The sequence below is a fragment of the Zingiber officinale genome, chromosome 1B (assembly GCF_018446385.1).
Source record: "Zingiber officinale cultivar Zhangliang chromosome 1B, Zo_v1.1, whole genome shotgun sequence".
NCBI classification, from domain to species: Eukaryota; Viridiplantae; Streptophyta; class Magnoliopsida; order Zingiberales; family Zingiberaceae; genus Zingiber; species Zingiber officinale.
In genome coordinates, this window is record NC_055986.1 from 34,004,993 (window position 1) to 34,077,081 (window position 72,089).

Genomic DNA, 72,089 nt, shown 5'->3' on the forward strand with positions numbered 1-72,089 from the left:
ACGACCCCGCTCTACGGGTTTACTGGCAACGAAGTTCAGCCGGTCGGACAAATTCGGCTAGCTACCTCACTGGGAGAAGAGCCGCTCAGGAGGACCAGGACAATAAACTTCGTGGTGGTCGACTCTCCTTCGTCCTACAACGTCATTTTGGGACGACCGGCGCTTAGCGAATTCCGAGCAGTCGTCTCAACCTTCCACCAGAAAATGAAGTTCCCCATCGAAGACAAAGTGGGAGAAGTACGGGGGGATCAGTTAGCAGCTCGGCGATGCTATATCGAGATGGTCCGAGCAGAATACAACTCTGCTCGGAAGGCACCTCGAATCGAGGTAAATGTCATCACCGAGAAACCTCCTGCTTTAATTTATGATGAAAAGGAGGAGGTTCAGATCCATCCGACCCAATCGGAGGCCACGACTTTTATCGCCTCTGATATGGAGGAGGAGCAGAAGGAGGAACTGATCCAATGCCTCCAACTAAATCATGATGTCTTTGTCTGGTCGACACATGAGTTGCCCGGAATTTCGTCGAGCCTGGCGCAGCATGAATTGCATGTCCAACCGGACGCTCGGCCAGTGAAGCAGAGGAAAAGGGATTTCAGTGCCGAGTAGAATGCCATCATCCGGGGAAAGAGAGAAAACTGGAGGTCGGCCACATACGAGAAGTGCAGTTCCCGAGCTGGCTCGCTAACGTAGTATTAGTCTCAGCCGGGCCAAGTGGAAAGTCTGCATCGACTTTCGGGACTTAAACAAAGCATGCCCAAGGACTTCTATCCTTGCCGGATAGATCAGATGGTGGACTCTACGGTCGGCTGCGAATTAATTTGCATGCTTGACGCCTATCAAGGATATCATCAAGTGTCGCTCGCCAAGATCGTAACGGCCGAAGGCACATATTGCTATAATGTGATGCCGTTCGGATTGAAGAATGCCGGGGCCACCTATCAACGCTTGATGAACAAGGTGTTCAAGGAGCAGATCGGGCATAATCTGGAAGTCTATGTGGATGACATTCTTATCAAATCCGTCCGAGCGGCCGATCTTTTCCAGGATATGGAAGAAACCTTCCGAACGCTGCGCAAATATGGAGTCAAGCTAAATCCCCAGAAGTGCCTGTTCGGAGCAAAAGGAGGGCGTTTCTTGGGGTACATAGTGACCGAGCGGGGAATCGAAGCAAATCCCAGCAAGGTGAAAGCTCTGCAAGACATGCCGCCCCCAAGAAATACAAGAGAAGTGCAGAGGTTGACCGGTCGGATAACTGCTTTGTCCAGATTCATCTCCAAAACCGCCGACCGGAGCCTTCCATTCTTCAAGATCCTGCGCAAGGCTACTAAGTTCCAGTGGGATGAAGAATGTGACCGAGCGTTCGAAGAATTGAAGACATATCTTAATTCTCTGCCAGTGTTAGCCAAGCCGATCGGGGGTGAGTCACTTTATATTTATTTGTCATCGACTGAGCATGTTGTAGGCTCAGCACTTGTGAGGGCAAGTGGCGAAGAGCAGCCGGTGTATTTTCTAAGCCACATCTTAAAAGATGCTGAATCTCGTTACACCGGGCTCGAGAAGTTGGCCTTTGCTTTGGTTCTAGCCGCTCGGCGCCTTCGACCGTATTTCTTGGCTCACACCATCATTGTCCGGACGAACAGTCCACTCGGAAGAGTACTGTTGAATCCAGAAGCGTCCGGACGGCTCATCAAGTGGACGACAGAATTAAGTGAATTTGACATCCAATATCAGCCCCGCTCGGCGATCAAAGCCCAATCCTTGGCTGATTTTGTGACCGAAGTGCAAAGGCCAGAGCCGGAAGCTATGTGGAGAATATATGTGGATGGGTCCTCCACTCGGCTCGGAAGTGGGATTGGAATATTGCTGCTCTCACCTCAAGAAGAGAAGATGCACCTATCCGTCCGGCTGGATTACAAAGCTACCAACAACGAAGCAGAGTATGAGGCCCTCATAGCCGGATTGCAGGCAGCCCGGCATGTGGGTGCCGGTCGGGTGACTCTCTATTCGGATTCACAGTTGGTCGCTCAACAACTTTCTGGCACCTTTGAAATCAATAGTGTTCGGCTTAAACTCTACGTTGAGGCCTTTGAAAAACTCAAAGCTACTTTCCGAGCGGTTCTTATACAGAAGATCCCCCGAACGGAGAACCAGGCAGCAGACGAGTTAGCCAAACTCGCGAGTTCAATAACACTAGCTGCCATTCAGCAACCAATTGAAAAAGTACTGCTGGTGGCGCATGTCGATCGGATGTAAGGCCTCACGTTTCCAAGCGACTGGAGGACACCTATTATAGAATTTCTCCGTTCGGGTACCACACCCTCCAATGAATATGCAGCCCGGCTCCTCAGAAGAAGAGCCGGTCGGTTTACACTCATCGGAGATCAACTTTACAAGAAAGCTTTCTCGCGCCCGTTGCTGAAATGTGTAAGCTCGGAGGACTCAGCTTACATCCTCCAGGAAGTACATCAAGGATCATGCGGTGGTCATCCGGGCGGGCGCTCGTTGGCCAAGAAGATCCTCTTGGCCGGATACTTTTGGCCAATCTTACAAATAGATGCCGCTCAGACAGTATCTACCTGCCTTTCATGCCAGAAGTATCACAACTTCTCCCACCGACCGGCCGAAGAAATGAAGGCGTCAAGCGTTTCATGCCCGTTCGACCAATGGGGAATTAATTTTTTCGATCCATTTTCGATGGCGGCCGGGCCCACCCACTTGGAGAAATAGTCTACCGCCACTAGTAAGAATTTCCTCCCCATTGGTCGAACGGGCAACACATCATTTGTCGGTTCGGCATCCCTCGCCGACTAGTGTCCGACAACGGGCGGCAGTTCACAGGGAAGATGTTAGAGGATTGGTGCAAGAGCTATGGGATTGAGCAACACTTCACGTCCGTGGCTTATCCTCAGAGTAACGGTCAAGCCGAAGTGACCAATCGGGAAATCCTTCGCATTCTACGCACTCGGCTCGACCATCTCGGAGGAAGCTGGCCAGAAGAGGTACCGGGCGTCTTGTGGGCCATCCGAACGGCTCCAAAGGAAGGAACGGGCGTTACGCCTTTCCATTTGGTGTACGGCGGCGAGGCAGTCATTCCGGTAGAAGTCGGCGTTGAGTCCGTCCGGGTCCAATTGTATGATGAAGGCAACGCCGATCGGAGGAATGTGGAGCTGGATTTGATTGACAAGGAGTGGGCCAAGGCATCCGTTCGGCTGATGGCGTACCGTCAGCGGATGAAGCAAAACTACAACCGGCGTGTCATTCCCAGATCATTCCAGGCTGGCGATCTTGTCTGGAAGAAAGTCAAGCCGGTCGGCGACGTCGGCAAGCTTCATCGAGAAGCTCCGCTCGGGTGCGTATTATTTGGAGGATGAGGAAGGTCGGCAGCTAGATAGGCCGTGGAGCGCGAACCACCTCCAGCCTTACCGGGCAGGGTGAAAGGTGTGCCTATGTAAATCATCTTGTGTACTTTTTTCGACTGAATACTTGAAATGCAGAAACGAAAAATCAAAAGAACAAATAAGGCACCGCCAACAAAAGAACGAAGGCCCCGAGCCGCTCGGCCGGAGGTAAATGGGTCGAGCCAAGCGCTCGAAAATTGAAGGCCCCGTACCATTCGGACGGAGGTATATTATCCTAGCCAAAGTGCTCGACGAAGCAGACCCTGAGTCGTTCGGCCAGGAGTACGTTCTCCAAGCTAGGGAGCAAAAAGATGAAAACACATGGAGCATTCTCCGCTGAACGGCGTATGCATTTAGATTCGTAAGCAAATGACCAGTGCCGGTCGGATGGGCATAAAATTTGTTCGAGCACGGGATAAGCTATGAAGGCCAAGGTCGCTTGACCTGGTAAGGAGTTAGCCTTGAAGGTCGTCTAGCCCAGACGTTAAACCGTAGAGCCGCGCCGACCAGCTATAAACATCCGCGCCGTCGAGCTCCGACGTTAAAAATCGAGAGACGAGCCGGCGTCTATAAACGTCCGAGCGGAACGCCGACGAGCACCGTCGTTAAAGATCGAGAGCCGCGCCGATCGGCTATAAACATCCGCGCTGACGAGCACCGTCGTTAAAGATCGAGAGCCGCGCCGATCGGCTATAAACATCCGCGCCGTCGAGCTCCGACGTTAAAGATCGAGAGCCGCGCCGATCGGCTATAAACATCCGCGCCGTCGAACTCCAACGTTAAATATCGAGAGACGAGCCGGCGTCTATAAACCCTCCGAGCGGAGAGCCGTCTAGCCCAGACGTTAAACCATAGAGCCGCGCCGACCGGCTATAAATATCCGCGCCGTCGAGCTCCGACGTTAAAAATCAAGTCGGTCCGGCGACTATAAATACCCCGAGCGGACGAACGAATATCAGAGTAAGAAACCGCGGAAACTACAAATACTAAAACATTCAAGCCCGATTGGGGGTTGATCCTTCAATACTCGGCGTTTGTTGACTTCACGCAGGCAAGATACGTGCAGAGCGAGTAGGCCTCCCCGCTCGAACTTTATGCAATGGGCAAAGCCGATCGGACACGTGAGGGAGAACGCTTAAGAACATGACTGACTCTAAGCATCAACGTTAAGCAAACAGAAGAATACTATGGATAATGAGTAGGAAGACAAGCAAAGGGGTATCGTTTCATTAGAAGAAAAATTATGCCGAACGGCACGTACAAAAATTTTACATCCGCCGAGCGGATGAAATACAGAAAGTACTTGAAATAACCCGCATCACTCCGGATCCTCAAAATTAAAAAAGGCGTCCGGGATGTCGTCAATCATGGCCGCCAGTTCAGGAGGGGGAATGCTCAGGTCAGCAGGAAGGTGCCCCCCCTTCTTAAAGTACGCCGTGGTGACCCTGACCGCCTCGATGAAGGTTGAGGAGACGTTGCCACCGAATTTTTCGCCAAAGCGCTCCGAGCGGAGGTATTCCTGGCGCGCTACTGCTAGGCGATTCGGCTCTCCCTCCTTATATTTTTTGAGTGCCGCTCGGGAAGCAGTTAAGGTATCTTGGACAGCCTTCAAGTCCACCTCGGCCTTTGTGCATTCTGCCGAACGGTCCTCTCGCTCGGCGTTCAGCTGGGCCTCCAGATCCTTGGATCGCTGATCTAGCGCACGGACATCTACTTTCATCTTGTCCAAATCGGCTACCGCTCGCTTCTTCCGGGCAGTAGCGCGTTTGGCATCTGCTTGTAGTCAGGTCGGCAGCCTTCTTTGTTCGGCCTCAAGGCTTGTTTCTCTCGCTCACCGACGGACCCCCGACACTTGAAGTTTTTCCAGGAGCCCTCCACTCGGCTAGCCGATGGCTAGTGGCGATTTGCTCAGCCCAACGATAATGAAATCAGGAACCAAACAGTAGCATGGCACGTGAAGAAAGATGAATTTACCCGAGTGGCCTGCTGCATGTTGTTGTCGCCGAGTTGCTTGGGCGTCATGAGGGCCACTTGAATCTGCGCGTCCTCAAAAAGCTTGGCGAGCGGACCCGTCAAGGTTATTTCGTGAACGGGGCTCGATGGCCGATCGACGGACAGTAAATATTCCTCCGATGGGAATCGGAGGGTAGTCTTGATGGTTGGATGACCGGACGACGCTTCTTCAGTCGCGGCCGAGGACTCCCCTATAGTGGAAGTTTCGCCCAACCGACGTAAGCGGCGGCGAGTTCGGGGAGGAGAGCCGGAGGGCGTGCGAGCAGGCGAAGTTACGCCGATCGGCGCCTGTGGTTCCCCCTCTTGGGTCGGCGGAAGGCTGGAGTCTCTTCGACGTTTTCGCCGAACCTCCAATGGTGGATCCCCGACCCGGGGGACGCCCAGCTCGGCGGGGGCTGAGGAAACAGGATCCGCCTCAACCTCCGTTGAAGCGGATGGGGCAGCTTCTGTTTCCGGGGCGGACTGTGTCCCCCCCTCTCCTACATCCGCCGGGCGGCTAGGGATAAGACCCCGCTCGGCGAGTTCCTTCTTTGTGGCGGCCTCAATCTCCACGGCCTTCAACTTCAGATGATCAGTAGCCTTGGAGCGCCACATGACTTCAGCTGCAGTAAACGAAATTAAAATCAATTAGGCAAAAAAGACTAAGAGAGTAAAGAATCCTTACTCATGCGGAAGGGGAGATTTGCCCGAACGGGAGACAATCCGAAAATATACAACACCCCCTTGAGCAGCAACTGGTCGATCTTGTATCGCTGACCGGACAACCAGTTCGCCGCATGAAGATAGGCTGGATTGCTTCTGAACTTGCCGAGCTCCGGCTGGGTCGGCACAGCGGTCTGCCATTTGGTTCGGAATGCTGGCCGCTCGGGAAGTCGGATATAGAAGAAAAACTCCTTCCAGTGTTTGTTGGAGGTCGGCATATTATCAAAAAATTTAAAGCCTATTCTACTTTGGAAAATAAAAGTGCCCGGCTCGGATTGTTTGGGGTAGAAGAAGAAGTGGAATATTTTGGGGTCAAGAGGGATACTGTGCAGCTTGAAGAGGACGACCATCCCGCTCAGCAGCCTAAAGGAATTCGGCACAAGTTGGGCGAGCGGGATGCGAAAATAGTTACAAACCTCTAAAATAAAGGGATGGGTAGGAAATCTAAGGTCGCCCTGGAATTGGTCTAGAAAAAAACAAATGGTGCCGATCGGGGGGTCATGGGGCCGGTCAGTCGGGTCGGCTACAACTATTTCATAGTTATCGGGAATCCCATACGTCCGAACAAGGCGCCGAGCACCCTCCTCATCAAATCGACTCTCCATGGTCAGGTACCAAGGGTCATGAACACCAACAGCGGGTTCGGAGGAGCTTGCCATCTCGGAGAGGTGAAAGAATAGCAAGAAATCGAAGGAAGGGGAACGAAAGGGGCGAAATGAGCAGAGAAGACCTAGTAAGTGAAGGAAGAAGACTCACTGGGAAGGAAACGGGCGGAAAGAATTACCGATGAGATGATCGCCGCCTAAAAACAGACACTGGATCGCCGGAGACCGCAGCAACAGAACGAAACAGAAAGACAAAGCGCGAGCAAGTGGCCGGCCAAAAAAGGGGACGGAGGCTTTATACGGCCGAGGCCGGTCAGCCTCCGCCGTCCGATCTAGGTCACGAGAAACGAGGACGCCATCGTGCCGTCCATTTCAAACGGGGGCGTCCCATCATAAGTGACGCCGCCTCCACACAATGGTCGACACGTGGCACCCTGTCACCAAGCGCAATTAATGCGCCCATACCGCGCACGCTTCGCCTTAATGAAAAAGATTGCATGATTTCCGAGAAGATTTAGACAAGCAAACACCCATGTTGAGCGACAAGACAACCAAAACGAAGAGCCGAGCGGCCGAATTTGGCAGAAGGGCCGAACGGCCCCAGGGATATTATAAGCTACGGAAAGGCGGCGACCGCCCGCTCGGACACATATAGTCCAGTCAGTCAGCTTGAGGACCGATGAAGGGCTGACTAAGCGGTTAATGGCCGCGCCGAGCAGCTGAGTAAGTCCGAGCGGATCTAGAGACAACCCATCCAGGGGCTTGGGTTTCCGACGCCAAGGTAGGAGGATCGAAGGGCCGAGCGGGAGTCCGCTCGGCTGGGGCCAAAGGGCCGAGCGGGTTGTCCGTTTGGCCAAGATAAGGGCGAGGGTACAAAGGTGGCCGAGCGGCCTATGCTCTCGGCTCGGGATATGGGATATCAACAGAAGCATGCCTAATGATTAGGCCGTACACAAGATCGCACGATGGAGGATCTTGTCGTCACATCGTGGAAAGGTTGATACAGTAGCAGTATGACCTCATGGACGTCCTCCTGCCAGATCCATATCTGGGCATGGCCCTTCTGACAGACCCATGCCTGGGCATGGTCAAAGGCAGGTGGTTGCTTTGATTGGCGCGCCTAGGCTTCTTCGAGAGGCCTATATAAGGCCTCCATTTCTTCACCGGAGGTATGAAAAGTCTTCATCTTGAGGCCACCTTTTTGTTATTCCTCGCCTGACTTGAGCGTCGGAGGGCCGTCGCCGGGACACCCCTCCTGGCTCGGTTTTTGCTGCAGGTTCGCCGGAGCACTCGAGGATCCAGCAGGGAGCGCCGCGTGCCCAGTGTCCGTTGACTCCTGGTTCGGACAGGATCAGATAACAAGAGGTCTACTACAGGATACGTGTTCACTGTGGTAGGAGAATCTATTTGTTGAAAATCTATGATACAATCTATTATTGCATTGTCTACAATAGAGTCCGAGTACATGGCAGCAGTTAAAGCAGCGAAGGAAACTTTATGGCTTACAGGGTTGTCAGAGAACTGGGTGTTCAGCAAGGTGGAGTTAAATTGTTATGAGATAGTCAGAGTGCTATCTATTTGGAGAAGAATCAGGTTTATCATGCGAGAACTAAGCACATTGATGTGAAGTTTCACAAGATCATAGAGTTAATTGCTTCCGGAGAAATTCAACTTGAGAAGGTTCACACTGTAGACAATGTTGCAGACATGTTGACAAAGCAATGACCATAGATAAGTTCAAGCATTGATTGAACTTAATCTATATCTCTAAATGCTAGAGGAAGGAAGCCCAAACCCAGAGATCCGTATGGAGCTTTATTCAGATACTCGTATTCTTTGAAAGGGTGAATATTCGCCAAGGTAGAGATTGTTGATGGGTGACTCATATTTGGATGAGGTCAATGCGATGGATGTTATGGAAGAAAAACTTGTTAAGATTTTTCGTAATAAAATTCTGTTACGATTTTATATAACAGAATTATGTTACGGTTTTTCATAACAAAATTCTGTTGTAATTATTCAAAATGCTCCCGCTTTGATACTAATTATAGAATTGAAGAAAAGAGCTAGAAGGGTGGGGGTGAATAGTGCATATTTTTTTTTTTTCATATTTTCGAAGAAACTTGAAAGATAACATAGTAGAAAATAAAGTAAAGAGAACAACCACAAGGCTAACACCCTTCTTTTTACTTGGTTCATAGCCCAATGACCGCTAGTTCAAGGCCCACGATCGGTGATCACTTTCGTTGGGTAATTCACTAAAAGTAGGATGATTACCAAAGTATTTCAAATACAAATATTATCGACAACTTAAATGAGTAGCAACTTTGGTGTTGATTATCGAAGTAGTGTTTGGGTGTTGTAACAAAGGTTTTGGAGTAGCACATGAGTATGGAAGTGATAGGAAAAATGATGATTAAGGTGCTAATTAAACCCTCTTTTTATAGGCCTTTCTAGACGCCTGGATCCATTTTAGGTGCTTGGATCATGGCTGACGTTGTGTGACATTGGAGAAGCTCTATTTGTCTAGAGCATGTTGGCTTCCAGGCGCCTGGAATCTAACATGCTCTAGCCAATCAGAATCTGTCGCCTCATCCTACTGTTGAGCTAGGTTTATGACACCTAGATCCCTTCGAGGCGCTTTGATGCCTTCCAAGTGCCTAGATCAGCTGTTTCCAGAATTTAACTCTTGCATCCTAGAGTTAACACATAATAATAATAATAATAATAATAATAATAATAATAATAATAATAATAATGTGCAAAGTAGTCAGTTCAATTTGGACTTTCTAGTCTTGATTTTTAGTTTTCCAATGAAACCCTAGTTCAAATCGATGCCTACTATTCTCTCTCGGGGAATCCGTCCTCACCTATTCCTCTCTTGAGTGATTACTTGTTTGCCAAATATCTGGTCCTCTAGACCTATTTAGACTTTTGCTCAGCATCCCAGAGCTTCCACCTAGTGTCCTCGACCCCTAGTACTTTTGCCCAACATCCTCGATCTACCAAGTCTTCTGCCAATCCACTCAACCAGGACTTCCTTACCCGATCCACTCGACCAAGGCTTCTTTACTTAGCCTTAACCAGGATTTTCCTACACATTTAGTCAAGCTCATTAGATCATAATACACCATAATTTTGAACTCATTGCCAATATCAAAACTAGGTTTGATTATCTGGTACTTCCAACACCAACACTCCAAGCACCCAAGAACTGGCAGAAATAGGTCTTCTAGCACCAACACCCCAAACCTTTAGTTAGAACTTTTCAAGATAAGTATCCAGTCCTCTCTTGATTTACTTGACTTCTTTCTCACATATTGTCAAATATCAAAACTTAAGCTCTAGTCAATTCAAGCTTAGTCAAATTGGTCAACATTGACCTGAGGACAATTGCACTAACAATCTATCTAGCTTTAAGTCCGAGTTCACTATCTGTCCAGATCGTATCTTCTACAAAACCAGCCTCTATTAGTTAATTGACTCTGTCACGCCCCAGGTAGTCTCTGCCAGAAGAAATTTCGACAGCATCTCCCCTGTACGGGTGACAATCTGAAACTTTCTACAATGCCCTCAGGGTCACATATACATCGGTCAACACGGCCGGAACAATAACAATAAAAAATAAAAGTACAATAAGCAAACATCCACGCAGTTTAATAGTAACAACTAAACTAAAACAAATATAAGGAAATCATCATAAAAATCCTACTCAACTACACCCATAAAGCACAAATCCGATATCCTACTCAACTACACCCATAAAACACAAAATCGATATCCTACTCAACTACACCCATAAAACACAAAATTTCAGCATACATCCAAATGAAAACCCATCGACAAACAACAAAACGTATAAGATCCAAATGTCAAAAGCTACAAATCTGAAAACATAGTCTAACATAATAAGAAAACCGAAATGTGCGAACTCGTCGCGACGCGCAGTGATGGGTGACTAGCGACTGGAACCTCCTGAACAGCCTCAACCTGAAAATGGTAATAACGGGGTGTGAGTCCAACACTCAGTGGATACCTAGTTGACATGCATAGTAAATAATAACCAACAGTAATAAATATGCGTACAATCTCCTGGATATCATATAGAAAATGTAAAATTGTAAAACAAAGGAGTATCTGTACTAACCAGGACCTGAGTATAGTAATATCAAGGCCGTCAGACCCAGAGTATCGTAAATTCTGTATGCATGTCAAACATTGCATCCATCCAATATGCAACATATAAAGTGCAACAAACACAAGTAATAAATGCATATCCTGTATGCATGTCAAATAATGCATCCACTGAAAATGCAGCATATAAAGGGCAGCAACCACAAGCAATAAATGCATATGATGCCATAACATGTCCTGGTTACCCTTGACGCCAGTCAGCCATCTCACACACGATGGTGAGACCGAGTGGGTAGGACTGTGACAACCGTGCACTCTGTCGTCACTGCTCTTGATGAGTGACCGAGTGGACGGGATGCTGTTAGAGTATACCTATCCTCCTACCCCAAATCATAAGTGGGGGAGCGCAATGCTCTCATCTCCCTGAGCCAATCCAGAGGAGGGATCCCTGCCGGCTACCACGCTGCGTCACACTACCCATGAGCGGACCAACGGAGTCAAACAGAGCAACCTGCTGCACACACCCTGTCTGAATAAAAACCACTAATTCATGAGTGGTTGTGTGTGCAGACCCATGTAATTGGCGATGCGCTCAACAATAATGTAGCCGACTATCGCACAGCATGTAATCATGCGAGATGGTGCATGACACTAAGCATAGAAATATCCTGATCCTATCTACCTCCATACAAACATGTACCATATACGTGGATCAAATAATATGATCTAGGTACACAGGTCAGGTATGGTATATAACCAGTCCGGTATATCATATAGCATGACATATCACTACCTCCATAACATAAATAGTAAACAGGGCATGAACGCTAAACAAGTAACAAACAAATCATGCTCGTGAACAAATAGTGACATTTCGATGTAGATATAAATATAATTATTACTACTTGTTAAAATCTACTAAACATATCAACAAGACATATCAAAATAGATAGGTCAAGGTACCCGCCTCCAATGTAGATCGAGCTAATCAACCTCTATGTCGAAGTGCTTGTCTCGAATCTGAATCCTGTAATTGTTAGTTAGAGCCCTAGAGCCAATTATTTGATGATTGTTGTATGGACTCGTTGTATCATATTCTTAGGTATATAAAGACATTTGTTTATGGTTATTATACTTGCTTGTATTGGTGCCAAATAACTAAGTATAATAGCGTCCTTGAGTAGAAGGTTCTTATCTATATCAATCGATTGGTTGAATCGATAGTGAGATTGTAGGATCATAAAGAATTTAGATATCTCCACAATGACATGATATTGTCCACTTTGAGCCTAAGCCCTCATGGTTTTGCTCTTTGGTTCTCCCCAAAAGGCCTCATACCAATGGAGATATCTTTTCTCTTATAAACCCATGATCTTTCCCATGTGTTTCTAATATGGGACTATGTTTGCAACCTTGAAACCCCAACAATCCCCCCCTCAAACAAAGGACCATAGGCTTCCCACGTCCGATCCTTGACCTACCAGGTTTTCCTGCCCCTCGGTCCACCCGACCTACTAGGACTTCCTTGCCTAGTCGCAACTAAGACTTTCTGCCTGGTGTATGGTCCTCTTGATCCGAACATAGGATCCCCCACTTTCTTTGTTCGAGGTCAATATTGTACCCACATGGCTCAATCAGACCATAGCTCTTGTGCACAATCGGCGGTTAAACCTTCTTGCAGTCTGGGCTCTAATACCAATTGTAGGATCGTAAAGAATTTAGATATCTCTACAATGACATGATATTATCCACTTTGGGTCTAAGCCCTCATGGTTTTGCTCTTGGGCCCTCCCCAAAAGGCCTCATGCCAATGGAGATATCTTTTCTCTTATATACCCATGATCTTTCCCATGTGTTTTCAATATGGGACTATATTTGCAACCTTGCAACCCCAACAGAGATGATATAGGGAACACTACTCTTAATCATTCCTAGTCAAGTATTAACATTCAGGGACAATGTTAATGTGACGAGACTAGCATGTAGGTCAACTCGATGACTTGATCTCACAAGTCATGGATATGGAGATATCAAGTTGACACATGAGTATGCATTGGAGAATGTATACTGAATGACCCGCCATGAGAAAGTATCATGGATCATTATATGAGTGTCATATACTTTCTCATGTGGCTATTAGTATGACTATTAGTCCTTGGACCTGAAGTCACCATGGTTCCCTACATAAAGAGTTACATACTTTGGCTTCGTCAAACGTCACCCGTAACTGGGTGGACTATAAAGGAGATTACTGGGTATATAACAAATTATGCGGAGGGATGTGAGTGATGTAGATGGGATCTATCCCTCCTATATGACGGGAGTGACATCATTATTCTTGATAGAGTGAGACCACTAAGTGCATGACCATGCCCAAATGAGTCAATATAAGATGTTGAACTCATTTGATTGAGTGAGTCTACTTGGGATTCAAGATTTAGATTGATTAGAGGATGACATGGTCTATGCCTCATATTGATCAATCTAGATGTCAAGGATAGAAGGACACTTGCCATATATTGTGAAGGGTCACAACTAGTAGTCACAAGGTGATGTTGGATCTCAACATTCTTGTAACTTGGGTAGTAATGATGTGTTGCTAGATACCGCTCATTACTTATGCTTCTAAATGGGTTTAGGAGCATTGCCAACGTTACAAGAACCTATAGGGTCACACACAAAGGGCAATTAGATGGAGATTATGTTCATATGATGAACCAAGAGGATTAGGTTCATGTGATGAACCAAATTGGATTTAGAGTAATCCAAAGTAAACTAATTGAGTTGGACTCAATTTGGTTCATGTGTTAAATGAGTCTAATTTGGACTTAGACTCATTAAGCCAATTTAATTCAATGAATAGAGATTCATTAAATTAAAATTGAGTTGAACCAATGGTTAGATTTGATCAACCATGGGAGAGAAGTGGTCAAGTTTGACTTGACTTGAGAGGAAGATGAAAGGTCAAGTTTGACTTAACCATTGCCACCTCATTTGTGAGTTGGCATTAAGTGGACTAATGATGATGTGTCACACCATCAAGGCTAGCACATGTGTGTACCACCTCATGAGGGAGATCAAGAGTTGTGACTCTTGAAATCCCATGGAGGTTTATAAGCCTCAAAAAGGTGGCCGGCCACTTAATTCACAAGTGTGAGTTTCATTTGGTTTTGGTAACCTCCTTCTTCTTCCTCTCTACCTTTCTTCTCTCCCTCTCCTCCACCATTGTTGATCCTCTAAGGTTGCTAGCACATCTTTAGAGGTTCTCTCCATAGATTTATTCGTGTGGATACACAGAGGATTGTACACTTGACAACCTTGAGATCCAGTGAACCTTGGACGAGCGGGATTTGCGAAGGACATCACATCAAGGGTAAACTCTTTTTCTTTGTAGATCTAGGTTAGAGAAACTCGTACACGTAGAAAATTTTGTTTTATAACTTCGCACGGATCCGGTGGCATGGGATTCGGGGTTTCCGCAACGCAAAAAATAGTTTTTGCGGCCCGAAAAACCCAACAGTAATAAATCGTATGGTTTAGCTAAGTTTTATTATAAATAAAATAGTTAAACCAAAATCCTTATTCACCAGGAACCCTAATTATTCCAGATTTCCATTTTAGGTGTAAGTACAGCAAGGATAACTTCCTCCTCTAATCAAATCCAAATAGTTATTCCTTCTACATTGGCATACTACAGTTATCCAATAACCAATCCATCCCTAAATAATTAATCTACTACATATTGAATCAAACCAATCCAAACAAACTCACCTACTTCGATCGTACTAATGCTGACCCGCGATCGGAGAAGTTTGATGCTGTAAGTTTGGTGGTCGGAGTTGGATGACACTGCTGACCACCCAACGAATGCCTCAAATCAGATATCTAGCATGGATCCAATGCCCAATTAGTAATCAATACATCCTCAACCGTGCCGATCCGATGTCAAGCTAGACGCAGAGGAGAAATACACTAAAGGTAGAGGTCTAGGGCACCACAACATGCCCCTGTTCGTACCTATCGAATGTCGACTCTGTTAGAGTGTATACTAAAAGTCTAGCTTTTGTAAACATTTATTTTTGAAATAAAAGAGTCACATTGGTCAAATGTCTGTATTTTATTTGTTAAGTGTAGTTGTTCAATTAATTTATATTGTAAATAACATGGTGTATGGTGTCACTTACAAAAGATCATGTTATCAATTTTTTATAAATTATAAATAGTTGCTCACGACTAAGATGGAAAGGAACAAACCATTGGAACAGTCATAGTGTAATTAGGTATTAGTTTATCTTGACTAATAAATTACACTAGTACACTCTAAGTGTATTGAGTAGGATCATTTTAGGTAAGTTCTTTTTATACTGACTTAATAAAAGAACTAGACCTTAGTTATTATGGAAGTGTGCGTTCTTAATCCTAATATAATAACAAGCACATATATTTAGTATTTATTTCTTTAACTTATCAAAGGGTGAGATTTAGCTTGATAAATCAATAAACCCGATAAGTTGGGAAATGATATTACTTATAGTGTGTGTTGTTGATTATAGAAGGAAACTGTGTCCTAGTTATCTAGGTTGAGAATGTCCCTAAGAGGAGCTCATAAGGATTGTCATGTTAAACCCTACAGGTGGACTTAGTCTGACATGACAATGAGGTTGAGTGGTACTACTCTTGGACTTAGATATTAATTAAGTGAGTTGTCAGTAATTTACTTAATTAGTGGACATTCGTTAACTTAAACACAGGGAGACTAACACACTCATGATAAGAAGGAGCCCATAATGTAATTTAAGATTGGTACAGTAGTGCAATAATAACTCTCTAGTGGAATGAGTTATTATTGATGAACTTGAGTTGTGTGTTCGAGGCAAACACAGGATACTCAAGCTCATCGGAAGGCCAAAACCAATTTCTCCTCTAGGTCTCTGTCGTAGCCTCATTAAAGCCTCAAGTCCAACCAATGAAAGCTCATCTTGGTGTCCAAGAAGGGTCGACCCAAGGCTTGGTGACCAAGCCAAGGCCGACCATGAATTCCTTCAAGGTGGTCGGCCTTTGCTTTGTGCAAAGGGGTCGGTCACAATAACTCAAATATAAGGGGGTGTTTTGAATTTTTAAAATCTTCTCTTTGTAGAAAACTACAAGTTTTAAAAGAGAGTTTTAAAATATAAAATTTTCCTTATTTGAATTAGGCCACATGCTTTAAAAGAAAGTTTAAAAGTTTTAAAACTTTCCTTTTTAACCATCCTCATGGTTTTAGAAAAAAGGAAGAGAAGTTTTAAATTTTAAATCTTTTAATTTTGTAACCATGGTTTAAAAAGGAAATTTTAGTAGAGAAGTTTTAAATTTTAAAACTTGCTTTTAATTTTTAAAAACTTTCCTTTTTTAACATTCACAATAAGAAAGAGAGCTTGTAAATCTTATAAAATTTTATAAGAGGATTTCTTCTTATAAAATTTTATAAAAATTATTTTTCTCTCCTTGATGATGTGGCTGGCCACCCTTGCTTGGTGCCCAAGCAAGGGGTCGGCTAATCAAAGATTAAATCAATCATTGATTAAATCAAGAGGAAAGAAAAGGAAAAATAAAAGGGGAAAAGGAAAAATAAGAAGAAGATTTTAATTTTTGTAAAAAGTCCTTCCTTATTTGCCTTGGGCAAGTAATATAAAAGAAGGGGAGGGGAGACCTCATGAGATAACAATTCTTATTCTCTTGGTGGAGACTCTTCTTGTGGCCGACCCCTTTCCTCTTCTCTTTCCCCTTGCTGTCTTTTGTTCTTTGTGTTGGTGGTGGCCCAATATTGAAGAAGAAGAAGAAGAAGGCTTTGGGTGGTATTCATCTTGGAGGATCGTCGCTCATACGACGTCCAAGGCGAGGCGAGGAATATGACAGAAGATCTCAAGGTCATTAGCATACAAAGAGAAGGTATAGCTAATAATTTTCTTCCGCATCATGCTAGTTATTTTTCTTTGTATGAATTCCAAACACAAGAGGCATTAGATTCTAGTTTTTCGGATTTGTTTCGAAGTTGTGTTTTTTTTTGTTTTTCGAATTTGTGATTCGATTGTTCTTTTTTATTAAACCTAGAATTATATAAGGAAATTAAATATTAGCTTTCCATAAAAGGCTTTGTCTAGGAAGTGGTGGTTGCTCCCATATCCAAGAAGGCCTAGTGCCTCGTCATGTTTAACCTGGAAGCTAATTTTAGAAATTAATATTTAATTGAATTTATAACGTAGGTGGATTTGGATCAATAGTATTAAGTTCCGCTTGCGATCAAGTCTAAACCATTAAGAATAGATAAGTTAAATTTGGAATCAATAATGTTAAGTTCCGTTTGTGATTCCTTATTTAACTTCTAAAGAGCACAATAGGTTATTTAGGAAAGGTTCGATACTTGTACAAAATTTTTGTACAGTGAAACCGGTATGATCTTCCTAGGACTAACCAACAGACTCGAGTTGAATCGTCAGTAGTCGGCTGGAGGGCAGATCAGGCGGCAGATCGGCAGAGACTGGAGTCGGAAGCTAGGGCACCACAAGGAGGCGGTCGGCGTTGTTCCGTGCGGCGGTGGCGCACTGCAAAGGAAGAGGGCGACACCTAGGGCATCGGTTGTGGCCCTTCTTTCCGGCAATCGGGTGGTGGCTCGAGCTCTAGGGCTCCGTGTCGGCGCAAGGATGGTCGGGGCAGAGGCGAAGAGGAAGAGAATCGACACAAGGGAAAGGCTCGGCTCGAAGCTTTTGTACGCGTAGGGGAGGAGAGGAGGCGTCACAAGTGTTGGCGGAGTCGGCGCGTCGGTTGGGCGGCGTTGGCACCGTAGGGCACGGGTCGGGTGAGGAAACGGGCATGCGAGGGAAGGAGGCAGAGAAAGAAAGGAAATAAAAGAAAGAAAAAAAAAGAAAAGAAATAAAAAGAAAAATCAAATATTTCCTCGCTTAAATGGGATAGCCCAAACAGACTTTCCCAAGACCCAATTTTTATCCCCATAAACTCGTTCATACGGTCTCCGAAAAATTTCAGAAAAATTTCTAAAAATTTCGAAAAATTCTCTATGGTGATTCACCCATTTTCGGTATTTTACAAACTCCCCATTCAATCGACTGAACATCTAAAATTTTCATTTACTCCTCAATCTGATCAATTTCCATTTGCTCCTTGATCCGATCTTATCTGATCTTTGCTTACCATATGTGTTTGGTCTACCAAATTCCTATTTAGTCGACTGAACCATGTTATTTCTTTTGTTGCTTGATCCAATTTTATATGATTTTCGGTTGCCAAATAGGATCAATCGACTAATAATGTTATTGGTCGACACAATCAATATTTCTTTCTTTTGACTTGATTCGAAAATGATCTAATCTCATTATATGGGATTGGTCGACTAAACTACTTAGTTCATCAATCAAATCGTTTGATTATCTTGAACTTTGTTTTTTTACAAAACAGAGGTAGCATAGTAAAAGTAATACTAAAGGTCTTGCAAAATAATTTAAAAACAATGCATGAATAAGTTTGACAGTTAGGACTGTCTAATCTTAACTTAGAAACCTCTGTTAGTTTCTTTAGTCGAATCAATGCCTAAGATTGTCCTGAATGGGATGTGTCCTCACTATCTCTCGAAATAGAAGACCTCTCCAAGACTTCCCTTACTTACCTGCTAAATATTTGATTTGACTGACCTGTTTGGACTTATACTTTTGCTCAGTGTCTGATCAACCCACAAAAACTTTTCTTACTTGATGTTTGGTCTAGCTGATTTATCAAGTGCTTTACCAGATCAACTCATCTATTTCTACCTGGTGTCTTGTCCTTCTAATCTATTAAGACTCCTTGCCTAGTATCTGATCATCCTAACCCACTAGGTTTTTCCAATACCTAATGTCTGGTCTTCCTAAGCAATTAGGACTTTCTATGTTAAGTGACCTGCACACTTAACAACATATTAAACACATAATATTTAACTTTAAACCCTTTGTCATATATCAAACTACAATTTCGATTATAGTGTTAACTGCACCAATAATAATGATTTGTGAATAATAATTTTGATTAAAGTTAATAGTTATTTTTCATATTATAACTGCTATAAAGTAGCTTTATATATTGTAGTAGTTACTGTTAAGTGCTTCACAGTTATAACTAAACCCCGAATATTTAAGCATTGAACGTTAAATCCTAAACTTTGAATATTATTTTATCAACATACTCTCTGATCAAAATTATTTAAACTTCATCAACATCACTTTAAATTAATCAAATTTATTTTAAAATAGTTAAGTGCTTTTACACGTTATAGCAACTACAGAGTATCTTCTGCACGTTGTAACAACTAGTAGAGTTGGAAGTAAGAAATAACATTGTAACAATTACTTGATAGGTTTTATATATTGTAACAGTTGTTTAGTAGTTTCCATATGTGATAATAACTATATAGCTGCTCCCTAAGATAAGGAATATTTTGAAAATTAAATTTTCCCTAAACGTATTATAATACTTCATAAATACTTAAATTTATTTCATTTTAAAATTTTCTTTTAATTAAACACTATAATCGGTAAAATCTTTTAAAAAAATAGCTTAAAAATTATAATCCAATTGAGAAGCATGAATCTAGAAATAAAATCTTAAAAAAATATTTTAATTAATTTTTTAATTCAAAATTAAAAAACACTTTTTTTAGATTTTGAACTAAAAAAATCAACATTTCCTTATATAAATCCCTAATACATTAATATATCCCCTAAATATATTACAATACTCCCTAAATACTTAAATTTATTTTATTTTTAATTTTTCCTTTAACTAAACATTATAATCAATTGTGAAGCTTAAATCCTAAAAATAAAATCTTTTAAAAAAAAATTAGCTTAAAAAATAATTTGAATCCTACAAATAAAATCTTAAAAAATATTTTAATTATTTTTTAATTCAAAATTAAAAAAAAAAGTTGATATGCTATATATAATAATTTGGGAAGCTTTTTTCCTAAAATTAATTAAAGGATAAGCAACTACAGTTTGTTTTAACCGATTTGGTCTTGGTTCTCCCAATAAATAGGACGGCTGAGACGGTTCCATCACCAAACCCTAATCGGTTTCCTATCTTTCGCTCTCGAGTCTATATATAGAAAGCGGAGGATATCGATTTCATCAGTTTGCAGCTACTGCAGCTCGTAGGTTTCGCATCGATTCGGTTATCAGATTTTAATCTCAGTCTTGTTTGTTGGTATGTTGGTTTTGGTAACCTCGTTGATCGTTTCATGGATTTCTTCTTCTGCTGGAGAAGTAGCTTTTGATGAGTGATCTTTATGATCTTAGCGGATTTCAGTGAGGCTTTTCGGTCTATGATCTTAACATTGTTGTTACACGCACTGAAGCTTTATCTCTTCTATCATTTCTGCTTTCCTTTCTCAAAAAAATTGTTTCTTTACTTATTTGATGAAAATTTGTTACTTTCGTCGATGTTTTTGTGCATTTCTTCTCGTCAATAAAAATGGCTGATGATGAATAATCTCTACGATCTTAGCGGATTTCAGTGAGACTTTCTGGTCTATGATCACAAAATTGCTGTTACACACACTGAAGCTCTTTCCATCCCTTTTGTTTCTTCACGCAAAAAATTGATTTGCCATGTTTTTTGGTGTCTCTTAGATGATTAAAAAATATTATTGCTTCCTTTCTTTATCATTTCATGGATTGTTTGTCTGCTGGATAAAAATGGCTGATGATGAATGATCTGTAAGGTCTTAGCGGATTTCGTTGAGGCTTTAGAGTCTATGATCTTACTATTGTTGTTACACACACTGAAGCCTGATCTCTTGTTGGTCGTTGTCCTTTTCCAAAAAATGCTTCTCTTTTTCTCCTGATGCCATTGTTTTCTTCATGGATCAACATTGTTAGTAATTATTTGTCCAAACACTTAGTTTAATATTTTACTTTTTATTCGATATCTACGATCAAAATTGGCTTGTGATGAACGATCTCTAAGATCTTAGCGGATTTCAGTGAGGCTATCCGGTCTATGATCTTACTATTGTTGTTACACACACTGAAGCCTGTTGTATCGATGCTGTTATTTTCCCATTTTTAAAAATATTGCTTTTCCTCTTTGACGCTGGTGCTTTTCAACAATTATATTATATATTTTGGTAGTTTCTTAGCTTCCCGTTAATGGCTGATGGCGAGTGATATATCTTTAGAGTATTTCAAGTTGGTGTTCTGGTTTATGTTCTTACAATTGTTACAGACACTCAACTCTAGTTTGCCCTTTTCCTTTCTTTTTCCTTTGCAATAAAATGAACGATATTTTTCCTCTTTTGACCCTTGTTTTTCCATCAAAGATTACTTTTTTTTTATCAGATTTGACATTCTTCCGTTTGAAAGTTCCATTTTGTTTAATGAATTTATTCATGGATGTTTGATACTATGGTAAGTTTAATTGGTGTGGGCAGTGGCATTGATCCTTGTCGCTGCTGTGAGCCTGCTCTTTTCACCAATAAAATGACTTCTTCCACTGGGTTCACGATTCTTGAATCAACTCTGGTTATCAAAACTTGAGTTTTTCATTATCTAGGGTTCTTGAATTTTCCTGCGTCGAATAGCTAATCTCTCCAATTGTCACTGTGTATGAGGTGACACCACACCATCTTCCTCTCTGCTCTCTTCCAGTGAGGAGCCTTGTTCTCGATGAGACATTTGCTATCATCATTCGTTTGTTTTACGTTTCATATTTTATTGTTTCTTTTGAGGTGTTTCTTCTTCCAACGATGAGCAGCAAACTGTGCTATATTAGTATTGGGCATTGCTAAATGGCCAGAATCTGGCCAGCCAGAATATATACATGTATGCATATACATGGGTATTTTAGTAATATCATATGTATATATTAATTACATGCATGTACATGCATGTATTATAATTGGGAAGATAGAGATTTCTAGTTGGCTAGATTTTGGCCAACAAGATTTACTGGTATTATCCACTGCTAATTATGATCCGAATTTGCTTCCTTTACCTAAGCTTATAATGTTTGAGTGACAGGTATCTACAAGGGATCGCAGAGCTACAAAGATGCCATTTTTTTTTTTTCAGAAATTAGGTCTTCAACTACCTGAACTGAGGCCTCAAAGTCGTCAAACGTGGATACTCTGGTCCACTTTTTTGCCGACCAAAGGAGGGTGTCAAATAGGTGGGGGCCATTACTCCCCACCAATGCATGCAAGTGGCCCCTTCTCTAGTCCGCAAATAGCGGACTAGAGGATCTGGGCTAAAAGTCGTCGAGTGCATTCCAGATCATAAATGATTGCGTGTTTCTAGATTGAGTTAGACATTGAGTTAGCATTGCACCTGCTGCGTCAATCTTACCTCTCAAGTCGACTAAGCCTACTGCTAGGCTTACCCTGTGCCATTGCCATTTTGACATCTTAAAGGGATAAATTTAGACATTTACCTCTTGATCCACAGATACAATGTAGCATTTACTCTGCTTCTACATTTAAAAGTTGTATCTTGGGGAGTTTGCAGAGCTCTTCTTTGTTGTTAATCCCTGTGAATTAGACAGAATTATTTTTTAAATAGAGATGATAAATTAAAGGATTGCTGGGGGTTCTTTCCAAATTGGTGTGCATATTGATGAACTTTTCATTCAGTTTTGAATAGATGAATTAGGAAAAATGAAACTTAATTGTTCACTAGATCGGTACCAGACACAATTTAATGTTTAGATCTGACACATAGAATTAAGCCATTACCTTTTTGGAGTTCAATAAGATCTTGCTCATTTTGGGTGATCTGTTTCCCACCTGCCAGAAACGATGATCCTGCTCCTGAAGGCAGACCCCATTCCATGCCGTCGCTAGTCTGAGGCCCTGGAAGTTTGTGCATTTTTGCTTGTATTTACAACTTTATTTCTGAATTCTTTTGTCATGGATCCCATTTTGGTTCTTGTTGGTTTAGGCTCCATGGATCAATCAAAGCTGTGACCTTGTTGATTGCAATTTTTATAGCCCTAAACTTTCTGTTCGTCTAGTACTATTACAATCAAATACATGTGCCTTAAATTCAATGCTTGTTTGCTTAAACAATTGATCACCTTTTGTAGATTCTCATGCAAATGAACTGCAATCAACAAATGCTGCTCTGTGTATGCTTATTCCTCTTATTTGAGAACACTTCATTACCTGCATTTCTTGGCAGCAATAACCAAGGGCACCTATTCCTGATGTGAAAGAGTAAGCAATACTAACTTATCTTTCTGGCTGGTTATGTTGAATCTGCGTGCATTATGTTCCTGATAATTTAACATGATCATCGGTCTTCCCGCCTTTAGGGATCAAACAAGTAGGCACGACGCATGAACAAGTAGAGGCCTACAACTTCTCTTGCATCTTCTTGTTACTGTGTTGCCACCTTCAATCTTGTGAAAACTGAAAATTTAGAAAGTTTGTTATAATTTTAAAAAATAAATCAGGCTTTTAGAAAGTATGATATATTTGTTTAAGATTTTAGATGATTTATCTTATTTTGCTTTCATAAAAGGGGATAAACTTGGTTGTTATTATTGTGGTTGTTTTCATAATAGGGGTTAGAATTGTATGTATTATATTATCTTTAGTTTAATAATATTCTTTAAAGTGAATTGGTCGTGCTTAATAATGAAATCTTTTAGGCTGTATCAAGGGTGGGATCTAGCATTACCCAGGCCTAGTTGGCCCATTGAGATCACCCACTTGAGACCTTCGTCACTTCAAATTTTGGCTTTGACTAGATCTCCTCGTTGTTGTCTGGTACATTGCATGTACCCTGCCTTCGTCTGTACAGGCTGATTGACAACTGGTCTCAATCTTGAGACCAATTCCCGATCCATTGTGAGATTGAAGGAGTTAAAGAAGACGTAATGAGAATGAAGGAGTTAAAGAACTTGTTAGGCCGTCGCAAGGTAGAAGTAGGACTTGATCTTCAGCTTCTTGTTCAGAGGGAACCTGTAGTCATTTGATGCCCACGTTGGATCATCCCTAAGTCTTTCAGTGTCTCACTGCCTACATATTCAATGACTCTACGCTACCCTTTGCCTTGTCTTGATTTACCACAGCTACCGTCATCTCTTGACCACAAAGAGGCTTTCCTGTGTGTCATGAAAATCAAGCTTAACTAACTTCAGGATGAGGCAAAAGATACAACCATTTCTTATTAGTAGAAAGGGTGCTCAAAGGTGATAATAGAGATTGGTTTCTTGAGAAACAAAACAAAGATGAAAATCCACCAAATTCTTACCTTTTGAGAATGCTGCCTAAGAAGAAATTTTGAAATACTCAATATATTTGACGAGTCTATTACAACTAATACTTGGAAACAACTATTGGAAAAAAAACCCAACTTGGACGGAGTAAGTTCTCTTTATGGTCAGGAGTATGACATAGTTCAAATATTATATCAATTTAGAAATTTTCTTTATAATTTTAGAATTTAAAACTATATATTCTTAAAAAATCTATATTTTTTATTTTTAAAAGCTCTTTAAAAGGTTGTTATAGCTTTGAGAGATGAAAGAGACTTTTTAAATTGGTTATACTTTTTAAGGTAAGATAGACCTTTATAGATAAGTTGATCTTAATCAAGTAATCAAGTCTATAAAGAGTTGGAAGTTTTTACGGTGGGCATAATTTAGATAATCCCTTAAAATTAAGGAGTTAACTCCTAAGTAGCATATTTGAAACATCTGGAAGGAAAATTTTTTACTCCAGTTAAATTTCAGGGACTGATTTTTTTCAGTATAAACATGTTAATGAAACACATGTTCATGCATACAAGCATGTAGCTTTATTAAATGTACAATGTATGAATTCAACTGTGTCAATTAGCAATTATGATATCTAGATAAATCTATTTAAACATTTTCATTATCTGCTGGCATTGATACACATATATCCTTTTTAAACTGCTTTTCTTGTCAGTTTAATCAACAATGCTAAACTTTCTTATTAGTAAATGTTCTTTTTCACCACAGGACCATGCTTAAAATCAGGTTCAAATTTGAATAGTATATAGTATGTGAAATACATTGATACATTACTAGTTTTTTTCTTTTCTTTTGATAATCTAGGTATCCAGCTCTTCGACCCGACTAATCTTGGAGATGACCGGTCTGGTCCCGTGGAAGTTTTCTATTAGCCATCAGAATAAATCGGGAAGTGCTCGTAGATGTCCATCAAAGTGGTCAATGTTCTTAGAGTTGTTATCCTACTAGAGGAAAATCCTTACAGTACGCCGTAGCTAGGATTTGACCCTTGGATGCTTGATTAACCGTTTAAAAGATCTAACCGTTGTATCATTGCCTGGGGAAAGCATATGAGATAGCATCAGAGTAAATTGCTTTGAGTTGTTTCAGTATAACTGAGAATGAATTTCCAAGTGTCGTTTGGCATGTCTTGCTCCCCTTCTCATCCTATGGTCTCATCTATCCTCCAAAAGTTATCAGTGAATTTGATCTACTCGTAGAGTCCTGGTTGCAAATCTTATCCACCCTAAGCCATTGAAAGCCAGTTTGTTTATTAGAAACAACCTGAACTGGAGGATAGACACTTTAAATACTGTTGGAAGATATGGTTTTGATATCTTCTCCTTTGCATGTACCTTAGCCTAGTTAGACTGATGGAATTAGAGAGATAACTAAGTAAATGATGAAGAATGCTTTAATCTAACTTGCAGCATTAGGAAATTTGATTCAACTCTTTGCTCTTTCAGACACTGATATATTTCTGGTCCATACTCTTGACTACAATTCATGAACTCATTGCATTGTTGTCATTGCATTGTTGTCACTGTATTGATGAAATGAATAGAACGAATAAGTAGATAGTTGAATCTTCTGTGATCGTTGAGTGTTTCTTAGATTAAAAGATAAATTTTATATGACTATGGTATGACTTGTCATGCTCTATGGATTAGATTATTAACTATTAGAACATGACATATACAAAAATTCATACAGTAAAGTGGTGAATGTTAAGATTGATGTGTTAAGTTATTAGAAAGGACAAGATTGATGTGTAAAAGTTATTCGAAAGGACACGATGAGAAAAATATTAATATCCAAGAACAATCAAGTGAAGTTTCAATAAGTGATAAAGTGAAAGTAGATTTAAATGATATGTAGATGTTTAAAGTGTTTTTATTGCAAATGCCTCTAATATCATAAGAAGGGATTGAATGCCACTTTAGTACCACTTGGTAGCCCAGTGATGATTTTTTCCTTAGGTGCATAAGCGGCTGGATTAATGTCAACAATGTGGTCAATGAAAACTTAGTAGGAGAACACCCGCCGTCATCTTGAAAGCATTGAGATAACTGCTCCCGCAAATTGTATATCTATTAGGCGATATTTGTATGACTACGTTGTTCAGCTTCTGATTTCATTAGGAACTAGATGGTGCCTTTATCCCCTAAATTCAATGCAGATGGATATCAAACAATCAGCTTCTTATAATGCCACTCAGAGCTTCCTTGTCAAGCCACTTGGCGAAAGATCAATGCAAAGTTATTCACCTAAAGACATTTGATTGATTAATTTGTAACATGAAGAAGGTTGAGCAAATGTGCCTTGGTATTCTCCATGAATTAAAAAAACGTTTCTTATATGGAAGTATCTCTGAGTGAATTGATCATTTTACATCGGAGAGCTAAAGAGAAGAAGCTTCAGGGATAGTTATTAGCACTAACAATTGGTCTTATTTTATTACCTGACAAGACATTTCTGTTGATTCCAGATGTATATTGTCTTAACTTTGCTGCTGAAAATTTTAGTAGCTTTCTGGCTTGCCTCGTAAGTTTTGTAAAGCAGAACCTTTCTGGCTCGGCTTGTATCTATTCACATTTTCCTACAATTTATTTGTTTATGTAAGTTCATCAATATGAAAAAAAAAATGCATTTCATTCCTCTGTTTATTTCAGATTTTCTGATAGAGTCTTATGAGTTGTTGCTTCTGGGCATAAGCTCTGCGCTTTTTTAGCTGTTGCAGCGGCAACGATAGCTTCCAAGAACTGGGAAGCATTTGTTTCCTGTTATTGAGGCTTGAGGCATGATGGCTAACCACTGCTAACTACTAATTTCGTGTGCGCTCGTCTTCGATGATTAAACCAGAAGACTTCATCTAAAATTTATGCTTACTTTTCTCAAATCAATCCAGGGGTCTGAAGTCTGAAGCTTTCTACAAATATAAGGTAAAGTGGAAAAGAAAAACATATTTGTTCTTATAATGAAGTATCTTTTTCACATCCTCTTATTGCTCAGTGCAACTAATGTTTGACTTAGAAATGTTATCTTTGTAGAGTCACGAAGCATCCATATCTTGGGATAAGAATCTCACAAGGGATCATGGAAACTAATTGGAGGACTGATGTAAGCCCAATCATTCCTCCATTCACATCCACAACCATCTTCCCCACTTTCGTATCTCATATTCAAATGCCCTCACTGTCACTGCAAATGATCATTAACATACTCCAAAGTGGTGGTTATTGCCACTCACATCACTTTGTGCTGCTCTTTGTAGTCTTTCTTTCTCCCAACAAAGATATACTGTCACAGTCAGCTTGATCCATGGCATCTGAAACGTGACCTGCCATCCCTAGACTAGTATATATGCTGATCCACCATTGGTGGCCATTGGAACACCTGAGGCTGCGGATTTAATACTGCAAATGGCATTGAATTGGAGGAAAAGTACTCCTAGAAATGATGGGCAGCGTGCTAGATGGGAGGTGGTGGATACAAACAACTTGCCTTTTTTTTAAATACATGGTTCATTAGGTGATAAGGGGAATCTTCTTGAGTTGCATCAATCCTTAATCATCCTTTAGGAGGATTGATAACTTTTAGGCCTTTTTTGTCCTTTCAATTAGTGAGTTTATTTTTAGAGAGATGACTAATAGCAAATATATAGTAATGAAGCTTCAAGACATTTATCTTGTACAACTTTGTAAATTTTATACATCGAGGAGAAGATTCTTGTGTGCCAGTTTTTGTAAAATAATCATAAATATATAAGATTGAGGCCACGGTTGGTATCTGGGGACTCTATTTTATTTATTAGTGTGTCTATTTACATGTATCTTGGCAAACAAATTAAAATTATAGTTTAAGGATTTTACTAAGAATCTGTTTACTCCTGGAGAGAAGGGAACTCTAGGGTAGAATTACCCTTCCCTTTCTTGGAACATGATGTTGTAATTGACTTTGATGTTAACATTCCTAAGCAAAGATCAAATTGATATGGGTTAGTGAAGTTGGAGGGTGTAAGCAAGTTCAATGTCTACAAACTAAGGTTATAGTTTAATAGTAATATTTTTTTTGTTGTAAAAAAAATAAGAGACTATATCTTTTAGGCACTTATAGATCATATTTTGTGGTTATAGTTTACACCCCTCCTCATCCTTTTCAGAAGGATTTCATATTTTTTTTTTCAAAAAAAAATCTCTATTATTTTAATAGACTATTGTTTAGGCACTTCATAATAACTTTAGGCCATATTTCTAGATTGATTCCTAAAGTGTAATCACTAACACACACTCTTCTTAATAATTATACAAGGATATCATTTAAAAATTAAATTGTTAATGAACTTTAGACAAATAAAATAAGATTGGTAAACTTTAAATATATATTCTCTTTTTACCAATGATGGGTATTTGATCATATCAGTGAGCAATGCCAAGAAGGAGAAGGGGAGATGGCACAAGAACTTTAAGAGTAAGGTCTAATGGAGGAAGTCCCAAGTAGAGCTTAGCTTGTCATGTAGTGGCAAGGGAATATATATCACTGTCTCTTGACAAGAAAAGCATTTGATTACTAGTATAACATTAAAAAATAGCTTGAATCTAGAAAAATAAATAAAAACATTCTTTGTTTCTAATCAATTAATTAACCATTAGATTATGTCATGCCAAGGTGGATGATGAGTGGAAGATAAAGCTAATGGTTATGTTAGGTTTTCATTGACACTTCACTTTGCATGATCAGAAAAATTTGTCTTATATTTTAAAGATCGAGATGGTGGTGTCCTCTTAAGCCGTTTGATGAGGCATTATCCTCCATGTATATGTATATGAGAGAGAAAAACACTTCAAATCTTGAGCATATTTGATGCAATTATCCATCACATTGTTTAAAATTAACATGAGTATATGTTTTATTACTAATTTTTATCAAATTGAATTTGCCTTAAATTTACACAAATATACATGTTTAAATGATCATTTTAAGCAACTACAGAGGTCGATGTACTACTTCGATCATCATCCTCTCCCTGTTCCTACCTTAGAAGACTTGCAATTTTAAAAGTTGATGACAAAACGACTACAAGCTTGTAATTGAAAATAAATAACCATGTCTAATACTCACAACATAAGAGTGAATTTTTCCATTGATGATTTGATGTTGTGCTTCTGTGATTTATCCTTGGGGATAGATAAATTTTTTTTATGAGGTCGGAACGATTGCTTTCAAGATTAATTGGATTGCAAGAACTAGACATCTAGATAATAAAAAAACAACATAAGAGTAAATCATTGCACACCGATGCAACTTAAGAGTTATATCGATGTTCAATTGATCCTCACCTCTAATGATATTTTCTACAAAGAAATCTACATAAATATCACCCAAGAACAAAAAAAAAAAATGCCTACTAATCGTTATTCCAATCCAACAGAATATGTTACTCCCCTCACTTTCTAAATAGAACAAAACTAATACAAAATAGTTCTTATAAAATAATACAAAGACTTGTTTCATAACCATTAGATTTGAACGGAATTACAAGAAACTAACGGTTATGAAAGAGATTTTCATATAAAATAATATTATATAACCCTCCCCATATTAATTTCCCCCCTTAAATATCTTATAAAAGAAGAAAATACTATATTTTTTCGAGCAAAAAAAAAATCAAAGAACATTTTTATTTGATTTATCATCTCATCCCATCCCATCCCATTCCGCTTCAATCCATTTTTATTTCTAAAAATATTTATATATTTTTAAGCTATTGTAGTAATTATGAGATCATAGTTATTATATAATTATCACAATTATATGATTATAACTGTTACAACTATACAATTATGACAGCTATAATCCCAAAAAATTACTACAATTAAATAGTTATAGTAATTATAATATAATGTTGATCAGTGTTACTACACATGAAATATTTTATATTATAGTAATTACGATTCGTAACTACATGCTACAATAATATAATATTGATCTAAATCAAAGATGAAATATTTATATTGTATTAACAATGAACTATAACAGCTACAATATGATGTTATTAGTATGGATCAAAATTGAAATATTTATGTTGTAATAATTATGAATCATAGTTGCTATAATAATATTAAAAAAAGTTATTTTTAAGAACAAAAATTTACCGAAATAGGAGGATGCCTTAACTTAAAGATAAATAAGGAAAAGCCTCTTTTGATTTTTTTTTTCTTTGGATATATATATATATATATATATATATATATATATATATATATATATATATATATATAGATTGTGATGAGTGTGACAGATCAATAAAAAGTGGGGTCCTCTTGCGGACATATGAGTATAAATTTCTCCTCATAATAATATCCACCTAATTAATTCCCTGGTTTTTGTTTCATAATAATAGATAGAGTGGTGTCCTCCTTTGGTCCCCATGTGTTCTTGAGTGAGTTACCTTTTCCTGCCTTGAACTCCACTCAAAACTCCTGCTCTCGCTTCCTCCCTTCCTTCTCATTATTAAATGCCCAACCATATAATTCATCCCGTCGTGGAGGAAAAAGTTGGACCTTCGAGCTTGTCAGTCATTTCACAGGTAAGTTTTGGCAAAGAGGCAGCGAGCAAGTTATGTTTGTTCCTTAGTTTATTTTTATTTTTGGGGGCATTTTGTTTTTATTATGTTACTTGCATAAGCTGTGATGCATGCAGTTGATCAGGCCACCAGATTCTATTCCTATTTAGGGATTAGAGCTCTTCAGTTTCCACTAGTAAGATCTCCTCCTCAGTCCTCACCACTTGGCTTCTTGGATAACACAGTGGGAGCTAGCAAAAGTAAGCCCAAACTCCAAACCCCTCTGTCTCACTCTCTCACTCATATGCAAGTGCTGCAAGGGAAGAGAGGAGATCTTTTCCTTGCTGTTCCTGTTGGTGCCATGCAAGGGGGGAGGTGGGCATGAGATGCATGCACAAGGGCATTAAATGTTAATGAGTGTGGTAATCAAGTACTGTGGCAAGGGGGGATTGCAATAGTTTCCTTATTCGGAGGAGTGTTTCCTGAAACATTCCATCCTCGATCCATTTTGTCAAATGAATTCTCTCTCCCACCCTCTCCCCCTTCCCTGCAATATCTCATTTGTTTGCTAATGAGTTGTACCGAGATGCCTCTTGGTTTTCCCCTCTTTGTGATGTGAGAACTCACTGCTCGTCTGTGTGATGGTGGCCAGACCTTTAGCTGTTCCCATCCCCCTCCCCTTCCTCCCTCTTTTCCATCCATCAAAGCCAGAGAGATTGCTTGCTCCAACAGTCTAATTTGTACATTAAAAGCTTTGCGTGGGTAATTAAGCGATCAGACCCAGCTAGCTTTTGATGCACTAGGAGTGTATGATGATCAGGGTTTAGTATACAATGTTATCCTTTATGTTACAGGTCACTTTAGAATGTTTTAGATTCCTGCCTTCTCTTCATTTAGACCCTTTATCATTCCTAAGCTGACAACAAATCAGTCCCCCCCTCCAAGCTCAAGGCACCAAAGTCCATGTAAAAAAGACAAGAAAGGCATAAACTTTTCCCCACCCTGCCACATTGCCCCACTTTGGAAGAAAGACAAGTGGTGAACAGTGTCTCTACTCCCTGCTGCTGCTGCTGCTGCTGCTACTCCTACTGCTAGTTCAATCCATCTCATCTCATCTCATCTTTTAAGTCTTTCTTTCTTCCTTTCCACCACCATTATATTGCATTCGTCCATCTACTACTTACTACTGCTACAGCTGTTACTTGAGACTTAAAACAAGTATAGTATACTACTTACTACTTGGCGACTATCATTCCCACACTTGTGTTTTGTTTGCAGATCATGTCCTGTCAAGGAAGCTGCTGCATTCTCAGATGTCCTTTTAAAGCAAACCAATCTCTATTTCCTCCCATTTCACTTCAATCTCCACTCACTATTATTGCTGCTGCAATTCTGGTGTAGCTCCATCGCTAGGCTAGACATGCTCAGTTCGCTCAAGTCCTCGGCGTCCTCGTCCTCCCACGAAGAGCAGGACCACCACCAGCGTCACCACCCTGCCGCGAGGCAGCTTCTGATCAGCTGCGCGGACCTCGTCGGCCGCGGGGATCTCCCCGCAGCGCAGCGCGCCGTGGGGTTGCTACTCGGGACGGCTTCCCCGTTTGGGGATGCTGCTGACCGGCTGGCGCACCAGTTCGCGCTCGCGCTGTCGATACGGGCCGACGGCCGGCTGCGCCGGTCTTCGGCGCCGGAGGCGGTCCAGTCGGCCTACCTCGCCTTCAACCAGATCACGCCGTTTTTGCGCTTCGCGCACCTGACGGCGAACCAGGCGATTCTTGAGGCCGTCGAGGGTAGCCCCTGCGTCCACATCCTCGACTTTGATACCTCCCACGGCCTCCAGTGGCCGCCGCTGCTGCAGGCGATCGCCGAGCGCGCGGACCACGAGAACCCCCCTCCGGCCATCCGCATCACCGGCACCGGAACCTGCCTCGACGTCCTCCGCCTCACCGGCCGCCGCCTCCAGACCTTCGCCGACTCCCTCAACCTCCGGTTCGAGTTCCATCCCTTGCTTCTCCCGCCGGACTCCGCCGTCCCCGCCGATCTCAACCTCAACTCTCACCTCCGCCCGGGGGAAACCCTCGCCGTCAACTGCGTGCTCTTCCTTCACAAGTTGCTCAAGGACGAGGACGACGACCGCGGCGAGCTGCGCGCGTTCATGGCGGCGGTGCGGGGGGCGAACCCAGCAGTGGTGGCGGTGGCGGAGCGGGAGGCGAGCCACGGCTCCCCCGTCTTCCTGCAGCGCTTCGCGGAGGCGATGGACTACTACGCGGCGGTGTTCGAGGCGCTGGAAGCGACTCTGCCGCCGACTAGCAGGGAGCGGGTGGCGGTGGAGCAGGTGTGGCTTGGCCAGGAAATCAACGGGGTCGTCGTGGGCACGGTGCGGCACGAGGCGTTCGCTCGGTGGGAGGCGGCGATGCGCGCCGCCGGATTCCGCAACCGCCCTCTCAGCCCTTTCGCTCTTTCACAGGCGCGCCTCCTCCTCCGGCTACACTACCCGTCGGAAGGATACCAGCTCCAAGCTGCGCGCGACGCCGCCTTCTTGGGCTGGCAGAACAAGGCGCTCTTCTCCGTCTCCTCATGGCATTAGCAAAAGCCATGCGCGAAGAAAATTATCACAACTGAAGAGACAACAAATCAATTCATGAGGGAAGGAAGGAAGGAAGGAAGAAGAAGAAAGAAAGAAAGAAGATGAAGGCAAAGTTATTAATCTCTCTAATTAATAAGTTGATTAATTAATTAGCTTAATTCTTCTCTCCTTTTAGTTGTTAATTGACTTGATGATTGAGGAGGGTTTTTTGATTTTAGTAGCAAAAAACTCATCAGTCTAATTAATTAATATGTAGGTTAGCATATATATTGTTGTTATTGTCATATATAAATATCTGAACTTGGCTAGCAACCATAAACCCTAACCCTAATTCTCCTGTTCTCCTTCTTGAAGAATGTAGTAGATGTAGCTACTGCACGTTTGCATGGCATTTTGGAACTTGTGGACTAAACCATTAATAGTGCATGAAACTTAATTAATTAACTAACCTTTTATGCGTTTTCATTGATGTTTTCTATCATATTACAAATATTGGAACATAGAAATCAAATCTTCCTTTCTGTATGCTTAATTTCAATTGGTGATTTGTTTATTTCTCTCATGTATTTTCTAATAATAGATGACTCATCCACACTGACATTATTTGAATATATAAATATATATATGCTTGCATGACTTGTGCTATAATAATACAAAAATGACTAGGTGCATTAATCTTATCTATCAAGAACTTGCCTCTTGGGTGCTATAGATTTGGTGTTATTATATCTATGATTAATTAAACTAATTAATGATGGTCCACACTAACTTATCTATATACCACTAGCCACAAGCAAATTAGTTAATTAGGATAAGAATGGCATCTTGTAGGGTGTAACATAATCATGAAATGGAGCCTTTTATTCTGCAAAAGGCCACCACTTTGTGCTTACATTAGTGAAGGTTGCATCTCTTGTGCCTCCAATGAGGGGGTTTTACTTCTTGTTTCTTGTGCTCTTGTCCCAAGTATGCCAATCACCAATAGGCTCTCTCTCTCTCTCTCTCTCTCCATATCTTTTTATATATATATATATATATTTATATTTTGAATACTATATAGTTTATTTATACCTTAAATCCTGCCTCTTGTCCCCTCAAACAAACTCATGGATTTGCTCAAAGAAGGAGAACTTTTTATGGCAAAGGCTAAATGTATTGTTTGGCTTGTCCAACAAATCTCTTCCATGCATGCCATTTCCCATTTGATGTCCCCCTCTTCCCCTTCCTTGGGATCCTTCATGTTGGGATCCAAGCTCAAGCATCAAGGTTTCCTTTCCTCTACTTGCTACCTAATTTGTCCTCTCCATTTGTGTATGTTTCATGAAATGCAAACCCCAATTAGTCCCAACATGTAGATTTCTCCGCGACTGAAAACCTTTTTGCGAACGACCGAGGTCAATTAAGGTAGGAGGCAGCCGGCTTCATGTAAGTCCTAGCTAGTTATTCCTTCTTGATGAGCACATATATGATATAACCTTGTGCTCTTTTTATGTACATGATCAGTTAGCTTTATAGCACTCTCATTTCACTATTTGTTTGATATTAGTCACATGCATTAGAAAGATTGATTATGTTATGTATGTAATAGATCAAACTCTCATTTCATTCTAAGAAAAACAAAATCAAGCATATCTATCAGATGACAGACACCATGAAGGGAAATGACATGGCTGATGAACCAACTCCTGCCTTGCCCCTCAAAACCAATTTGCATTTAATGTTGTGAATCTCTGCAAACACAAAGAAAAGAAGAAATCTTTCTTTTCCTTCTTTTCTCATAGTTGTACATAGGAAGAGTTAATGTAAGTTTGCATGCATGCAATGGCAACTTTCATGAGGAAATACTCCTCTTTACCCCTCTCTTTTTCCCTTTGTGTGTGGGTAAAACAAGTGACAATACATTACATGTTGCAAGCAGTGCTGCTGAAGCAAGAAAGGAGGTAGATGGCTAGGTACGTTGGCCCATTACACACAATGTTGTTGTACAAGTCGCATTAATTGCAATGATAGGTGAGAATGTGATACGTCATAGACCAGAATCTGTCAAAGAGATTCTGCATTTAACATCTTAATGATTGAGAGCTGAGGATGGATAAAATTTATGAGATCACCATCTGAATTGGACAGCTGCTTCAATGCCTTTCTCCTTCTAGGGTTTATTTATGATGATTTATGTGGATATGGAATCAACCTTCTGCATGCTCTATGGGCAATAAATTGGTTCATTTAGAAGCTTTTTCTACGTACAAATGCCGCAGCAAAAGAATAAAAATAAATAAATAAAAATTTCAAATGGTATCTTGGAAGTGAGTTTTTGAGTACCTGCTCCAAATTTAATTAAGCAATAGATGATTAAAAAAAATCATATACTTTTAGGAATAATCTGGTGAACTTTAGACACTTAAAAATAAATATGATATATGCATATGTAATTATTATCGACATCCAATCTTATGGAGGATATACTTTAGGAGTGTTCCCGGGCGCTCTGATTCTCAATAATGAATCGAGGCATCCGGGAACACACCTGGACGCTCAAACATATAAAGATTGTTCAAGAATATACATCGAAAACAGATCTGTCGATCAAATTCTCTCAATCTATATTGTGTTCATGAAAATTTTAATTTATCGTTGGATCTCATGCGTGTTCAAAATGGTAAAAGTCAAACCCTAATTATACATATGTTAGGGAAAATCTGAATTTATCAATAGATATAATCTTGTGAGTTCAAAACATTATGTTTTTCATAGAAACTCATTATTAGTACAATCCATCTTTTATTTTATGTTTTTCTTTCCCCTATGTATTAATCTATTATAAACAAATACACAAAGAAAGTCATTCACCCTCTTCTAGAGACATCATGGATCCTAATACCTAGTTCACCATAATTGATTATTTCATGTATTCAAAATGGAAATAATCGACCTAATTAGTACTCTATCTATATTTGTCCCAAAAAAAATATCAAAAAACCCTCAATCAAGGTGTGCGCAATTAATCCCTCATGTCAAATGAAAAACCTTTCATCAACACACTCAAGTAAATTGAACCCTAATTTATCATCTGATTTACTTCAAAATTTACATATTTTCTTTCTTTGTTTTAAAAAAACGAAACAAAAACCAAAAAAAAAAATCCTGAACCCAAGTCAATCATCCATATATCTTTACATATCTTTTGCAAGAAACTAAAATCTTAATTCCTCACCACATCATGTGCAATGGTAAAAGGTAGGATAAATTCCTATGGAATAAGGATTTGATCCTCTCGTACACTCGTTCGCAGTGCTCAAACTACTCTTGATGTTAGATTGTTTGTTATGATCTGTCTGTGCTTTCTAAATTTACTTTAGTGGTTTTTGTCATTTTCAAGATAAGTCGGGTTAAAAAATTAAATACCTAGATTAATAAACAAAAGAAAAGTAATAATAATCTAACACTATATTTAGTTATTTTTATGATCGAAATGGAAACTATCCTAGAGAAATTTAAAAGTCATGTAGGTCTCACATCAACAGCTAAATTGCTCACTCTTGTTTACTCTATTTGAATACATATGTTTACTTGAACATTAATTTATCTGAATGAGAAGAATGAAAGAGAGAGAGAGAATCACTTGGGGACAGATCCTCCTGAAAAAGTATATCTATTTTGCATAGCCGTGTCTGGACATCCATCCACTCATGAGCTGTAGGAATTGAACAAAGTTTGGCAACAGTGGAGGAACAGTAAACAAGATCCATGTCAATTGGAAAGCAAAGGAAAGCTAAGCAAGCATCCATGGAGCCATTGCATTAATTGACCCGATCAAGGACAAAAGGGTTCCCAGCCATTGCATGCAATATTGTACTATATGCATTTCTTTAATTAATTTAAAACCTTGAAATCATGCATGTTGCTTGTCTCTCATATCATTGCAGCATTAATGAATATGGAAGACAAGCCAAAGGCACAAAGAGAGCTATCTACCTACATTCATAGCCACAGCTTGGGGACTGCCAAAAGTCCTCCCTTAAGCTCTCCTGTGACCTGGACATACCATTGAACATGCAAGGTTTTATATGCATATTTTAACAACATCGATATATATTTCTACAGAGAAAATTCATTCTTTGTAGCACAATGAAACACATTATCAACTCATCCAAGAATATAAAATGAATGCAACTATATATTACTTAATTATTTGGTGATTGCATTGAAGATCTGTGTGTTTTTTCCTATTCCCATATATATTGTATTGTGAAGGATGGGAGATTCAGGGTTTGGACAATTTTAGTATGTAGATTAACAAAATTCTAATTAAATATTTGTAATGAATATTTATATTGTAATAATTAAAGGAAGACATTAGATGGAAATATTTGTTTTACTAAGGACTTAATTGTGATACTTTATTATATGATAACTTAATTAGGATTGTGATAGAGTAATTTAAATAACTCTTCTTTTCTTTTCTCCCTCTCAAATTTTCGTTTAACAATTACTAGCCCCTAAGTTCACCGCATGGTAAATTTGCAGAATTGAGAAAGGATCGATTCCCGATTGAATTGATAGAAATACCCTTCCACATGATGACCTATTTGACTTTCTAATTTATCTCCCTACAAATATATATGGGGCCAATCATGTGGGACGCTCAGGATCAATGTATGACCTTTGTACAGAATTCCTCTAGAGTGAATGTTTATATATACACTTTGATAGTTAGTCACAAGAATTGATATATAAGTTGAGTATTTTGTTGTATTTCTTGAGAGGTATTGGATAAGTTTATGAATGTGCTTGTGTGTTAGTGGTTTTTTTTATCAACTTTTCCTCGATGCCGTCTAATTTATTCACTTATAGAGTATATATATTTTTTCTTATTCAACCTCTTCCATTGAGAATTTTTCTTTATCTTTTTGTATGAATTGAATAGGAACGATTCGTAGCACAATTGCCTTAGCAACTCTTTGTTCTTTGCTTGAAAATGAAATCATGATACATGTATCTTGACAAATCAAATATTACATTCTCAATTAGGTAAGTGATCGAAGGAGACCATCTCCTCAAAATATATATTGTCATGTATGGCTTGACCAAGCCATTCAATATCTCATGCTACACAGCAAAAAAACTATTGAATAAGAAAAAAAACAGTAGTTCACAACTAATACATACGAAAATAAACTGAAAATAAACTCACAAAAATTCAAGATATATCAACTTGTTCATCATCCTATGCAAATTTGGGCTAAATACGAACCTTCAAAATGGGTCGCTCGATGTTATTAGGATGCAAGAACCACAATATCATCAAAATTTAACAAGTTAATTTTGAAATAATCATTTATGGAGTCTTTTTGTTTTAAACAAAAGGTACAATAAGAAGAACAAGAGTGTAGACACATTTCCACAAACCCCAAAACAAAACTAAAGCCAATTCCCTGAGAGTGATAAACAAAACTTTTTTCCTCCCTTTGTTTGTTTCTTTTCACTGAAGGAGGTAGGTAGAGTAGTTGAGGGTTTGGTGTAAGGAGAGATTTGAAATGTGAGAGGAATCATCTAGCTCACAAGTGTAGGGGGGGAAATGGAATTACTGAGAGTGAGAGTGAGAGTGAAAAGGTTGGATAAGGTTCCTGACAAAGAGTAAACAGCCAAGAGGAAGCTAGAGGATGCATGGCATGCAAGGGCAAGGGCAAGGGCAAGGCTAAGGCTGTGGATGTGAGCGGGAAAGGGAAAGAGAAAGGAAGAGGGAAAAGGAAAGGGAAACAAAGGGGCAGAGGGAGAGGAAAAGGGAAAGGAAAAGGGAAAGATTTAAAGTGAGAGGAGAGAAAAGGTATATGGTATGTGCTTTTGACAGGTGAAATGGCAGAGAAAGGAAAGGAAGCCACACTTACACTGCACAGTCAGAGTTGCTTTTGTGTTCTTTTAGTTGGATCCTAAGACTATCACTGCAGTGCCAAGGGGAGAGGGGGGAGACAAGATCACATGATATTTTAGGGTTTACTATCTCAGTAATTATCCTAGTAGTAATGGAAATAGACTAACTACAACATCTTAATTAACTTGAATACAAGATCATGATCATATTGTGAGACTAATATCAATTTATTTACGAGTAATTATCATGATTTATGGGTACAAGCCTAGCTTTGATTAGAGTTATTTTATTTCGAAATGAGATTAATGGACAAAGAACAACCTTGATTAACCAAGTTGGTAAACAGTTAAAAGTTAGTGTAAAAAATTCTATTTAAAGTTTACCTTCACCAAAGCCCTCTAAGAACTAATTTATTAGCCATTGTTGATTAATCCTTTTAACTTCGAGTAGTGTTCCATTTTTTGAAGAATACATATAAAGATTATTTTAGTGGTCAAATCGCATTTATCAATATACTTGATAATCAATAAAAAAAAACACCAAGAAGTAAATAAAATAAAATTGTACCTTTCTTTAATTGTTTTGGTGATAAAATAAAATGAAAGGAAAAGGTATTTTTTAAACAAATTATTCTAAATGATTTCTTTTGAATTGTATTATTATGTTAATAAAAAAATTTATTAGATTGAATTTATTAAACTCACTTTTTAAGTTTGATGGAATAAATAGAAATTTTTGTAAGTACATGCGTTCCTCAAATAAAGAGCCAACCTATCTGGAGAACATTATTTTTATTTTATTTTTAATAATTAAGATATTCAAATTTTCCCATCAATTAATTTTGGACGTGATTCGTCGGACCCTATATAAATTTTCTACCTACCATTAGGATAAAATCAAAAAACACTCTTAAAGATTCATCCAAGTAAGCATTATAATCAAGGTAATTGTTTAGACAATATTTTTGTTTAGTTAGCATGAGTTATCTAGTTTACACATATTAATTATGGGATAATCAATTTGATTCTACGATAATTTTTTATCGATTATCAGGATAAATCAAAAAATATTTACAGTGGATAATTCATCAACCCATTACACTATTTCCTAAAATCAGAAAGTGCTTTAGATAATATTTTTTAATTGGTATAAAGTATCTAGGTTACCTAAACTAATTCTAGGCTAAGAGGACAATTCATTTCTATTAAAATTTTTAAATAAATCAAAAGATATTTACAGTAAATAACCTATCAATCAATGCTGATCAACCACTTATTGAAAAAAAAAATCATCCATTATTATTTTTTAAATATTTGAGAAACTAAGAATTCTCAACCCTGCAGGCGATTGATCATTGACCAGCTCGGCAACTATTTAAGACAACGTTGGATCATGCACGGAAGCAAATATTTATAATAATTTTATCAATTTTACAAATACACACCTAGTATACATTTTCACAAACGAAAATATCAAAAAAGAAAAATAAACCATAATAAAAAGATTATTTGCTGCATTAATTTCATCCGGTTATAAAATCGAAGGAAAAAAACAACCGTCGTTGAAATAGGGAGATGGCAATAGGACGTGACAGAGACAAGTCGCACACGTTTGCTTGCCGGTGACTTTGGCCATTTTTAAGAGGCTACTGAGCGAGGACTTAGTATAATAATATTAACAATTTTAATAATAATTTTATTATTATTCTTATAGGGTAGGTACTAGCATTCATTTCAGATGGAAGGAGAAGCAAGGCAGCGGCATGGCCTCCCACTCCTTGCTGTTGGTCTGCCGAGGACTCTCATTCAACTAACTCCACTAAAAAAATAAGAATTTTAGATAATCTCTAATTATTTAAATCAATTAAATTAATTTTTATTACATTAGTCTAATACTTAATTAAGTTCTCACAAACAATATCATTTAAAATTTCACCAAAACTCCAAAAGCTCTTTTGCTATTCCATCTTATTCAATAACAAATCCAAAATGTATAAAACTACTACAGGAAATCAAATCACAATTCAAATGTTTAGTCCACACACACACACCGAATTCTCAAATATGAGTAGTGAATCCATAAAAATCATATATAAATCCTTCCACCCTTCGCTAATAAATTGGAGTGAAAAAGTGGCATGTACATGGACCACACAAAAGCATCGTATCATTAGAAGATCAATGCCTTGTGCCAACATTTATTGTGTAGGTTTCTTTATTGTGCATAGAATAGCATAGCACACAGGTACATCCTAGTTAAACTATTGCATATGTGAAGAACAGTGGCCAGGATGCTTTTTGGATCACAAGAGATAATTTAAGCACTTAAACGGATCAAATCGATGCAATGACATTGCATGATACGAAGCAAACTAATACAATTTTTTTCTTAAAATACAAGATCAAATCGTCCCCTCTAAAATGACCTCCACTCTGAAAAAAAAAACTAACTGGAGGTAAATCATAAAGAACTTGTCCCATAACAACTAAAGAGAAATTGAGACGACCAGGACATTACGGGGATCGATCCCAACCTATTGACCCAATTATCATTAGTCTTTTGCTTCTTGCCTCCGGTGAGAGATTCAGCACAGGATGAAGATCTATTCTACTAAAGAGCAGTTAAACACGCACAAATAATATATATATTATCGCCGAAGCTAAAGTAGCGAAAAGATGGTACAGGAAATACAGGAACCTACCTGTTCCAAGAAGCATATAATGACATAAACTTCACATCAATGGGTAAACAAAACAATGGCAGTATCTACAAGTGATTCCTGTTGCCAGAGAGTTGTCATGCTGTTGCACGGAATTGAGAGTTCAGTCAAAATCTCAGTAAGGTACGTGTCATCTCTTTGCCTAACTTGCCGCTGACTTAATGGCTCAAGGTATGCTCTGTCCAAGGACACCATAATGTACATGATGGCAGACATGGCAGATTTATTGCCTCACCTAATGCATTTAGACAAATCTATCATAGTTCTTGTAGGATTGTCTCCTGAATTAAGATGCCATAGTGAAGTTCGATTCAGCTTAATTACAAGCAACTGACGTATTAGATCCTGGAATACACTAGAACCATATAAAGGAAACAATAAAGATTACTGATTCATTTGAGTTCTTCCTTGTATATCATTACATCCTGATATTTCCATTTGAACAATCCTGCTTATACTGAATGTGGCCATTAGCTTCTTCTCCTTGTTTCATTGCTGCCGTATAAATTTCCAGTAGGATCCATTCTCGGGTGATGCCCACTCTAGTTCAAATTGTAGAATTGTATAGATGCCTTGATTACAAATACAGGTCTCAGAGAATAGCAATCAGGCAGGATGGAATTAATATGAAGGCTACCTGAAAACGGAAACACTGATGGGGTTGAAGTGGGATTTTTCTAGAAAAATTGCTTGCCGTAGTGCAAATCTATTTTTTTAGCTATCTTTTCTATGCATCGAACAAAGATCAGCTCGAAGTTTACATATTTTCTATATCCCCTTCTTTCTAGCTTCATCATAGATGTCTATGCTACCATAATTGGTCCAGCACCAGAACAATCATCTCATCTTTCTAGCTAGATATTCCAGTGCTTCAGTAACATGGTAGCGGTTGTCATGGAACAAAAAGCCAATGAATGCCAAAATAGAGAAGACATAATTATTTAATCTTTTGTTATACCTTTATTCTTAAATATGATATATTGGAAATTGAATACGCATTCCATGAAATTGTTTTGCAAGCAATGCTAGCCGTGAATCACAACTTTTCATTGCATAGGACAGAAATCTTTTAAATGGGATGAATTTGCCACTGAAACCGTAATCAAAGCTTCTCACTATTCTGGACTGTTCCAAGCTTCGACTGACCTGAAGTAAAATAATTCAGTTCAACAATGATACGAACCATGATCAACATTGCTAGATCAGTCAAAGTAAACCTATACCAAACCCAAACTGAACAAAAGCAATTAGTGAATGAAAAACTAGCAATATTCAAACTTAAGAGTTGTTGTGATCTAACAAGTTTATCTGAGTGTGCAGGTAAGTGCTAGTTGAGACTAGACAATAAAGTACTAGTCAAGGGATTGAGAACGAAATCCTAGTCAAAGGATTAGGCATGAAGTCCTGGTCAAGTGGATTGAGTAGAAGACTCGACTGATTAAGGATATCCGGCGGAAGTCCTTGGGTCGCGTACAACAAGAGGAAGTCTAGACCAGTCGAGGATCAGATGTCTAGCGGAAGTCTTGGAGGTCAAGATAGGAGCCTGAGCAAAAGTCCAAAAAGGTATTTGGCAAAGGTAAATTCTCCTGAGAGGAGTAGAAGAGGATGCGTTCCTCATTGAGGGAATAGTAGACATTGATCTGACCTAGGCTTTCAGTAAAATCTGAAAGTTAGGATCGGACAGTCCAAGACTGTCAATTTACGTTATTTTATATTATATATTTGTTTGTGCTAACTCTGTGTTGCAGAATTAACTAAGCCTGGAAAGCTGATCCAGACACCTGGATGTATCTAGGCGCTTCAAGCCTATACATGCGTTTGAAAGGGATTCAAGTGTAACGACCCGACCCTCTTGGCCCATTTGGCGACCCTCGGGTCGTCGACCGTCGGCCCTTATGTCGTCGGCCCATTTGGCGACCTCTAATGTCGTCAACCGACGACCTTTGGCCGTGCCGTTACTCACTAGGTCTTCCCATCCCTGGCCAGTGGATTTTTGCCTCCCCCAGGATTCGAACTCTAAACCTCCAGGCTTAAGTATTAGAGTTTATGAATCCTGGTAACCAAGTGAGAGAATCCACTGGCCAGGGGTGGGAAGACCTAGTGAGTAACGACACGGCCAAAGGTCCTAAATTGTCACGCCCCGGAGGAGTCTCTGTCCGAAGAAATTTCGGCAGCATCTCCCCTGTACGGCGGACAATCTGAAACTTTTCTACAAGCACTATACACCTCAGCCACATGCGGCTGGAATAATAACACAAATTAAAACAAACACCACGCAGTTTATAAAGATATTCAGCATCTGGCTGTCACAACCACGCAGTTAATAATAGTAATCAATAACAATAGGACTCTGACTCGAAATCCACCCTATTCCACTATACTCGTAAAGCTCAAATCCAACGAACTCACCTCTTCTGCCGTCCAGGCAGGCACGTAGTAGAATGAAATCCAATATCATATCAAAAATCCATCAAAAGGTATCACTCCATACAATATCCATAGGAAAAATCCAAAGACAATACTAAAACAAAATCTGATATAGAAAAAGGCCAAATAAAAACAAATAACGAACTAGTAGAGATCTAGCTCTACGTGCAGATGGAACTCTCTCCTGACAGCTTCAAACTGAAAATATCAACAATGGAGGCGGGTGAGTCCAACACTCAGCAGGTATAATCGATATGCATAAATAACAGATAACACTAATCATACATACAGTCTCCTGAATACGAGAAGGATAAATGCAACTGAAACGAAATCGGGAGATAACTATACTAACCGGATCAAAGTACAAGGTAACAGGGTCGTCAGTCATAATCCTGTATGCATGTCAATCATATGCATCCACATAAATGCAGCAATCGCAAACAATAAATGCAATAAATGCATATGGTGACCGTGCACTCGACATCACTGCTCCTGAGAGTGACCGAGGGATGTTGTCGGAGTACTCCGTCCTCTGTCCCCAAATCATAAATGGGGAGCTCAATGCTCTCATCTCCCAGTACAATGACGGGAGGATCTCTGCTGGCTACCACGCTGAGTCTCGACCAACGGAGCCAAACAGAGTCCACCATCTGACGGCCACACTGCTACACTAAATGCCAACGGAGCCAAACAGGCGGCCGGCTACCACGCTGAGTCCTCAGACCAACGGAGCCAAACAGCAGAACCGCCACACACTGCCTGATATACCACTAATCCATGGGTGGTGGTGGTGTGTGCAGTACATGTAACTGGCGATGGGCTCAACCATAGTGGAGCCGACAATCGCAGCATGCAAACATGATGCATGATACTAAGCATGGCAATCTCATGAATAGCATAGCAAGATCCATACATAAGTAAAAGGTGTACCACAAGTCAATGTATCAGATGGAAGGTACACAAACAGATAGGGTATCATATAAACCCTAGGTCCTGAACATGATGTATCATTTGGTTGGGTCACTACCGAAAGCATGTATGGTCAGGTCAATAATAACATGCAGTGCATAATAAATAAACAAACAACATGTAACAGATCATATAGTGACCAACCGAATCAAAAGGATAACACAATCATTGCTATATGTTAAACACTTTATTATGCATATCAAAAGACATAAGTCAAAGTACCCGCCTCCAATAAAGTGGTCCAATCCGGTAATCAAGATACTCGTCGAGATACCGTCCCGAATCAAAGTCCTGTGTCGAACATATAGATATATTTTATTTAGCTACAATTCAAATGAATTTAAATAGCTTAATAAAATCCACGAAACTAATATCAGGGAAAGCCCTAATTAACATCACCAATCTATTTCTTAATTCCAACTCAATCTACAACACGAATACAACTCTCTACTTCTTACCTCAATTCTTCTTCAGCCGTTCTGTAATGGCAACAGACCCAAACAGCAATGGGATGGCTGGAATTGAGGAAATTCCAAATCTGTAACCCGATCAGAACCAAAAGAAAAACAGGATGGTGGCACTGTAGAACCTGGTGGTTAATAGTGCTTGTCACAGTTGAAACTTGCTCCAGCAAAGGTCACTGCAACAAGGCATCACCCAAATCAGAGGCATTGAAATCTGCAGCCCTAGAACTGTGATCAATAAACCAACCTACTGCAATTACCTGAACCTGTGCCCTTCTTTCCCCCTGCCGGCAACTGGTGGACGGAAAAGATTGCCCCAATACTGAGTCTAGGGCACGGGAGGTGACACTAAGGCACAAGCACAGAGGAACTCGGCGATCGGCTGACACTGCTCTTCTGGCTTCGTGCGGGAAGGAGGCTCGTCTAGGGCATAGGCGACGGCTCGAGTAGAAGGAGGAGAGGCCGATGCTAGGGCTGAGGAAACCTCGGCTTGATCGGCGCTGCTCGGACGGCTGGCAATCGGAGATAGGCGCGGCGGAGAGTGAGTGGAGGAAAAGAGAGCACCGCAGGAGATCGGCACTAGGGCATAGGGTGGCCGACGATGACCGGCGCTGCTTCGGTCCAGAGAAGGCAGCGACAAGGGATCGGCGGTGTCGCACGACACAAGCACAGAGAGAAGAAACACAGAGAGAAGAAAAAGGTCGGCTTCTCCCTTGGTCCGGGCTTATGCGCGAGTGGGAGAGGCGGTTGGTGCTCCGGCGGTTAGGGCTCAGAGAGGGTGCGGCGGCGTCGAGGAGAAAAGGGAAGAGATGCGGGGGATGACTCGGGTTCGGCGACAAAAGAAAACGAAAAGAAATAAAGAAAATAAAAAGGAAAAGGATATATAAATATAATCTTTCCCTCGCTTAAATCGGGTAGCCTAAACAGGCTTTTCCGGTCCCCGTTTTTATCCCCTTTAATTTGTCCATACGAGCTCCGAAAAATTCCCGAAAAATTTCCAAAAATTCCGAAAAATTCCCTTATTAATATTCGTCTATTTTCGGTATTTTACATTCTCCCCCACTAATAAAAATTTGGTCCCCAAATTTCGTAATCTACCATCAGCAAACACTAACAACAGGTATAGAGTATAAATACCGAACGGTAAATAAATCACATACCTCAAGTGAAAAGATGGGGATATCGAGCTCGGATAGTATCCTCGAGCTCCCAAGTAGCTTCCTCGTCTGAATGATGTTGCCATCCGATTTTAACCAGCCGGATAGTCTTGTTCCGCAACTGACGCTCTTTCCGGTCGAGTATCCGTACCGGAACCTCCTCATAAGTAATGTCAGGCTGAACTGGAACTGGGATATCTGCCAGCACATGCGTCGGGTCCGGTACGTATCTCCTCAGCGTAGATACGTGGATTACGGCGTGAACGCCTGCCAAGGACGGCAATAGTGCCAACCGATAAGCTACTGCTCCAATCCTTTCTGAGATCTGGAAAGGTCCAATGTATCGCGGAGCTAGCTTACCTCTGAGGCCAATCTCTTCACCCCTTTCGTGGGTGAAACTCGTAGAAATACCTGGTCGCAAATGGAGAACTCTAAGGGTCTCCGACTCCGGTCAGCATAACACTTCTGGCAGTCTTATGCCTCTGACATCCTCTGTCTGATAATATGGACCACTTTGCCTCACGTTGAGCTCTATGAGGTCTCAACAACTGGGTCTCTCGGATTCTCGTCCTGATCGACGACTGAGCAACTATGGTAACAAGAATACCCTGCTCTGTCTGTCCCTGCTCCTCAATGTCTAACTCAGAGAAATCCTGAATCAAATCTGTGACCACAACTCGGTGGCAAGCTAAAGTCCCTCTGGACCTCTAGCTAAGTGCATCGGTAACCACATTAGCTTTTCCCAGATGATAGCTAATGGTACAATCATAATACTTCAGGAACTTCATCTATCTCCTCGGTCGAAGATTAAGTTCCTTCTGAGTGAACAGATATTTGAGACTCCGATAGTCAGTGAAAATCTCAATGTAATATCATACAGGTACTGCCGCCAAATCTTCAGGGCAAAAATAATAGCGGCCAACTCCAGATCATGAACTGAGTATTTTCTTCTCAGGCTCCCTCAACTATCGAGAAGCATATAAGAATACTCTACCGTGCTGCACCAGAACAACACCATACTCTGTAGAGACGCGTCGGTGTAGAGGACAAATTCGTCCTCTTCCGAAGGTAAAAACCAAAAATCAAAGCCGACACTAGTCTCCGCTTCAGCTCCTAGAAGCTGGTCTTGTAATCCTCAGTCCAAGTAAACTTCACGCCTTTCATGGTCACGCGTGAAAGTAGCATAGCTATGCGGAAGAAACCCTCGACAAAAGGTCTGTAATATCCTGCGAGTCACAAAAGACTGCGGATCTCCTACACTGATTTCGGCTGCTCCCAACAGTAACAACCTCTATCTCCTGTGGAACCACGGTACACTCCTACTGGTGACCGTGTGTTCCAAACATCATAACAAAAGACAATCCAAACCAGCACTACTGATAATCACATATAGAGGTTCTCATCGAATCATCTCTAGATCTATGCAAAGGTAGTGTACGTGACTCACCTCGGATCCGTAATAGATCACAACATCGTCCACAAAGATAATGGACACCTATCCAAACATCCTCGACATACCAGGATCATCGAGTCCCTGAAAACACCTAAGGCACTGTAAACCTATATGGCAAAAACCAATACACATAATGTCAGTATCACAGACATTCCTATCCATAATATCTCCAATAATAAATCAAAAAAAATCTGATCATCAATAACATAAATCACCAAAGAATAAATCCTCCGGGGTGAGAGCAACGCTCCATCACAGGAAACACCACATATGTGGGAGCAACGCTCTACCATAAGAAATCCTCAATATGTGGGAGCAACACTCCACCACAAATAATCTGAAATATGTATCTGCAAATAATATAGGAGCAATGCTCCGCTACCAACAATCCGTGATATGTGGGAGCAACGTTCCACCACAAAACAATACCTAAGTACCCCAAGGCACCTAACTATCCAGCTAGAGACTGTACAAGATCTCTCTACCACAATTCGCTGTGGTTAGTCTAGGATATAACAACCTAGTAACTAATCAAATCCATCATCAACTCTATCAGCATCCTAGTGGGTCATCCACTGATACGAAAATTAGTTGATGGGTTAATTCAACAAATAACATAATGCAGTCACTCCACATTTTGCATTCAGTATAAGTAGAATCATCATACTGCTACCAATGTATACACCTAGCACACATGCTCACACAACATATGTATGATCAACAAAATCCTCCAATTATTTACACCAAACATACTCACAACTCAGGTATATTCAGTATGATACCTCCAACAATACATACCGAACACGTGTGCAAAATCAATGTAGGTAAAATCAACAATACACCACAAACAACACTCACATGACATATCTTCACCTATGCCAAGAGTATAACCAACATATACTTCCAATAAAGCATACTAAACTCAGGTGCACTCACAAATCAAACATAATCAAAAAGTTACCTCAGATACCACACCAAACACATATGTACATATCACAACTCATATTAAATCGACAAAATGCCTCCATCAAAACACCACCGATGTACTTATACTACATCTCGGATTTAATCAACAAGCTATCTTCAATAATACCTCCAGATACATACACCGAACTACATATCTATGATCCACAAGGAACCTTCAAATCATATCAGAACATGGATACATATACTACTTGCAAATGGACAGTCTACCACAGGACTCCTACAACCTAAAACAATCATGATATATATGCAAAATCAGCATACCAGCTCAATCAAAGAGACCAACCTTATGCTACCAACACTCATGGGTTACCGGTATATCTAAACAAAATTCATGCATATGTATCAAGCATGAATACATCAATAAAAAACAACCCAAAATAAAGCAGCCTAATCATCCAGTAACAACCCTGCTCTAGGTTCAAAGGAACTGGTATCGGACAAGAAAAATATACACACCGTGGTATAACATTGCCAGTCAATGTCATACACTACCAAGACTATATCCAATGGGAAAATTTTTTTATCATCATAAATCCAAATGTACTCTCCCAGTTTATACTAGTAACGATTGTATCCCATAAGTGTTAAGCAATTAGCTCTACACTTCCTTACATCAGCGGGGTCGCATATTCCAATGCACCCTCTAAGTTATCCCACCAGGTATATACAGTTCACGGTCAAAGTCTTCATGGAATAGGATACATCGATCCTTTATAAACTATCCAAGCTGAAAATGATTTCTGACTAAATCAGTCCTTTCCACGTCAGTACAAAACATGTACTCAAAGGTGCTCTAGATACATAACTACGCACAAATAAGCTAAAGGTTCGAACCTCTAAAAATAGATCATGGCAATCCTCTACTGATCAACCAACAAAACTAAATCATTCATCTACTAACTAATCAAGAATGCCTTAATCCTCCACAAGCAACTAAGGTATATCCAACCACATAATATCATATGTATAAATGTGTACGACCCAAAAAAAAAATCAGAATTTAAGAACATCAAGACACTCTCATCTTCATCCTCAAAAATATCAGCCCACACTATATCAAATGAATAAATCTCTACTCCCCATGAGGGCAAGTTAGCATTCAAAACATCAATCATTATTTATCCACATAGTCTCATATCAGAGGAAGCATATATCAATTTTTTTTTTCATCCTGTTAACTATCCATAACCAACCAGATTTATTAAAATCTCATAGGCACATTCAACCGTAAACTCTCCAGCACCCAATTTATAATCTGATCACCAACCATAATCATCAAACATGTGAATATCATAAATGACACTCACTATGTCACCATCAATGACAACCCAAATATAAATCATCAAAATAGTTATCCACTAATAGATCATCAAAACAAATATCTAGTAATTGATCATCAGACAACCACATAACATTTACTCTCATAAATCATTAGAAATCAACATATCATAATATCTGATCTCACAATATCCCTCAACCTCAAACCATTCTCAACAATGATCAAACATGGTAACCCCCAATGATCAATTTCCATCGTACCTGGTACCCTAATATCCAAAAGATATGAGTATAAAACTCTCCTGGCTAAGTCAACAGGAATATGTAGGTATCATCCACTACCCAGCTAACAATAGCAGAGGCTAGTATGTGCCTCCATCTCCTACGAGTAGTAACAGAAGCTAACACTACTGATGGTATGATAAGAAAAATCACCAGAGATTATAATCCTTTATCTCTATTAAGGTCAACCATCCTCAATGGCTAACCCATCACAAGTAATATGTGCTACAGCAACCAAACAGGTACTACATAAAGAATGCTAATACCTATCATAAACTATAAAATTAAACATCATACCTATATGCCGTCTGGAGATGTTCCATCGCTGTCCAATACCCAAAATGACCTCGGAATTCTGTACGAGAAAAACAAACACCGGAAATCCATATAAATCTAAAACGGAAGTCCATAACATAATCGAAACGGACAAATCCGTGCAACCGAAAATAACTGCCCAGACTAATCTGTCTCGCAACTAGGCTAGTATAAAAATGTCCAAAATACCAAATGCAGGTATCACACCCTGCTCTGATACCAATGAATTGGTATCAGATAAATCCCAAAAATCCAACACACAAAAATCAAATAAATTAAATATCGCCAAACTTTGGCGCACTGATACCCAATAAACTGATATCAGATTATTCAAAGTATCCATAATACGAAAACAAAGATCGTATAAATCTAGAACACACAGCAAGTATCGTATACCTGCTCTGATACCACTAAATTGTCACGCCCCGGAGGAGTCTCTGTCCGAAGAAATTTCGGCAGCATCTCCCCTGTACGGCGGACAATCTGAAACTTTTCTACAAGCACTATACACCTCAGCCACATGCGGCTGGAATAATAACACAAATTAAAACAAACACCACGCAGTTTATAAAGATATTCAGCCTCTGGCTGTCACAACCACGCAGTTAATAATAGTAATCAATAACAATAGGACTCTGACTCGAAATCCACCCTATTCCACTACACTCGTAAAGCTCAAATCCAACGAACTCACCTCTTCTGCCGTCCAGGCAGGCACGTAGTAGAATGAAATCCAATATCATATCAAAAATCCATCAAAAGGTATCACTCCATACAATATCCATAGGAAAAATCCAAAGACAATACTAAAACAAAGTCTGATATAGAAAAAGGCCAAATAAAAACAAATAACGAACTAGTAGAGATCTGACTCTACGTGCAGATGGGGGGCCAGCGACTGGAACTGCTCCGGACAGCTTCAACCTGAAAATATCAACAATGGAGGCGGGGTGAGTCCAACACTCACCAGGTACAACTGATATGCATAATAAAACAAATAACGGACAACACTAATCATGCGTATAGTCTCCTGAATACGAGAAGGATAAATGCAACTGAAACGAAATCAGGAGATAACTGTACTAACCGGGATCAAAGTACAAGGTAACAGGGTCGTCAGACCTAGGAAGTCATAATCCTGTATGCATGTCAATCATATGCATCCACATAAATGCAGCAATCACAAACAATAAATGCAATAAATGCATATGGTGACCGTGCACTCTGACATCACTGCTCCTGCAGAGCGACCGAGTGGACGGGATGCTATCGGAGTACTCCTGTCCTCTGTCCCCAAATCATAAATGGGGGAGCTCAATGCTCTCATCTCCCGGTACACAATGACGAGGAGGATATCTCTGCCGGCTACCACGCTGAGTCTCCTGACCAACGGAGCCAAACAGAGTCCACCATCTGCCGGCTACCACGCTGCTACACTAAATGCCAACGGAGCCAAACAGAGCGGAACTGACTGCCGGCTACCACGCTGAGTCCTCAGACCAACGGAGCCAAACAGCAGAACCGCCACACACCTGCCTGATATACCACTAATCCATGGGTGGTGGTGGTGTGTGCAGTACATGTAACTGGCGATGGGCTCAACCATAGTGGAGCCGACAATCGCACAGCATGCAAACATGATGCATGATACTAAGCATGACAATCTCATGAATAGCATAGCAAGATCCATACATAAATAAAAGGTGTACCACAAGTTAATGTATCAGATGGAAGGTACACAAACAGATAGGGTATCATATAAACCCTAGGTCCTGAACATGATGTATCATATGGTTGGGTCACTACCGAAAGCATGTATGGTCAGGTCAATAATAACATGCAGTGCATAATAAATAAACAAACAACATGTAACAGATCATGTAGTGACCAACCGAATCAAAAGGATAACACAATCATTGCTATATGTTAAACACTTTATTATGCATATCAAAAGACATAAGTCAAAGTACCCGCCTCCAATAAAGTGGTCCAATCCGGTAATCAAGATACTCGTCGAGATACCGTCCCGAATCAAAGTCCTGTGTCGAACATATAGATATATTTTATTTAGCTACAATTCAAATGAATTTAAATAGCTTAATAAAATCCACGAAACTAATATCAGGGAAAGCCCTAATTAACATCACCAATCTATTTCTTAATTCCAACTCAATCTACAACACGAATACAACTCTCTACTTCTTACCTCAATTCTTCTTCAGCCGTTCTGTAATGGCAACAGACCCAAACAGCAATGGGATGGCTGGAATTGAGGAAATTCCAAATCTGCAACCCGATCAGAACCAAAAGAAAAACAGGATGGTGGCACTGTAGAACCTGGTGGTTAATAGTGCTTGTCGCAGTTGAAACTTGCTCCAGCAAAGGTCACTGCAACAAGACATCACCCAAATCAGAGGCATTGAAATCTGCAGCCCTAGAACTGTGATCAATAAACCAACCTACTGCAATTACCTGAACCTGCGCCCTTCTTTCCCCCTGCCGGCAACTGGTGGATGGAAAAGATCGCCCCAATACTGAGTCTAGGGCACGGGAGGTGACACTAAGGACAAGCACAGAGGAACTCGGCGATCGGCTGACACTGCTATGCTGGCTTCGTGCGGGAAGGAGGCTCGTCTAGGGCACAGGCGACGGCTCGAGTAGAAGGAGGAGAGGCCGATGCTAGGGCTGAGGAAACCTCGGCTTGATCGGCGCTGCTCGGACGGCTAGCAATCGGAGATAGGTGCGGCGGAGAGTGAGTGGAGGATAAGAGAGCACTGCAGGAGATCGACACTAGGGCATAGGGTGGTTTGCGGCGCTGCTCCGTGCGTCACCGGCGGCTAGGGCATAGGCCGGAGTTGGCTCGGCTGAGGCTTCGCGCGGGCACAGGCACAGAGAGGTCGGCTTCTCCCTTGGTCCGGGCTTATGCACGAGTGGGAGAGGCGGTTGGTGCTCCGGCGGTTAGGGCTCAGAGAGGGTGCGGCGGCGTCGAGGAGAAAAGGGAAGAGATGCAGGGGATGACTCGGGTTCGGCGACAAAAGAAAACGAAAAGAAATAAAGAAAATAAAAAGGAAAAGGATATATAAATATAATCTTTCCCTCACTTAAATAGGGTAGCCTAAACATGCTTTTCCGGGCCCCGTTTTTATCCCCTTTAATTTGTCCATACGAGCTCCAAAAAATTCCCGAAAAATTTCCAAAAATTCTGGAAAATTCCCTTATTAATATTCGTCTATTTTCGGTATTTTACATCAAGTGTCTCTATCACCTCGACTCGTGAAATAGGGTGAGGTGGTGACTTATGGTTGGTTGGCGCACATCAGATCCAGGTCCCTCAAAGGGATTGAGGGGCCTTGGACAGGATAGAGGTGACCAAGGGGAGCGACGCTTAGAGCTCACCACGTCAACAATCGAGGCACCTCAAAAGGATTGAGGTGCTTGGACGTAGATAATGCTCGACGAGCACGGATCAGATAAGCTTCGATTAAGGCACCTCTAAAGCATAGAGGCGTCTAGATACTCCTTTATGTTAGTACCCCAAGTGTTTTAATATGATCAACTAAGTTAGATTAGGTCCTATTGGTGTTTAATCCCTGTGTCTTACTTGGTTCGGAGCTTTCGGTGACTTATACTCCAAGACCTAGGTCCCTCAGACCTATCGATAGGTAATCCACTAAAGCCTCTTTCGGTACTGCTGGAAGAGGGAATCGAGTACAGATAAAAGAATAGGAAAGTATAATAAACCTACACTTTCCTGTTGCAGATATTTAAAGTACAAAATTGAAACCAGTTACCAACATAAATACGTCAGAGTGAGAGCTCTCATGTTTTGGTGATGACTTGTCTACTGTAGTCGGGCGTGGAAGTGTCGTAGCAGAATAGTAGCATGAAGTCGAAGCAATCAAAACGTCGAACGAACGTGTATAAGCTTGTAGAGGAGATGTACTTCAATTGTGTCGAAACCTTGGGCAAGATCTCCTTTTATTGAGTGTTGAAGGCACCTTCCATAGCACTGGAGGAGCTTTCAACCTGTCAACTCTTATCACGAACAACCCACCTCTTATCGTTGATGAAGTTCAATTATATTTGATCGAAGGCACCTTCCAAGTTCTCGAAGGCACCTTCCATCGCCCAGCTCAAGGTGCCTTCCTTCGTATGGAAGGCGTCTAGGGTATTGTTCACCCGAGGTATTTTATACTTCTTTCGCCCTACAAAATGTGTTAGTCCAACACAAAATATCTAACCTATAAAATAAAGTTAGCACAATAATAAGGTAGCAGTAATAATTAGATCCCGTCTCACTGGGACCAGGATTTAGTCACGATCTCAATTTAAATTTTTGAAATGGACATAAATTGGGCCTGTGCCTAACATCCCCAAATGAGACTCATTCTCACTGGATCACTCTCCTCCAATGCTTACCTTACTTACTCTGTAGAATCGCTTGACTCTACCTTGGTCCACTAGGTCTTCTCGCTAGTTGTCAAGTCTGTAGATCCAACTAAATTTCGGCCAGCTGTCAAGTACCATGGACCAGTTAGACTTCTCGCCAGATATTTGGTCACTTCTTGACCTATATGGATATGTATACCAGTTATCAGGTCCTCTAGACCTAACCAGATTTCAACTTGGTGTCAGACTAGTCAAGTCCTGCAAACTTGGTAGAATGGTTTGATCACACAACACATTTAATTTTAATCCACTTGTCATTCATCAAAACTCAGGTTTGATCATTAGTGCTAACTATACCGACAGTCTCCATTTTTTGATGTAATGACAACATGAGTTAAACTTTAAAAAAATATGCAAATATATATAGTAAAAAAATAATTTTAAGAGCAATCTAAAATGAGACAAGTAAATTTCATTCTCTTGATCATTTTAGGGTTAAGTTTTCCATATTTTCTTTGTTTTTTCTTACTTAAATCCTAACACTCCCATTTGGCATTCATAAAAAAGAAATGCATATAAGTATATCAAAGTATGAAATATTTAAACAGACAAGTAAGTATATAAAATTTTTAAAGTAAGTATAAAAACTTGCAAGTTTATTGGAGGTCGTTTTACGGTTATAAAGTAATTTTGAAAATATTTTTTAAAATGTTTTTTGCAAAAAATTTTCAAGGATACTACCAAAGAAGGTTATAAAGTAATTTTTAAAACACTTTTCATTTCATTTTCCAAATAGACATTTGAAAAAATATAAGAGTATTTTTCAAAGTAAGTTTTGAAAGGAAGTTTTGAAAGTATTTTATTATAAAGTAAATTTTAAAATATTTTTCACAAAGATTAAATAAAATAATTTTAAAGTTAATTTTCAAGGCTATTAAAGTCAATATTCTAGAATTAAAATTTTGTAACATACTTTGAAAAGGCATTTGTCTCAAAATAAAAAGATTTCTGAAGAAATATAATGATTTTAAAATATCCTCCTCCTTAACCTGATATTATTTTGAAAATAATATTTATCTATAAATTGTCCTTAAATGTCTAATCTTTATTTACTAACTAACTACCAGAAGATAACAACAATGTTCACTTGATTACTCAAGTTAAGTACCATTGTTTAGTTAGATTTTTTCTCAAAAAAATGACTACTTAACTTGAGGGTAACACAGAAATGGGCATGTAGACCATCTAAATCCCAAACTATCATATAGTAGGATGGGTGAAAACCTAAAATCCTTATGACCTACTTTGGTAAAGTATGTCAAGTCATTTACCTTAACTAAGTTGTTATAAAATTGGGCATATAAGTTTAAGTTTACTAAATGACTATAGTAAACCAATCTATTTAACTTATAATAGTCTATAACTTCTATAATAAGGGTACAATAATGAGAAAAGAATGTCCTACTTAGGTATTTAGATTTTAATGCAACATATATACGATCTAGGAAATCTAATTTAAGACGCTTAGTAGGAAATCTGGCATCAGCTGAGGGGACATTGCTGGAACTGGCCTAAGACAGAATAACATTTCGTTGCTTCCTAAAGTTATATATATATATATATATAGAGAGAGAGAGAGAGAGAGAGAGTTTCATTTTTTGCTTGATTCACTATTCTTTTAGCTTCTTTCTTAGCTATTGTATATTTTTTTTAGGTTTTCCTCGTTCTTACAAATATATAATTCCTTATAAGTTATTTATTTTTTCCTTCATTTTCTCTTGTATTTTCTCATTCCACTACAAAGATTCTTTACTTAGTGGTGCATATCCTTTTGACTCCTGAGTATACTCTTAGCTACTATTTTCAACTTTGATATCATCTGATCCCATGTCATATTAGAATCGCCGTATATTTCACCCAATGCTTATACTCTAACCTTCTCCTTAAATATATTTTGCTTCCTATCCTTTAACTTCCACCACTTAATTCTAGGAGTCATATATATTTTCTTTCTACTGATATTATGCTTGAGGCGTATATCCAACACTATTAACTTATGTTGGGTAGTTAAGTTTTTTCCAGGGATGACATTGTAATCTTTATAAATCTTTCTATCTTTCTTCCTAATCATAAGAAAGTCAATTTACGATTTATTATTCTCACTTTTGAATGTGTGTTCTTTTCTTTTATTAAAAAACGTATTAACTAATATAAGGTCATATGCTATCCCAAGATCTAATATAGTTTTCCCTTCCTCATTTCTCATTCTAAACCCATAACCATCATCTGCCCTCTCATATTCCTTATTTTTCATTCTGAAATATCCATTTAGATCACCTCCTATTAAAATTATTTCATTTTACGAAATATTTTGTAATATTTTATCTAAGTCGTCCCAAAATCTTGATTTGGTAATTTCAACTAATCTTACTTGCGGTGTATATACGCTAATTATGTTCATAGTTTCTTTTACCACTATTATCTTAAGGGCTAGAATTCTATCTCCTTTTTAAACTACTCCTACAACTTTATCTTTTAACGAATTATTTACAACAATACCCACTTCATTTCTTATTTTACTTTTTCCTAAGCACCATAACTTAAAACCCGAGTTCTTTATTAGTTTTACGTTTTTGCCTACCCATTTTGTCTCTTGTACACATAAAATACTAATTCTTCTCTTAATCATCGTATATACTACCTCCATTGATTTACCAATGAGAGTTTCTATGTTGCATATTTCAAATCTTATATTATTAGTTTTTCTATCATATTTATTCTTATCCAACCTATGGTATACGAACTCTTACATATTTAATACTACATCCAAGTTCTTATGGAGATATAGCGGTCCTTATCGATATGTTACAATCATACCCTACAACGCGAACTCTTGCATATTTAGTACTATACCTAAGTTCCGAAGATGTAGCGGTCCTTGTTAAGATGTTACAGTCGGATTCTGCAATGCGTTCCTTTCAGGGAATAACCTAGTATTAACACAATAGTTTAATGGATCCATTCATTGAATATTTACTATAGTTTTAACGTTAGCTAGCAACCTAACGCAACCCTCCTCCTTTATCCAGGTTTGAGACCGATCATGACTGATTCATCATGAGCGGAGTTAAAATCCTTAACATTATCAAAAATACCTTAAATACTAAAAATATAAAAATTTCTAAAACTAATAATAAAAATCTACGGATACATTAAACCTTAAACGTAGCTTCCACTGCTGTCCTGCCCTGCTCCAAGCTATGGCTTAACTGAAGTAAAATATTCAGCTCATCAATTATAAAACCATCATCGATAATTCTATCAGTCAAAAGTAGGACAACGAAATCCAAACGGAACCAGAGCAACTAGCTTTGTAATATTTCAGAATACCAAGAAATATTTGTCCTTATCAATGTGTTTGGTGGCACCATATAACTGATCATGCTCCGGTTTAGGACATATGTTCACATAAAGAATGTACTCTTCACGTGATCAACTGTGAAGAATTGTCCTCTTGAACAACCTATCAGTCGAGACGATTAGGATTTTCTTGAGAGATGATGTGCTTATCAAGCTACATCGTTTATATTCAATGGCCTAAGGCTACCCAAATTCCCGACAATTACATGGTAGGCTCTAACATAGTGCTGCTTATTGGTTGAAGCCACTATGAGAATTACACTAAATAAAATGAATAATTCATCAGTGAATGTGAGTATAAAATTGTAAATGGGTTTAGTTTGTAGGTCAGCCAATCATGGCAATTATGTGAACAATTTCAATAAAGGTAATGACTCATCATTTATGCTGAGTAAAGTATTACTGTGACTAGACAGTTAACCACCCAGGAGAATAGATGGCAAGATATATAGCATGAACTTGTCAGCTCAACCAACGTACAACAATTGGTGGTAGAGAACATCTGAAGGCAAGATCTCATTGTTCATGCTGAGTGAAGTATTACAAATGGTGTCCACTAATCATGCCACTCAGTTATAGCAATTAGTTGAAGTCTTCAATAACAACAATAACCAAACTTTATTATATTATGTGAGGTCAGCTATAGTTGAAGTCCTCATGCGAAGATAATTATTTAAAGCTCTAATTTAGTTGGAGGATAGCATTTACTAATGGACTGAGACCACTGACTCAATCTGCATGTCAAACAAGGAATAAAGGAAATATCCCTGCATTGTTATTAAGCAAAGTGTTAAGAATGGTTGAAGTAGAGTCTTGATGTAATGATAAAATTATTATGGGTTCAAGTACCCTACATGTTCAGGATCCAATATGTTCCATGTAAAGATTATTTTTCTCTCAATTCAACTAATATTGTACAAAATACTAGATATAATTTATATGCAATTTATAAAGATTATAATTTAAAATATAGATTAGAAATTAATGTATTTGAAACATAAAATATTAGTAGCAATTTAAAATTTACAAAAGTATAATTTTTATTACAAAAATAACGAAACACCCACGAGGATCCTCGTACCAAAAAGTGAGATAAATTTTGATATTATACAATGGTGGATGTAGAATACTCGAAGTTTTCTCATCTTCCTATCATAACAAAAGAAATGTTAACTTGTCCAATATCAACCGTTCTTGTAGAATAAATGTTTAGTTCCAGAGGTAATATATTGGATGAAAGTAGACTCGACCACAACTTAGAATTGATGGTTTGATGATTCCTGACAGGTCGATCTTAACCTTAATTGTCTAAGATGGTTACAATTCATGGTTTGAAATCGTCGGTTTACAGTTTGTCATAGTTTACAACAGTTTAAGATTATTATATTAAAAAAATTAAAATTATAAATTCATAAAAAAAGGGTTTACACTTATTTAAGTTGCCTATGTATCCCCTTAGGATATAGAAGAATCAAAGTCCACGTAGTTTTGTTACCTTTTTTTTTACCCTTTTACCTAAAAAAGTGACAATACTACTCACTTCTATTTTCTATTCCCGTAGTATTTGTTCCTTCATACAAATTCTTGGATTTTGTCATCTGAAAGTTACATTACTTGAATTTTTTTTGACTCTAGTTCAATCGTCGAGTAATACTTAGACTTCCATGAGTTGAGAGATAAAATTTATCATCATTCATCCAATATGTTACTGTCGGTTTTCACAACAACTATTGACATTAGGCAAGTTAAAATTTCTTTAGCGATCATAGAGAGGACAGAAAAGTTTCGAGCCTTTTGTGACCACTACTTTAGGATATTGAAATCCGCTTCGCTATCTATTTCATTAAAATCAAAAGAGGTCATAAAATAATTTTCAAGTTCCTATGTGGAACTTGAGGATCCTCATGGACATTTCGTCTGTTCTTTCAATAAAAATTGTGCTTTTGTAAGTTTTAAATTACTACTATCAGTAGTATTTTTGTTGGTGATAGGAGCATAACATTGAATCTAAAGTTTTAATATATGACTAAGGTTAAAGTTAGGTTTGTTAAAATATAATAAGTTGTGTCAAGTGTGCAGAAGCAAGTTACTTGACAAATGATAAAGTCCTGGTTGGGAACCAGGCAGTGGCAAAGTCTTAGTGAAGCTAGGCATAGTAAAGTCTAGGTTGGAAACCAGACATTGACTAAGTTCTAGTGGATCGAGGCAACTGAAGTCTTGATTGAGAATTAGGCAGGAGTTAATTCTTAGTTGAAAACTAAGCAAAAAAGTCCTAATTAGAAACTATGTGGATAAGTCTAAGTAGAGTCAGTTGGGAGCTGAAGGCTTAAGTCAATTGAGAGTTGAAGGTTGTTAGTTAGAACCCTAGAGCCAATCATTTGATAATTGTTGTATGGACTCGTTGTATCATATTCTTGTATATAAATAAAGGCATTTGTTTTTGGTTATTATACTTACTTGTATTGGTACCAAATAACTAAGTATAATAGCGTCCTTGAGTAAAAGGTTCTTACCTATATCAATCGATTGGTTGAATCGATAGTGAGATGATATAGGGAACACCACTCTTAATCATTCCTAGTCAAGTATTAACATTCAGAGACAATGTTAATGCGACGAGACTAGCATGTAGGTCAATTTGATGACTTGATCTCACAAGTTATGGATATGGAGATATCAAGTTGACACATGGGTATGCATTGGAGAATGTATACTGAATGACCCGCCATGAGAAAGTATCATGGATCGTTATATGAGTGTCATTTACTTTCTCATGTGGCTATTAGTATGACTACTAGTCCTTGGACCTGAAGTCACCATGGTTCTCTACATAAGGAGTTACGTACTTTGGCTTTGTCAAACGTCACCCATAACTGGGTGGACTATAAAGGCGATTACTGGGTATGTAACAAATTATGCGGAGGGATGTGAGTGATGTAGATGGGATATATCCCTCCTATATGATGGGAGTGACATCGATATTCTTGATAGAGTGAGACCACTAAGTGCATGACCATGCCCAAATGAGTCAATATGAGATATTGAGCTCATTTGATTGAGTGAGTCTACTTGGGATTCAAGATTTAGATTGATTAGAGGATGACACGGTCTATGCCTCATATTGATTAATCTAGATGTCTAGGATAGAAGGACAATGTCATATATTGTGAGGAGTCACAATTAGTAGTCACAAGGTGATGTTGGATCTCAACATTCTTATAACTTGGGTAGTAATGATGTGTTGCTAGATACCGCTCATTGCTTATGCTTCTAAATGGGTTTAGGAGCATTGCCAACGTTATAAGAACCTATAGGGTCACACACATAGGGCAATTAGATGGAGATTAGGTTCATTTGATGAACCTAAAGGATTAGGTTCATTTGATGAACCTAAAGGATTAGTTTCATGTGATGAAACAAATTAGATTAAGAGTAATCCAAATTGAGCTAATTGAGTTGGACTCAATTTGGTTCATGTGTTAAGTGAGTCTAATTTGGACTTAGACTCATTTAATTAATTTAATTCAATGAATAGAGATTCATTAAATTAAAATTGACTTGAACCAATGGTTAGATTAGATCAACCAAGGGAGAGAAGTTGCCAAGTTTGACTTGACTTGAGAGGAAGATGAAGGGTCAAGTTTGACTTGACCATTTGCCACCTCATTGGTGAGATGACAAAGAGTGGGCCAATGATGATGCTCCACATCATCATGTTTGCTTAAGTGGGATGCCACCTCATGGGAGTTACCAAGAGTTGTGACTCTTGGTATCCCATGGAGGCTACAAACCTCATGAAGTGGCCGACCACTTTTAGTGTGGATTGAATTGTTTTCATTCAAGTGAATTCATTTCTTCTTCTTCCTCTCAAGGTTTTTCTTCTCTCCCTCTCCTCTCCATTGCCGAGACCTTGCATGAGTGCTAGCACACTCTAAGGTTTCTTCTCCATCTCTTGCTTGTGTGGATACACATAGAGGAGTATCTACTTTGATACTCTCGAGATCCGGCGAACCTTGGACGAGCATGATTACGCGAAGGGCTTCGCATCAAGGGTAACACTCTTCTTCTTTGTAGATCTAGTTTAGATCTTGATTAGAAACTCGTACGTGAAAGTTTTACAAAATTTTATTCTTCACACGGATCCGTGGCATGGGAATTTCGAGATTTCCGCAAAGCAAAAAGCGGTTTTTGTAGCCCAAAAAACCCAACAGAGGTTTGATAAACAAGTCCAATTGGAATCAGCTGAGAGCTATAACTTGACAACTCAGTCTAAATGGGTCAGTTGAGAGTTGAGCAATACTATTCACCCCCCTCTAGCGTCGAGTTCTATCCTACAATTTTGTGTTTCATAAATATTAGTTTGTATTCCATATTTTATACTATATATATATATATATATATATATATATATATATATATATATATATATATATATATATTTATTTATTTATTTATAAATATCATATAAATAATTTCAAATGTTATATACAATATTATTAGGATCGGGAGAAGAAGAATCTTTAAACGGAGTTAAAATGTTATAATATAAAATTAACATTTCTGGTAAAATTTCTAATTTATATCTAGGGTCTAAAGCAAATTCAACTAAATAAATTTATGGAAGATGACAAAAATATTTTTTCTATTTTGTTTTTATTCCCAATACACAAGAAGATAAAAATTCATTGGTACTTTATTCATTTAAAACTAATACTACATTACAAAAATTCACTAAAACTAAATGAGAAGTAGGATAATAAAAATTGAAATGTTCTTCAGCATCATGAAATACTTTTAAAATTTTATAAATACTACTACAAATATTTCATTGGTGTGAAAATAAATATATATAAGTATTATTAATATTTTTTTTTGCAAAAATGAACATAATAATTGTCTATATTGAAATAAATCTTGTAACAATTGATATATGGAATTCTAACGTGTTGGTACATCACGTGGAAATTTATTAGGTCTCAATATATTATTTTTATAAAATCTACCTGATTGTTTCATTATAAATGAATGCAACCATAAATAGGAAATAATAATTCTAATTAGTTAATATGATTTTTTTAAATTCTTAATTCATCTCGAACACATAAATTTAAAACATGACATATGCAATGAATATGGAAAAAATAAACCACCAATAATATACTAACATCTAAATTTAAATTCATCAATACTAGCAGTATTAGAAATAATATTATCAAATAATATTAAAAATATTTTATGAATTAATTTATATTCTTTTAAAATTAAACATAATAATTGTGAGATATTATGAATAGTATGTGATTAATTAAAAACCCTATAACCAAACAATATTTTTTAGATATTCTAGGAGTTACCAATCTAATGGTAAATCAAACTCATATACGAATATATTTTCTAATGATCACTCCAAATATTGGAACATAAAGAAACTTTATTATTTAATATACTAAATTCTTCAATTAAAATCCCCCCTTGTTTTACTAATTTTTTATTTGTACAAGTATAGTTTTAGGAACAGTTTAGCAAATGAATTAAGAGATTTTTTACAAAAATCTTTAAAAGTACATTTAGATACAAAACTAAATGAAAGATATTCTATGGAAACAAATCTAGCTAATGATTCTCTTAATTTATTATCGGATATAAAAATAAACCAGAATAAGTACTTCCACTAATGAAAAATCTAGATAATTGTGCTTGAGAACAGTTGACTCCATATTCTGTCAAGAACTTCATTTTTACGTGTCGTTTCAATGACCCATAGTCATTACTAGTTTAGAATTTGTAGAAAGCACTAGAGTGCTTACATTTTGCATGCAATTCTCCAAACAGAAGGGTGTGGTTAGTAAAAATAGAAAATTTTTAAATGAGGAAATTTTCAAACCTTAAAGTAATTGCATCATTACTTTCTTGTGTTTTGGGTGTAAGAAGTTCCTCGGTCTTCATCATTGGTAGATTGAATGCTAAGCTTCTTATTCAGATTCACTATTTTCTTACCACTCTAATATCGAGATTGTTGCGCAAAGAAGGGGGCAACAACACCTCTCAACCTCTAACGCGGAAGAAGAAGAGGAAGAGAGAAAAATAGATCGTACGGAGCAACAAGACAAAGACGCACAAAAGGAGAGCAAACACGAGGAAGGAGAAGAAGAGAAAGAAAAAGAGTTACCAAGGTTCGGCGGCCTGCTTACTCAACAAAACAACCGAAGCTTTATTAAAATTCTCTCTACACAAGAGAATCACTTGTGTTTGTTATTGTATAATAGGTTTACAATGACCTCTATAAATAATGCACAAACCCCAGACCCAGTAAAATTATAACAGAATTTTGTTATGAAAAATCGTAACAGAATTATATTATGAAAAACTGTAACAAAATTCTGTTATATAAAATCGTAACATAATTTTATTACAAAAAATCTTAACATATTTTTCCTTCATAACATCCATCACATTGACCTCATCTCAATATGAGACACACGTCAACTGTAACACCCACGAATTTCTTAAGCTAAGTATGTGAAGATTTAAGATAGAACCAAAAATATATAAAAGAAAAGGAATTGGTCAAGGATTGAACCTTGAAGCTTTTTAAGCTAAGGATTATGGAATTACCACTAGACCATCATAATTTATTGTTAAAGGAGGAATGGAAATTCTAGATAAAGTTAAGAGAATGATAAAAAGAAGGAAGCAAGAAAAATTCAATTAGCTTTCTTTCTCCTTCTCTTGATTAAGAAGAAAACAAGAAAAAGATAAATTGTCTTCTTCTCCTTCCTTCTCCTTTAATTTTCGTGGGTTGATGAGATGAGGGATTTGGAGAGCAAAGGGGGATGAATGAAGACATTTTCTTCATCATTAAGAGAATAAAGGATGAGTTAAGAAGAAGGGAAGGCAAAGTTTCTTTTTGCTTCTTACTCCCACCTAGTATAAGAGGAAAAACAAAGAAGGGAGTTCATTTTCTTCCCTTTCCTCACCATTGCCGTGACCTACAGCCTCCCCTCTCCCCTTTCCAAAAATCCAACTAAGGTTTTCTCCCTAAGAAAACCAAACCACAAGAAGGGGTCCTCAAGATCTATCTCTCACAAGCAATAGAAGCAAAAGGGAGCACTAGAAGGAGAAGCTCTCTTCTTCCTCTTCACAAAGGGTATCTTCTTTTAGGGAAAAGACCAAGCAAGAGGATCTGAGTATCCCCTCACATGTGGTATAAGTTGTTATATGATTTTGTTCGAGTTTAGATGGATTAACAACCTAGGGTTTCTTTTGGAAACTTTCGGCCATGACACTTTGTAAGGCCTATGGAAGCTCAAAACCAAAACCAACATGCTTAAGGTTTTTCTCATGATATGCTATGAATATGACCTTGATATTTCATGCTTGTATGTGGCTTGGAGTTAGGTAATACCCCACCTTAGGGTTCAGTCATGAAGAGACTTAAAACTCTAGAGAAGCTCAACTTAAAGACTAACATGCTTATGATCTCTTCTATGACATGATATGAATATTTTCTTGTCGTTTCATGCTTGTATGTTGCTTGGAATTTGTAGAACTTCACCTTAGGGTTTCGGCCATGAAAGGAATAAAAACCCTAGAAGAAGCTCAACTCAAAAAAAAAAAAAAAAACTAACATGCTTATGAACTTCCCCATAATATGTTATGAATGTTCCCTTGATGTTTTATACTTGTATGTTGCTTGGAACTAGTAGAACCTTACCTTAGGGTTTCGTCCATGAAGGGATTAAATACCTTAGGAAGGCTCAACCTCAAATCTAGCTTGCTTATGATTTACCTTATGATAGGATATGGAGATAACTTGATGCACTTGTGATTTCATGTTGCTTAGGGTTAGGTTTTCACATGGTGAACTTTCGGCCAAAATGAAAAGTAGGGCTTAGGCAAGCCTAAATTCAACCCTAACATGTTTATGTTCTTCTCCATGATATGCTATGAAATTTATAGGGTATTCACATGCTTGTATTTGGTTGAAAAAAAAACTTAGAGTCACATTGATGGCATTCGGCCACCTATGATTTGTGGACTTAGGAAGCTTGAAACTTAAACTCAATATGCCCATGTGGTTGCCTATGATAAATGCATGGAAATTGTTTAGGGTTCACATGTTTATATGCTATTTGTAACCAAATTTTGGACCTTGTATGTTTCGGCCAATGTGGATTTCTAAACCTAGGAAGCATAGAACCTAAATCAAACATGCTTATGATGTTCTTTATGATAAATGTTATGGAAATGAATTAGGGTTCATATGCTTATATGATTTCATGCAACCTAAGTGACCCTATGCATGTTTCGGCCACCCTTAGTTGGTTGAGGATTGAGATCATATTATGACTCATTATGTGCTTCACTTTGCCATGATATGAATTAGGAGAAGTTAACTCGTGATCCATGCATGATTATGTTTTATTTTTCTTCCATGATATATTATATATGCTCGTTTAAGTATGCTTATGAACCATGCATGAGAATGATACCTATGTTGGCTATGTGCCCAAATGTGATGGCTACGTGCCCAAATATGATGGCTATGTGCCCAAGACGAGTATGATGGCTATGTGCCCAAGTATGCATGGCTATGTGCCCATTTATGCATACCTTATGAATGACATGAATGACATGAACGTGATATGCTATGAATGACATGAACATGATATGCTATGAATGACATGGACATGATATGCTATGAATGACATGAATATGATATGCTATGAATGACATGAATATGATATGCTATGAATGACATGAATATGTTATGCAATGATAAAGGTATGATATGACATGTATTTTACTTTGAATGACTTGTACTAAAAGGGTGGGCTCCTTATGCGCCCCTAGGTTGAATTACAGGCCTAGTAAAGGGTGGACTCCTTACGTGCCACTAGGTCGAGCTACGGGCCTAGTTTCCTAGTAGGTTCAAGACTAGCTACCTTGGGTCTACTTAGGATGCGCGCATTTATGTATGTATGTGGTACTAAGCCGGGTCTCATGTTGAGATTAATTTTAAGTACTATATGATATTGTTTTAAGACATTTCACACATGACATAAATCATGTTTTGAAAGGCATATAGCACATGACATTACCCATGTTTTAAAGGACATCTTTCATCCATGCTTACGATATGATATGAAATAATGCTTACAGTTATGCTATGATATGATGCCTTGATGTTATGAAAAGAAATGTCATGATACTTTCACTTATGCTATGATATGATCTATGCCATGCTATGATGTTTACTTATGCTATGATATGATCTATGCCATGCTATGATGTTCACTTATGCTATGATATGATTCATGCCATGATATGATGATTAATTATGCCATGATATGATTTATGCCATGATATGATGTTACTTATACTATGATAAGATTTATGCCATGATATGTTGTTTACTTTATGTTACGATATTATTGAAAATTATGCCATGATATGACACTACAAGAAAAAAGCTAATAGACAACGCTTTTAAAACGTTGTCTTTGTGCCTGAAAAAGCGTTGTTAAAGGCACTGTTGTTAAAAGTCTGCTCAACGACAACGCTTTTAAAGCGTTGTCGTTTGTAGCAAAGACAACGCTTTTGCAACGCTTTAAAAGCGTTGTGTATTTTTTTGCAAAAACATCATTATTGCAACGCTTTAAAAGCGTTGTTGTTTTTGGCAAAGACAACACTTTTACAACGCTTTAAAAGCATTGTCTTTTTAAATTTTTTTTAAAAAAATCTATTTACAAAATCATTTTTTTATATTTATAAAACTATTAATTTTCTTTTACCATATCCAGATTCAAATTTGACATATAAAATAGCATTAATTAGCTCAGCTAATGATTTCAAATTCGTACCAAACAATAGAATTCAATTACAAAGTATTAGTATTTACAGGAGAATTCAACTATATACAAAGACTAAATATTTCTATTTCAAAGTAGTTAGTGACATTCAAATTTAAAACAAAAAAAAAGCACAAAATAGCTAGCCGGCCTCGAAGACAACGATCTGCATGCTTACTTCTACTAGATATATTGATCAAAATGGATTGACGGCTTGAGAATGGGACAAAATACCTACCACTATGTATCTGTCACAGAAAACAATACGATCAGTATTATGCAAAAGAATTTTTTGGTGGTAATAGCTGAAACTAAATGTCACAATTCACACCATACAATAACTTTTAAGAGAAAAAGAATTAAGCAAAAAATAACGGAGAATAGAGCAAACGAAAAATGCATGTGCTACTTTGTTTCCGCCATGGAAATATAACAAAAAGAATAGCATAATTGGATATGCTAGGGAAACCACTGTGAGACCTAAATACATAATTAGAGATGCAGTGCAAAAAGAACAGCATATATTTCATTTGAGTTCTTACACATGAACTAAAGTCGAAATCAGCATATGTTCTGATTTCTTTGGTTTGTAGAACTTGTAGCTTTATCAAACACAATTTGACTTGAAATTTTTCAATAGCAAATGTAGTTTTCCGGTGTACTAAACTATACATATAAAATATGGCTTTCATTCTAGAGTGCAAAGAAAGGATGGCCCTTCACTTATCGTCTAAAACTCAAACAGGTTGCTATATTTTTTGTTTCAATTGAGTCCTTAAACTTGCAAAATATACTAAACAAGTCCATCCCATTGGTACACTTAAAACACAAGAAACAGGTTACTGACTGAGCATCTAATCACATCACGTCAACACCAGATTATCAACAGAATATAACAACTATGTAAATTCAACCATGAAGCATGGAAAGGAAAAGATGTGTATTTAGAGTTGCAATACATCTCACTATCATTGAAATAGTTCTCCATCCATTCATCTGAGGATGGATCCAAGACTTCATTACTGAAAAGAAATCTATCATCTATCACAAATTCTTTGATTAGAATAGCTGGAAATCCACATCTACTGCTAGAAAAATTCTTTCCAAGGTAAGAAAATTAAAACCCGAACACGTGAGATTCGACTGTAAATTTTGTGTGCATATTTTTGCTGATGTCGAGTCCTCCTGAACCTAAAGTAAAAAAATCAAACGCACCAAGTGGATGCTTTAGCCTAATTTGAATAAAGTATTAAGATGAATCTAATTTATCTATCTGAAGAAACAATCTTGGAACAAACTACTTCAGAGGACAAATGCTCATTGACGGCTGTGGCACCATCATCATCAGAAAAAAATTTAGAACACGATGCCTTTTCACTCTTGATGCCTCGTTTGCTTCCTCCACACCCTTCTCGACCTCATCTGCTACCATTTATCTCACTTGAGATTTAGAAGGACTTGAAACAGTCAGAAGAGAAGGCAAAGTTGACAAACACACCTCCAAAATCCAATTCGTCTAAGTCGAAATCACCAAATCCTCGAAGTGGAGTTTGATTTCCCATCGTATCATCCCATAGAGGTAAAGTTGTGAATTTGAGAAATAGGTACTAAAACATAAATTCCCTTGGAAAAAAGAAGAAGAAGAATTAGTTGTAGAAAACAAACCAAATTGGGAATATGTTGGCGGGCAACATTCTTCTTCTTGTTGCCATTGCCACATATCGCTCCTACAAATTCCACAGGACATTAGTACGGAGTTTCAAAAATTATTTTAACTGAGCACTCAAAATCTCAAGTTCCGGCAGATCATCAAACAACAAGCTGCTTCAGTCAAAAATGGTAATGCAAGATCTGACTAGGATAATTAGTATGTATTCTATGTAGTTATTTATAGATTCATAATGTTGAGATACAGACTCAGTCACAGTTTTGTCACCCAAAACTAACTCCTGCAATGATGCAATGATAATCATCCAATGACAAATTATATATGCATGTCAACAATTTGCAAGGGAAAGTAGGAAACTCACTTGTTCGTAGTGTGGATTTTTGATCTAATCTAACCTAGAGCATGGAAAGTAAAAACACATCAAGTAAACATCTAGTGAAACAAAAACTAGAGCATGTAACAAAACCTAAACTAATTACATTCAAATAAAGAACAAACATCATAGAAACATAAATCACTAAACTAACAAGCATTACATGGAATTAAACTAAAGAGATATTTCACCGAACACCTACTATGCATGAAACAAATAAAGCAAGATGAGTGCAATTCAAACATAGGGAATTAAGTTCAATACAAGCATTCAAACAAAACTCTGCCGGTGGCTGCACACTTCGACACGACGATGATGAACGACTCTTCACTTGAAGAAACTCTCTCTAAATGAAGTTGGCAAGCTGTGGAAATGCACTGTAAAGGAAATTTATGATCACTATACTGATTCTGAAGATTACCAAATATCTAATATCTTTTGTTAACAAAAGAAATAAGGTTGAAATTCAGAAATTCAGATTACCAAATAAAGATCAAATATTTACCCAAGGACATGTGAAAGCTACAACAAAGCATTCTTAACGGCAGGAATTGGAGTTCAAAGAAATACTTGTGAGACATTCACAAACTCAAAGTTAATTCTATCAATTTGAAAGGATAAGAGAGAGAGAAAAAAGGGTACACATATCACAACCGATAAGATACATATGAATAACATAGAGAAGAGAATGACATGAAGTTCAGAGTCCAGAGCCTCCACATAGTATGCTACTGGCAATATATAGTACCAAAAGCAAACAAAAATATCAGCAATGACAGGCGAGTAGCTCGGGAATAGCAACAAAAACGAAACTTCGCCGTGCTGATCTATCAGAAAAACAATTCCGAGAGAAATTCAAATAGTCTAAAGATAAGGTAAAAAAAAAAGAGAAAAAATAAAATCTTTGTTTAAAGGGAAACAAAATTTTGGGGCACTGGTAGCGGGCGAGAACATCGAAGGAAGTTTGGGGAAAGGAACAGGAGTCGAATACGGTATCAATTAAGACCTCAGCGACATGATCCGAAGTGAGAGCATACGAAATATGAAATCCACGAGGGATCTTCACTTACACTTCCGACTTCTGCGACGACAGCCATGAGATCCAGTTAATACCGGCGTCAGCGACGTCTCTCTCCAAGGCGGCGGCCTCATCGGTCGGGGCAGAAGAAAGAGGCCGGG

At 38.6% G+C, this 72,089-nt stretch overlaps 2 protein-coding genes, 1 long non-coding RNA gene and 4 other non-coding genes across 9 annotated transcripts; 6 read left to right on the forward strand and 1 right to left on the reverse strand.

Annotated features, from left to right (window-relative positions):
* Window positions 1–19,908: 19,908 nt before the first annotated feature.
* Window positions 19,909–27,875, forward strand: LOC122054659. 3 transcript variants are annotated; one of them, XR_006132838.1, is made up of 4 exons: window positions 19,909–20,033; window positions 22,961–23,090; window positions 24,962–27,078; window positions 27,187–27,875. It is a non-coding gene; the product is annotated as an uncharacterized LOC122054659 (long non-coding RNA). The 3 variants fall into 3 exon arrangements; XR_006132837.1 differs by having other exon boundaries at window positions 19,938–20,086; XR_006132839.1 differs by having other exon boundaries at window positions 19,942–20,086; window positions 26,116–27,078.
* LOC121995039 lies at window positions 20,147–20,240 on the forward strand. Its single transcript, XR_006115832.1, has one exon. It is a non-coding gene; the product is annotated as a small nucleolar RNA R11/Z151 (small nucleolar RNA).
* Window positions 20,355–20,448, forward strand: LOC121995046. The gene has a single exon (XR_006115833.1). It is a non-coding gene; the product is annotated as a small nucleolar RNA R11/Z151 (small nucleolar RNA).
* LOC121995054 lies at window positions 20,579–20,672 on the forward strand. Its single transcript, XR_006115834.1, has one exon. It is a non-coding gene; the product is annotated as a small nucleolar RNA R11/Z151 (small nucleolar RNA).
* LOC121995033 lies at window positions 20,824–20,917 on the forward strand. The gene has a single exon (XR_006115831.1). It is a non-coding gene; the product is annotated as a small nucleolar RNA R11/Z151 (small nucleolar RNA).
* Window positions 27,876–30,561: 2,686 nt separating the features above from the next.
* Window positions 30,562–33,536, forward strand: LOC122051378 (protein MONOCULM 1-like). Its single transcript, XM_042612533.1, has 2 exons — window positions 30,562–30,725; window positions 31,980–33,536. Exon 2 carries the CDS (start codon window positions 32,122–32,124, stop codon window positions 33,283–33,285), a length of 1,164 nt encoding a protein of 387 aa, XP_042468467.1. The 5' UTR covers window positions 30,562–30,725; window positions 31,980–32,121; the 3' UTR covers window positions 33,286–33,536.
* A 35,528-nt stretch (window positions 33,537–69,064) lies between these two features.
* LOC122037340 lies at window positions 69,065–70,812 on the reverse strand. The gene is made up of 6 exons (XM_042596812.1): window positions 70,534–70,812; window positions 70,367–70,453; window positions 70,170–70,290; window positions 70,001–70,059; window positions 69,828–69,909; window positions 69,065–69,116 (listed from the first exon to the last, which is right to left on the reverse strand). Exons 1-6 carry the CDS (start codon window positions 70,613–70,615, stop codon window positions 69,065–69,067), a joined length of 483 nt encoding a protein of 160 aa, XP_042452746.1. The 5' UTR covers window positions 70,616–70,812.
* Between the last annotated feature and the right edge of the window lie 1,277 nt (window positions 70,813–72,089).

What these genes read in the sequence shown, in the direction of transcription:
- LOC122051378 (XM_042612533.1), top strand. Translation starts at nt 32,122, where the DNA reads ATGCTCAGTTCGCTCAAGTCCTCGGCGTCCTCGTCCTCCCACGAAGAG.
- LOC122037340 (XM_042596812.1), bottom strand. Translation starts at nt 70,615, where the DNA reads ATGTCCTGTGGAATTTGTAGGAGCGATATGTGGCAATGGCAACAAGAA. An exon ending in AATTTACAGTCGAATCTCAC is followed by an intron (nt 69,910 to 70,000) that starts GTGTTCGGGTTT and finishes AATTTGTGATAG; the next exon opens with ATGATAGATTTCTTTTCAGT. An exon ending in TATTTCAATGATAGTGAGAT is followed by an intron (nt 69,117 to 69,827) that starts GTATTGCAACTC and finishes TTTCTGTGACAG; the next exon opens with ATACATAGTGGTAGGTATTT.